Here is a 71789-nt window from a genome sequence, read left to right as displayed (position 1 = left end):
GAAAAAAAACTAAAATGTCTTATTCATTATTGACCAATGCAGTGAAAATGATGTGGAAGTCACAAGGTCAAGATGCTTTCTAACTTGCATTTATACGATCTATACACACGAGCAATGCCTGAAAATGTCTCGATAGTTCAGTTTAGATGTACTGTCGTGTAATCCTTATAGGTCGCGTTACCCTTTGAAAGTTGACATCAAGCGTCTAGTGGCCTTTTTCTCAGCGGCCTCTTAAACTGTGTAACTGTTGCCACCTAGTGGCAGCAGGATGTATTTATGACAGCCAACCACCACAACAGTACAGTACACTACAGTACGGGGAAATAGAGGTGGAAATATGAAAGGCAGAGAAAATATACAGTAAACTGTAAAACACTGAAGACAGCATAATATAAAATGATGATGATAATCATAATCATAATAATCGCAATAATCATAATAATATTATATTAATAATAATAATAATAACAATAATTATAATAATAATAATATTATTGCATTAATATTTACCATATCCATATAAAACATAAATTGTGTAGCCTAAGTGTTTTCATCAGTTGAAATGTTACTGAAAAGTGTAACAAAATTAGAATTTGGATGGTTGAAAAAAAAACAAAAAAAACATAGACCTGGAACATTGCCAAGAACCGGTTGAACCCATAGTGTGGCCAAACTGAGTGATTAGTTTAATGCTTCCGTTTTATGTGATGCCCTAAGTACTCCTAAAGGGTTTCTAGACAAACATACAATTTAGCCCAACTCCTTATCCAAACCCAATCCATTATAATGTTGTAATTCTTCTACTTGTATGATGGTCCTGAAAGACAGTTTGAGAAAGAGAGGAGTACAAGTCCCTCATGAGTGTTGGTGGTTGGAAGCCGTCTGGAGAAGAATCCCTGACAGTTTTGATTATCCCCATAATTATGGGACTCTTTCATCAGTCGAGAGAGGAGAGCACAAAAGCATTATTTGAACGCCACAGATTACCTCAACTCTGGCAAGCAGAGCTAAGCTTCCGTCACATTCCTACAATTACGAGGGAGGAAAAAAAACATCAAAAAATGAACTAAATATCAGTGACCACCCACGACTACAAATACAGTGAGTCACCCTCCAACAAGTACACACTGTACCAACATGGCCCCCCTTTGCCTGGTGAATGTTGTGCCTGTCCACTTGCATTTGTTAAATCCTCATAAAAAGTACCCATAAAGGCAGGCGGCTAGCCCACCTACCTTGACCGCCTCTGTTGGTTTCATTCTCCCACTGCAATCATGTGGAAATAAACGTGTTTACCACCAATGGGTCACACATGCTAATGAGCGTCTGTTTGTTTTTCACTGTGCTCATGCAGGAGGAATGGAATTTTGGGAAAAGAGGGGTGAAAAATAACAGATGATGGGCAGACACCCCCGATGCCTCAGCCACAGTAATGATGGAAAACATTAAACAGAGATATGAAGTCTGAGGAGGAAATAAAGCCTGACATTTATGTTGTTGAGCCTGGTCTGGTTTGATCCCTGATTTTAGTCGCGTCCTGTTATTATACTTTATGTACTGTTTTGATAATGTATGATATTGTTATACATATACTCAAGAAACAATACCTGAGAGGCCATGTGTTATGACATTTTTACCATGGCTGTCACATGGTTGTTATGTTACTATCAATACTACTGTACATATTTACAGTACAACGGTGTTCTTGCCCAGACAAAACCATATCTCCGGTTCAACTTTGTCTAAACCATTTCAGGGTTGACTTCAGGTCTCATCAAATGAGGTATTCACTATTAAATAAGCACACCCATACAGCACCACAGTGCATAAGATACAGAATAGGAAATATCCTTAGAAATATGTTCTGCATGTAAAATGGGTCACATTGGGCAAGATGACTACCCTGACAGGACATTAATGACAGTTGATGTCAATAGACACTGAAATAATATAAGGTACATACAGCATTCTGTATTACCAGAGAACCTACACCCATATGATACTGCATTATAACCGCTTATGGAGTTGCTATGGTAATTAACTAATTTAGGTACTCCCAACCTGGAGTGTTATAAGCATGTGTTATAATTTAAAGCACAATAAACCTACTCTGAATAAAGTGTTATTATAAATGTGAACCTTTCATAATGTAACAATGTTTAGTTGGTATAGTTTCTGTTTAATCTGGAACACAAGAAGTGGTTGTGTCAACCTTGCAAGAAAATGCCTTCAGTTGTCAAAAGCTGACAATGAGCACAAACTTTGTCTTTGTTGTGCTTGAATGTCACGTTGAAAATCATTTTTATCTCTTTGTAAATCCCCAGTGTTCAACAGACAATAATGATCAGATAACACTGCAGTTTTCAGTTTAACTTTGTGTTTGAGCTTGACTTTCTTCAGACAAAGATGGTGAAGCATCATGCATACCATCTATGTCACCAGTAGAGGTCAGTGTAAGTCTGTAACAAATGCTATACTGTACCAAAGAAATGCTATCCCTACCATGATACTGTACTTACAGTATCAAGAGTTATAACTGTATAATCACATTTTCGTGTTGTTTTCTTTATTATTTTCTTTTTAAAATATTTGTTTAGGGTAGATGGCGTAAGCTAAATAAGAGTAAATTGCAGATCGGTTATATTATGGTGGCGTTCTAGATCGCCTCCATTACAGCCACGCAGCGCAGCTGGGATTTTGTATGATCTGGCGCACTGCGCAGTGCGACTGCAATGTAGGCAATTTGGAACGGAACATTCATGTGGCTCAAATAACTTGTGCTACAGCCAAATAAAGAAATGCACTCGAACTGTAAGATCATTTGTTTGTCTGTACGAGTCAAATGTCGCACTTCGAAAGGCACTGTTAAGACAGTAAAACAACTAATAATAAATACGTCTGAGGTGGGACATCAACACTTTTGTGTGGCATACCATGGACATAACCACTAATCTTTCGTTTCTCGATGTTCTAAGTGTGTGTTTTATCACATAGGAACACTTGTTTTGCGCACAAGTCATGCGAAATCATCGAGAGCCCATAATAAATGATGATCTGTCTCCCAGGCTGTAGCCTAATCCTCGCTATAATCGCTTGCGGTTTACAGGTGCTTGAGGTGCACACTGACATTCAGCACATTTTGCCGAGATGAAAGTAATGCGATAATCATGTCCAAACAACATGTCCAAGTATTCAAGTTATTTCAGTCAGAATAGCAGTCGGCTGTAACACAAGTTATTTCAGCCACATCCAACATTACGACACCGGATGCAACGGACAAATACATCCGCCAGCTGATCTGTATCTGTCAGACTAGCCAGCTTACCGCGCATCTTCTGTTGACATTTAAGAATTGGCCTGCGAAACATGATTAACGCTATTTTAATATTTAATAACCATGGGAAACCACGGCTCATCAGATTTTATCAATATTTTGTAAGTATGGAAAGCTTTTGACTTGTTTAGCTAGTCCCATAACAACAGGATAACTAGCTAAGCGAATCGGCTAGCTACAATAGCTATCACCATCCACCATCTGCTGTAATGCTGCTGCTTATCTTATGTTAGCAAGCTAACTAGCAAGCTAGCACACTAGATCATGTAGTTGTTGAAATGCTATGGTAGCTATTGCATCATTTGCAACGTGATTCGCTTTAGGCTGAAGATCTGCAGCAGCAGATCATCCGAGAGACTTTCCATCTGGTGTCCAAGAGGGATGACAACGTCTGCAACTTCTTGGAGGGGGGAAGGTAATCTACAGCTAGCTAGCCAAGTTCACATCCATTCACAATACAACGATTGGCAAAAGTCACAATCATACACTCGCTAAGTAAGTTGTTGTTGTGGCTCAGTTGGTAGAGCGTGGTGTTAACAACGCTCAGGTTGTGGGTTTGATTCCCGCTGGGACCATCTATACTGAAATGTTTGCACTCACTGCAATGTAAGTCGCTTTGGATAAAAGCATCAGCTAAATGGCGTATATTATATTATACGTGTGTAACTGTGAGGTCCTAGTCAGTGACCTTGCTTTTTATCCTGCATACAAATTACAATAGGACCGTATCAGACATCGGAGGGACATAATTCTCTCTGTCTCCATTTGTAGTCTAATAGGCGGCGCGGACTACAAGCTGATCTACAGGCACTATGCGACACTCTACTTTGTGTTCTGTGTGGACTCCTCTGAAAGTGAGCTTGGTATTCTCGATCTGATACAGGTGAGTTTGTTACACATTGCTGTGTAGAAAATGACTGTTAACATATGTTATCTATCTGGGATTAGATTCCGGAACACGAACATCATCCTCAAGTCCATCTCCTACCGTCATGGATTTGAGCAAAGTTTACTGGAAACTGACCCCTGGTTGTAAAGCAAACAGTTTCGTTTCAAATTCACCGGCTTGGTTGAGTTTCGAGTTGACTATGTGCTTTTTTTTTATCTTACATGACATAACACTGGAAAAAGGAAAAGGTGCCGACATGCCTTTATCAGAGTTTACGCAGCATCATAAATATAATCTTAGATATGATGCACAGATGTATTAAGAGATGATTGCGGGCGTTCAGTGGCGTAGCACACTAAGGCGCATACCATATCGTATGCAAGGTCCCTGGTTCGATTCCAGCCATCAACATATCCTGCATGTCATCCCTCCTCTCTCACCCATCCTTCCTGTCAATCTCTACTATCTCTATCCCAATAAAAGCAGAAATGCCGTAAAACATATATTAAAAAAAAAGATAGATGATTGCAAAACAAAAAACATGTCTTTTCCATGTACTTCCCTTGTAGGTATTTGTGGAGACCCTTGATAAATGCTTTGAAAATGTCTGCGAATTGGACCTCATATTCCACATGGATAAGGTGAGTTCAAGTCCATGAAAAGAATGATACTCTCCCTTGCCTATTCAGCTTTGCCAACCTTTGGTCTTGTTGGACGATGACACCATTTGAACGTTCTTAACAAGTTCAGGAAACTAAGATAGTTAGAGCTCAAGAACTGCGTTGGTCTGACTGTGAAGCAAAGACAAGACGATCAATTACGACTATTCTAATAGTTTAATGGTCTCCTAGGTATTTTCTTAGACAGGGTACAGAGGCACAGTTGGAGTCTTTGACCCTAGTCGTTGTTCAGTATGTTTGAAGTCAAAGACACGAGGCTACATGGGCAAAGAAACGGCGAAGGCTGGGAGAACCTAGATAGGAGCCAGCTTAGAGGTATCATGTCTCCATCTCCTTATGCCGGTGACCTAGTTGTGTGTCTGAGACTTTGATGGGCATATACAGAGCAACGCAGGGGCATCTTGATCTCATTTTCCAACAGGAAATTGAAATTGTGTGGTGGTGTGGGATTTTCTGGGAAAGCTATTTTGAAGTCACTACCATTATCCCTACAAAATAGAAATGCCCCACAGTGTTAACTTGGGAATAACCTTCCCAGAGAGCGCAGTTTGAGTTGGCGGGGTAGGCTACGCTTTCACTCACTAAATTCATACTGTTCATGTATGCACAAAATCATTTCAGTGCGATGATGTCATGACATTTTCCAGCCATGATTTTTTTTTTTTTTTTCTTCACATGAAAGTACAGGCTTACTTTGGTTGCTTATTTCTAGTTCCTGAACCTCGGCTTATATTAGCTTTTTATCTTCTTTTTTTTTAATAACATTTCCCTCCCATGCAGCATTGTTACTCTGTTATTTGTAACGGTGGTGGGTGGCTGCATAGCCCGTTGACTCAGCCTGAGCCAACATGATGTACAGCCAATGTTTTCAACCTTTTGATCACATCTGTACAGTCATATTCCAAGCACTGTCATCAGGTTAAATGCTGATGTCCTTGTATGCACCACTCCCTCCTAGCATTCCATTCCCATGAACATGTTCTGGGAGTATCACGGTAACCGTGGGGTTAATCTCTCTGGTCTTTTATCTCCAGGTCCACTACATTCTCCAGGAGGTTGTGATGGGAGGCATGGTGCTGGAGACCAACATGAACGAGATTGTGGCCCAAGTTGAACTGCAGAACCGCATGGAGAAATCAGAGGTCAGCCGTCCATATGTCAGCCTGTCCACTGTCCCTGTCCTCCACTGCCAGATTGTCATAACTATCTACAAACAGTTATGATTAGCATTAGAATTTGTTTGCTCTATGCTTTTGCATATAAACCATTTTAACTGTGTTTATAGTTTCATTTCAGTGTTATTTTCTTTTTACAGTTATGGCATGTTTGTTGCAGATAAACATTGCCTCATTTAGTGCCGAGGGTGAATAAAGTCACCCAAATCGTCAACATTCAAGGGTTGACTTTATTCACCAAAAATGCATAAATTATGATGTTAGCCAATCAAGGTATTGTTGCTAGGTAAATACCACATAAAACACACTTTTAGAAACTCTAGGTGGTGAGTGTTCCGGAATTCTTTGGAAGTCGGTGAGTTAATGGTGTATATTTGGACTCTCTTTGTTGCTTTTCAGGGGGGCTTCTCTGCAGCCCCGGCTCGTGCAGTCTCAGCTGTAAAGAACATGAATCTACCAGAAATGCCACGCAACATAAACATAGGAGACATCAATATCAAAGTTCCCAGTCTCTCTCCCTTCTGATCAGAGAGTAGAGTGGGTCCTAGCTGGCTACCAGACAGGCAGACAGGCCAGATCACTGTATATTTGTTTTGGACAGATTATTAATTATATGCTACTGATGTGTTTGTCTTTTTCTGTTCAAATGCTAAAAATAAGAGAGAAATGATTTTTGTATGTTTTTTGACTGAACCCCAACTGCTTTTTCGCAGTCATTCCCCCATTTTTATACACATGGTCAATGTGTAGAATATTTGAGTTTTCCTGTATGCATTTCAAATTACAGATTACTCCAGTTTTGTGATTTGCACAAGATGTTCAGATTTTGCTATAAAGCAAGAGTAGTAATAATGAAATGTCAGTGTATAGCCTACTCTGTTTTGGATGTTGTTGTTGTTTTTGTATTATTTCTCAATGTAGGATTAATGTGTTCCTTTGATTTGTAATGGAAAACACACACTGCTAGCATGTTGGCCCATGGTGCGCCTTTTCCAGTATAACTCTTCAAAATGATTCCCAGTTCATCTTTTTTTTCCCCCCTCTCCTTCTGCCTCAATAACCCGTCCTTTGTTTCTTAAATGATCCTGTGGAATCCGCAGAGTTGACTGGGATGTGATTGTTGGCTTGTTTCGTGTTTCTGGTTTCATCATTATCTTCCTACGCTACCCCTCATATATATTCTCTGGTCTAATCCTGCATATTTAATATAGGTCCTGGGATTGTGTTTTTTCTATGCTCAAGCAAGTGTGCATTTTTCTATTTTCAACATGTGTTACAATTGTGTTTTTTAAGGTCTATTTGTGAATAATAATCTCATTGTTTTCATGGGTCGAAAATGTACTGAACAGGACACAAAGTTTGTGTTTGAAGGTCAAATGCAGTACATGTGAGTCTAGTGTGTTGTCTTAAAGCAGGCTTGATTATGATCAGAATGTAGATTTTCTGTCATCTGGACTTTGAATGGTGTGCATATAAAGAAGCATTGAAATTCCCAGGGTTCAGAGAAATACACAATTCTGGCTCTTACTTCAATTTAACTGAAGTTAAATTGTGCGAATAGTTTCCCAAAAAGAAAAGGGGTGAAAGAAAATGAGATTGAATGGAATGGAGCCCAGCCCTGTCATTCCTTTACATTTACATTTCTGGCATTTAGCAGACGCCTTTATCCAAAGCGACTTACAACAAATACATTTGTTTAAGTAAGTGAATCATCTATCCATCAGTCATCATAAAATGAGATTAAGTAATCTATGCTCGGACCAGGGGCCATTGGCAGTCACAATGCTAGAAGAAGGAAAAATTACTACTACTATTACTAATTACTTTATTCCTGATCTGGAGTGCCCCTTAAATACTGTCTGTATGCTATGTTTTTCCCAGGTCTTTTCAATTATCTTTGGTCATAAATCGGCCCCCTTTATTTTATGGAAATGGTCCTTGTTATTTCAAAGTGTATTCCATTTTACTTAGAACGGGAGAAAATAAAAGTTCAACGTTAACTTGATTACCGCTCTGCTTCGCTTTTTTTTTTCTCAAGTCATGTTGTAATTTCCTTTGTGTCATGGGGTGAGTACTATAGAGGACTCAAAAGATGTCAACGTCGTCATCCAAACAGTGTTAGTCACAGGGCAGTGGTCAGTGAGGAGGCATCATGTGGACATCACTCATTGTCTTGCTGTAGTTGCAGTCTATTGAACAAATACATCTGACCACCAAGCATCTTCTGTAGTGGTTTCCTCCCATTGGGGTCGTGAACCCCGACCGTCGTGAGTTCACTGTTTCGTTGGTACAGGCACATTCTTTCAACCCCCTCCCTACTAAATTCAGGGTGGGGTTTTTGTAGAAATTGAGAGTCTCCGGACATCTCTTCTAGTTTTAATATGAGAGTCTGTAATAGCCCCTGCCGCCGACACAGATGGGGATTGAGTCCAAGTGTGTTTCACATCAGCCAGAGCAGTTCAGCACAGCCCGCCCGTCTTGCACAGACTTGCTTAGGACATCCAGTAATTACATGGTATGTAGTTAATTTTTGATTATCTCTGTGTAGTATTTGAGAAGTACAGTATGATAGTATCAAAAGTAAACCATGGAAAGTAGCATTATGTTTACTTATATGTGGTATTTTATGTTTAATGTTTACATTCCCAGCTGAGCAAAAGTTGCATTAAATGTGACAGCCACATAGCTGCAGGGCAGCTCAGGCAGATTTAACTTGAATATGGCCAGATATTTCACATCTCATATGTGCTGATGAAAAGTTTTCTGGGATTTGTCTCAACTGAAGAATGAGCGCAAGAGAAGTTGCCTTTCAACATGTCACTGTGTCGGACACTGAGTGATGTGCAAAAAGATTTGCAGTTGTAAATGTGTTTATTTTCGCTGCATTTCTGCTTCACGGGAACACCAGGTGTTAGCAGTTACAGACAATTCGCCCTGAAAAGCCTCAGCCTTTCCTGGAATTCAGCTCTGAGAAAACCTCAAGTCAAAGACCCCAGAGGGAATCCTGCCTCACTGCAGCTGACTTATTGACATCTATACATAAAAACGAACACAGGGGTCTGATAAAACACTGCCAGTTTACGTGTATTTAGACATACTGTACAGTGGCAGTTCTGTGATGAAGACATTGTATGAGAAGATTGATACTGTATCAATGGTTCATATGGGAAAAGCATGACGTTTCAAAATGTGCGAATACTTTATGAAGGAAACAATTCAGATATTTAGAAATTGTTCCCCAATTGGCCATAATAATTCCAAGGCTCAGGGTGAGATTTATGTACCTGGGTGGGATTTATGTTTCTGGAAAAAATATAATTCAGAAAGCTGCTATGTTTGCTCTGTTAAGTACCTGAGTATCAATCAATCAATCAATCAATCAATCAATCAATCAAGCTTTATATATAAAAATTGCAATACAAGGTGCTTAACAGTAAAATTGAAAATACATATGCAGAGTATGCAGAATAACGTACCATACAAAGATGACTTTTTACCCCATTGTGTTTAGCTTATGATGGAGGTTACAAAAGAGCACAGATAGTAAAGTTCAAGAGGTCATGTCGTTGGTAGAGAGAATATACAACCCGTGGAGGTAGAAGTTCACGCACAAGGTAACGTTTCCATTGAATAATCTCACAGTTTGACTGCAGGTGAACTTTGCTCATTTATGGCGGCTGTATTTTAGATAGATAGATAGATAGATAGAAACTTTATTTATCCCAGGGGGAAATTCAGGTTCCAAGTAGCATACAGACATAGGGGTATCACACATAACATACACATACAACATACAACATTAGCAGTATTTTATACAGGCGAGGTGCAGTTGTAAATGTCTTTGCAGTTAGGTGAGGTGCAAAAAGGTAAGGTGCAATTATAGCATTAAATACTAAAAACTAAATACGGGCTACATAAATATGGACTATTTTTAAAGTGCATTTAGTCCAGGCTGGTGGAGGGAGGTAGGGGCTGTGTATGAGACCTAGCATAGCTAGTAAACATTGTAGATAATGAGGTGAAACAGTGACATGATGGTGATGTGATACAGAGGGTGGAGGTTATGCAAAGAAGTCCATCTCTTTGCCCTTGATTGACCTATTGTAGAGTTGTATGGCTCTGGGGACAAATGATTTAGTCAGTCTGTCAGTTTTGCTTGTCAGTGCTCGTAGCCTCCAGCTGATCAAGCTCTTCTGCTGGATGATGGTGTGGTACAGTGGGTGACCTTCGTTGTCCATGATGGTGAGCAGTTTGCTCAGAGTTCTTTTTTCCAATACTGAAGTCATGCTCTCCAGTTCAGCTCCCACAACAGAGCCAGCTTTCCTTACCAGCCTGTCCAGTCGCCCGGCATCCCTCTTCTTAGTGCTTTTTTATGTACCTTTGAAGAGTCATCGCCCACCCAAACATTCACCATACACTGTGAGCAGTGTGTTGCTCCTCCAGGATATGATGGAGGCTGGCGGAGGTAGAAATCGGAGGCCGGGCTCATTGTAATGGGTGGAATGACATCAAACACGTGTGTGATACCATTCCTGATTCCATTCCATACATTACAATGAGCCCGTCCTCCGATGTCTACCTCCACCAGCCTGCCCAGGGACAAAAACAGCAGCTTAGTACAGTATGGATTGTGCTGCCAAGTTTAAAGCAGAGAGTGTGCGTTGAAAACACACACCAAGCACTGGGATTTAGATCACGTGCCACTCTTGTACATTTCACTTCTGCTGAAGTATGTGACTTCTGGCCTTGAAAAGCACTCCCTCTCAAAACATTATCCATGTTTGGCTCTTTTTACTATTTTCTGTTTAATCTGTATCTATCCAGGATGGTCTACTCTGCTCTGTGCGTGCGTGTGTGTGTGTGTGTGTGTGTGTGTGTGTGTGTGTGTGTGTGTGTGTGTGTGTGTGTGTGTGTGTGTGTGTGTGTGTGAGAGAGAGAGTGAGAGCCTCTGCCAGACATTAGTTCGTAGCGTGGTAAAAACGAGCATCGTCATTCAATTGATTTTCCAATCGATTTTTTATCTTCAAGATAAGATATACAATGTCTTTCATCACTTATATTGTTAATGACTAGGTGTGGTGGCATGGCACAGGGAAAAAGGGGTGCAATAAAACAGTTATAAATGCTGTTATCTCTAACATAATTAACTGCAGCCAATATTATTAAGTCCAACTTCTACATCCTACACCAATGATCAAAGCTGCAATTGGGTTGAATTACTGAACTCTTTTATTTCTTCAGGGAAGACCTGACATGACACTGCTCATGAGTTCTTATTTATGCCGCCACGGTTTCACAGTGACTGTGATGTGGTCTGGCTTACGCTGCATGTCAGTGGGTCAACGCAGTCAGCTGATTGTTGGAAACCCCTTAATTATCAGGGGAAAAACAGATGTGCAAAAAAAACAAAACAACAACAACGCACAAAACCCCCAAAACCTCACAGTAAGCTCTCTTCTTTTGGAAATGAGAACTTTTTTCCCAGTGGAAAAATCGTCATGTTGTGTTGTCACTGATAATTCACTGATAATTCTAGGGCACATTTGTTTCATTCCTCCCCTTAGGTATTCGATGTGGAAAACTAGAAAACCGTACCATGTTATTAGAACCCTCATAAACTGAAGAGGGACGACACGCGGAGCCTGGACAACCACAGACTGTCCTCCTCTCATATCACTGTTCCACCGTCCAGCAGTCATGGGGAAAGGCTACTACATCAGTAAGAACCTGGGCTTAGCAGGTATCATAGTAGGTGCTGGAGCTTTGGCCACCATCATAGCCTTGTCAGTGGTCTATGACAAAGAGAAGGCCAAGAACAGGGGCACACTTGCAGCCGATGCAATAGCCACCACCGGCATCCCGAAGCCCACCACCCCATCCACCCCAAAGGAGCCTTGGGAACTCTATAGACTGCCAGACTCCTTGTCTCCTGTCACCTACAACCTCACCCTGTGGCCTCGTCTGGTCGCAAACTCAGATGGCATGTACATCTTCACAGGACGGTCAGCTGTGGTGTTTAAATGTGTGAAGGAGACGGACCTTATCCTCATCCACTCCAACAAGCTGAACCTGACCTTGTTTGAGGGTCACCATGCGACACTGACTGGAGTGGAGGGAGCCACACCACCTAGCATAAAGACCACGTGGCTACAGATGAAGACAGACTACCTTGTGATCCAATTAAATGGTAAATTAGCGGTCGGAAAGGCCTACAGGCTTTACACTGAGTTCCAAGGAGAGCTTGCTGATGACCTGGAAGGATTATACAGGAGCGAATATATTGAGGACGGCGTGAAAAAGTAGGCGTTTTTTATCTTGTTTTGTTTTTAATATCTTCCTTTGTTTTTAGAAATGTTTCCTGTAAAGCATTGCATGACATTTGTGTATATTGTAGCATGTGTATGTATGCATTTCGCACTCGAATGCGATTTTGACAGAGACTTTGTAGTGTCTGTTGCTGTGTTAATGTTTATTTATTTTGTTTGTTGATAATGATTCATTATTTTCTAGAGTTGTTGCCACATCTCAGATGCAGGCTACCTACGCCAGGCAAGCCTTCCCCTGCTTTGACGAGCCTGCCATGAAAGCCGTCTTTGACATCACTCTCATTCATGACCGTTGGGCTGTGGCTCTGTCAAATGGCAGGGATATCGGTTAGTTCAGAGTTGACACAGGGTAGCCTTTTGACATGTACAACATGGAAAGCATAAGTTTGAGCGTAGTATATTATGATCATTTAACCAAAACAATCATGAATCACATGTTCAAGCCTACAATACAAACCGGCTGTAAAAACATCTGAACAAACAGCAGAACAGCTGTTTCAAAGGTTAAGCAAGCAATGGTTAACATGCTGTAGATAATGAGTCATATAGATAAAATGTCATAAGAAAATCAACTGGATGCTGCTAATGGTTATACTGTAGGTTATACTGTAGTTTGATCAATCTTTCCATTCCCTCTCCCTCTCCGTCTCCCTCTAATCTAGAGACGGTCAACCTCACCATAGATGGCACTCCTGTCGCCATGACTACATTTGAACCCACTAAAAGAATGTCCACGTATGTTCTGGCATTCATTGTCAGCGACTTCGTTAATATCGGTGGATCAATGGAGGGCAGTAATGTTATGGTAATTCAATTCAAAATGTCAAAACCAACCATTTCTTCTTCAAATGTGCATGTTTTTCCCCCCCCGTATGTTAATGCAGGTCCTGCTCCTATGTCATGCATGTCTTCATTTTTTTTTCTTTTCGTTTTTTTCCCCCAAATTTTTCTTTGCAGGTTCGAATCTGGGCTCGCAGAAAAGCAATAGATGAAGGCCAGGCAGACTATGCCCTAAACATTACAGGACCAATATTGAAGTTTTATGAAAGTTACTACAACACGGAATACCCACTTAGCAAATCAGGTAGGTTCTAGTAGCTTTCCATTAGCAGTAGATCCTTGGAGCAGGAGTGTGCTAACCTGCGCATTATCACTACATTGATTTCAAATAGCCAAGTAACCCTCAACTAGGGATGCACCGATACCGAGGACTGATCAGCCGATACCAAACACCGATCAGGAAAAAGGCTCTTTTTCTTTCTTTTGTTTATACAGCAACACACGCTCTGTGTGTGGATGTGCTGTGCTTGCCATCATCCTTGTCCATCTAAAAACAGTAAACGCCATGCTCAAGCTGGGAAACGTTAACTTATTGATTGAAGACCCCATTTCATAAATTTGCATAAGAATAAATACATACAACTGACCGAATTGAGTCGTTTTGCTGGTGTCTGTCTCAAACAGATAATAGTAATTCCAGACTGTGGACATGGTGGTTATTGTTGTCACTGCACTCCAGTTTTTACGATGCTCAGCATCGGATCGGTGCGTCTCTCCCGTCAATACATTGACAGTACAACTCAAGACTGTGTCTCTTTAAACAATACACACTGTATCTTTTCCCTTGCAGACCAGATAGCCCTGCCTGACTTCAGTGCAGGGGCCATGGAGAACTGGGGTCTCATCACCTACAGAGAGAGAAACCTGCTCTACGACCCTGCCAGCTCCTCCAGTACGAACAAAGAAGGAATTGCAACAGTTGTTTCCCACGAGCTCGCTCACATGGTACTGTATATCCTGTATAACTAATGGCATCACTTCCTGGAGAAACCTTGCAGGGGATGACTAATGCTGGTTTCCAAATCAGCCCATGGCCCCCCCTACACCCTAGTGACTCCTGTGGATCTGAAAGGATCTGGTTTAAGCAACATGGCAATTGTTCAGACAGCGCGTTCCGATAGGCTGGGTGGAATTTACACCATATTGCTTACACCTGTACATTTGTTTCACATCAACAGGAGTGTCTAGGGGGTAGGCACAAAGAGTCGATTTGGAATCAATTTAAAACCAGAATGATTTGTTCCTTTGCAGTGGTTTGGAAACCTGGTGACCCTGAGGTGGTGGAACGATTTATGGCTGAACGAAGGTTTCGCCTCCTACGTAGAGTACCTGGGAGTGGAACATGCTGAGCCCAACTGGGACATAGTAAGAGATTCTGTTTCTTGGAGAAAAAAGGATCTGCCCAAGATTTACGGCATACCACCTCATCTGTGAAACATGGTGGAGAAGGTATTAATGTTAGGGCATGTATAGCTAGCCACTAGAACTGGCTAACTGCAGCATTCAGTGTATTCTGAAGTGTACAGAAACGTCTTGTCTGCTCAAGGACAAAGTAAATGCCTCAGAATGAATTGGAAGGCGCTTCATCACACAGTAAGACAATTACCCAAAACACACTGCCATAGCAACAAGTGAGTAATACATAACAGTGTTATGTTCTTGACTGGCCAAGTCAGTCTTCAGATTTAAAGCCAATTTAACATGCATTTCATTTCCTGATGATAAGATTTTAGGTAAAAATAGCTCAAAACAAATTAAAACGGAAGATTGGCTGCAGTACAGGCATAGCAGAGCATCACCAGAGAAGACACCCAGTGTCTAATGGGTCCCAGGCTTCAGGCTGTTATTGCATGCAAAGGATTGTCGACCAAATACTAAAAACGAGTGCTTAATTTGGACATTTGATAAATCTGTGGGTACCCTGAAACAGGGGGACCATGCATAAAATGTGTAAACGTTTCCAAATGGTGAAACCAATATGTACACAAATACTATCAAATAAAAGTCAAGCTTTTGGAGTGTAGAGCCAAAAGAAGAAAAGAGGCCAATACTTATTCACGGCACTGTGTACGCATGTGATGATACAAGGCATGCATTTAAAACAGTTTATCTGTTAGTGACCCTAGAGAAAGTGTCCATTTATTGGTAATATCCATCTTATAATCTTCTCTCAGAAAACAAGATAGCTAAACAAAACAACATCTTAAAAAAAAAAAAAAAAAGGCAAAGGTATGCAGATTGCAGAAGGCCGCTGAGCCAAGGACTCTAACTCATGTGAATGCTCTGCTCCTCCACAGAAAGACTCCAACATCCTGTATGACATGCAAAACGTGTTTTCTGTGGACGCCTTGGCCTCCTCTCACCCCCTCTCCCGTCGAGAGGAGGAGGTCAACACACCTGCCGAGATCAGCGAGATGTTCAGCACCATCTCCTACAGCAAGGTCCCTTCTCCTCTCACCATAGACCTGCCACACGCCATACAAACCTAAACAAACATCTAAGGTCTTTTTTATTTGTAGAAGACCTCTTCACCCCCTCTACCCCCCCTGTACTAACCCAAACCCCAACCCTTGAGACCTCTTCACCCCCCACTTCCCCCCTGTACAAGTTCTCTCCTGCTAATAAAAAAAAAAAATATATAGCTTCTGGCATTACAACTGCCAATGGCCCCTGGTGTGAGCATTGATTACTTTGTCTTATGGTGACTGTTGGATAGATGATTCACTTACTTAAACAAATGTATTTGTTGTAAGTCGCTTTGGATAAAGGCATCTGCTAAATTCCATAAATGTAAATGTAAATGTAGAACGGAGGAGATTTTAGGGGTAGATTTTATGGGTACGATGAAGCTGCCAAAATCATCATATCATCATCATCAGTCATTATGGTCATCAATCATTCAAGTCTAAACCGAGAGGGTCACCCTTTAAACTAAGTTGCCCCTATACCTGTTTACCTGTGTAGTAACCCTGTAATAACACTACATTGTAGAAGTGTTATTTATGAGAGAATGTTTTCCTGTTTGTAATTCTGTGTGTTTCTCCACCTTAGGGGGCTGCAGTGTTGAGGATGCTCTCAGAGTTCCTGTCAGAACCTGTCTTTGCCAGAGGACTCAGTGTGAGTACCAACAGTAATGTTAAACCTTGGTCTCTCTCTCTCCCTTTCTCTCCCTTACATTTTTTACATTTAAATTGTTTACATTCTCTCTCTCTCTCTCTCTCTCTCTTACCTGAACCAGTTTGAATCTAAACGATCGCTGAATATGAGTGATGATATTGTATTAAGTAATAAGCATGGTATAGTCAAGATACTGTATGCGTCAGGGAAAATATGTTTTAAATCTTTCTTTCTCTCTTTCTTTCTATATCTCTCTCACTCACTCTCTCTCCCTCTCCCTCCCTCTCCCTCCCTCTCCCTCTCCCTCTCCCTCTCCCTCCCTCTCTCTCCCTCTCCCTCTCCCTCTCCCTCCCTCTCTCTCCCTCTCCCTCTCCCTCTCCCTCCCTCTCTCTCTTCAGTCTTACCTGAACCAGTTTGCCTTCAACAGCGCTGACTATTCAGATCTCTGGAATCATCTTCAGTCAGTAAGTTCTATTTCAAACATGTGTGTAAAATTACTTAGAAACGTCTATTCCTCTAAATATATTTATTCGTCTAGTTTTAACTTGACAAATTATCTACTGTTAAAGGAACACTAAATGTAATCATTTCATATTTGACACGTGTGTATTCACAGGCAGTGGACAATACCCCGGGCATGAGTCTACCGCACTCCGTTCATGACGTCATGAACCGCTGGATCCTTCAGATGGGATACCCAGTGGTCACCATAGATACCACCACAGGAAAGATCTCCCAGCAACACTTCCTGCTGAACCCAGAGTCTGTCGTGGACAGGCCATCTGAATTTAAGTAGGACTAAAGCTTTGTACTAATAACTACTTATATGAAGCAGCATGATTTCATGTTGGTTAGAACCACAACAATTGAGAGAAGGTCTCAAATTCCTCCCCCGTGACCACCGTTGTCCCCCACCATGTCCATTCTCTATGTGTGTTGCTACAGAGATCCGGTATTTACAATTACACTGATTGGCACAAAGGGGGGGCGCTATCGAGAACAACTGAAATTCCAAACTTGTCTCCTGTTCCGTTTCAGTTTACAGTCATGTCACTTTGGACACAAATGCATCTTCTCATGAGAAACAGGTTTCCCATAAGGACCTACAGTATATAATTAATGTACTGACAATTCATCATCATTCATGGTGGACAATATGTTTACTGTCGACTTTCAACTTTGTCTTGAGCTACACGTGGTTTGTCCCCATGAAGTGGATGGTGAGAGGAGCAGCACGGGAGCCACACTGGCTGCTTCAGAAAACAGGTAACGTACCAGGTAACCCAGGTAACCCAGGTAACCCAGGCAACCCAGGTAACCCAGGCAACCCAACTGACTTTGCTCTACCTGGCTGACTATGCTCTACTTTTTCCTTATCTTAACTTACAATATTACAAACACACCTCTCAGAACATTCAGCCCTAAAATGATCTAACAATTTATATTAGATTAGGGTAAATAGTGTTTATTGTCGGTGGAAACAGAAATTGACTTAAACGCCCACATTAGTCGTTTTTACGGGTCTTAGCTGATATATGACATTCCGGTAGTGCACAATGTTATTGCACAGTTATGTTTTATCACTTGTGTGTATTTTGGGCGATACGTTCTATTTTCTTAGCTCCTCGTAAAATCGTTTCCCACTTGCCATGATGTATGACATTTCGTACAGATCTCTGAAGTGTGATGTGGCAAGTCTGTAACCGTAAAGCTAACGCCCAGGGTCAAATATAACCCTAACCACCTTCACTGACAATTTATTGAATTGCTCATAGCTGTATCTGGCGTTATTTTCCCAAATAGCTTCGTGAATGACTAACATCACCACAGGGTGTGTTGGTTCTTTGAGTATCTTCTTTCAGGAAAAGCCAGGAGCATCATCTGTAATGACTGGAGGACTCAGGCAAAGGACTCAAACGCACGAGACAAAAACTTAAATCCAATAGAAAAGTCTTTACTTTCAGAAAGGTTTGGTACACAGGTAGGCAGTCAATGGGTAGGCAGAATGATCCAGGAAGGGGGCAGGCAAAGCAGGGTTTGGTACATAGGCAGGCAGTTCAAAAAGGCAGGCTGACAATCCGAAAAGGGGGAGGCAAAAGGGCAAAGTCAAAAACACTATCAGAGATTAAAAAAAAAAAAGAGAAAAAAAAAAGAAGAAAGAAGACTTGACGCTGGAAGACTTGACACAAGCTACAAAGACGAACTGGCACAGTGACAGGAAACACACAGATTAAATACACAGGGAAGGATGATGAGGAACAGCTGAAGCTAATCAGGGCAGGGTAGACACACAGGGTAGATCACACAGGTGGGAAACACACAAGGGCAGGTGGCGAAGTGTCTGAAACGAGAGACAAGCTGAGGAACACAAAACAAGCAGGAAACAAAAAACGAGTCACATGAAACAAAGACAAACATAAACTAAGAAACCGGACGAGACGTTACATCACCAGGTTATGCCATTGATATATGTTGATCTCTGTGCTTACGCCAGGCACACACATCCCAATGAGAACAAGTGGAGATGACTGGGTGTTGGCCAATGTAAACATGTCTGGCTACTACAGGGTGAACTATGACCTTGCCAATTGGGAACGCCTCGTCACCCAGCTGAGAACCGATCACAAGGTGAGCATTATGATGATCATAAAGGCATTGTTCCAATGTTCTAATTCACCATCAGAGTGTAAGTTGATATGAAATGAGACCTCACACAATGTGGGACCCTCGGGGAATACAAGGCAGCATACTGCGGGTAGAACATGTAGAACATGTGTACTGAGGAGGCAAGAGAAGGCCAGGTCCGTTCTCTCTGTTCATCAGCGTCACTTAATCATCGTTTTCCGCAGGTCATTCCCACGATCAACCGAGCTCAAATAATTGATGACGCCTTCAAGCTTGCAAGGTGAGCGTCTTTTTGATTTAAAGCTTTCACAGATATTTCTTGTCACCTCTGGAGACTGACAGTGTTTTGATTTTTCGTCAAGCGCTAAACTAATAGATACAACATTGGCTCTGAAAACCACCCGGTACCTCTCACAGGAGAGAGACTATATCCCATGGGAGTCAGCTTTAAGAAACTTCAAGTACTACATTGTCATGTTAGACCGGTCTGAGGCGTACGGAGCTCTTCAGGTTGGTTTAGATGCTTTAGAATACTGGGAGCTAATCAATGCTACTGGTACCCTTCAATCACTTTCATCATTTGTATGGAGGAGATAATTGTTTTGATTCTATGGAAAATATCAAAGGACACAAAAACTCTCATCATCCTTTGTCTCAAAGGCATACCTCAGGAAACAAATCAGACCTCTTTTTGAGCACTTCAGGACTATAACTTCAAACTGGACCACAGTACCTGCAAAACTCAATGACCAGTAAGAACCCCCCATGGCATGAACATGAAACCCTGTTATTTTGAACCAGTTATAATACTGTATATGAGTCATTCACATTCTCTGTCATGATGTATTAGGAGCCGTCTCTTCAGTCTTGTTCCTCTTGTCCCCCCCCCCCACCCACCCCCCTCCTCAGATACAACCAAATCAACGCCATCTGGATGGCGTGTAAGATGGGAGTGGAGGGCTGCAGGGAGCTCACCAAAAGCTTGTTTAAACAATGGATGCAGAACCCAGACCACAACCCGTGAGTACTAAACACACTGACGGTGATAGTCGACCTGGAATGAGTATCCCGAAACCCTCGTAGCACTAAGATCATCCTACCGTAAGTTCATTGTGGGCGATGGATGACAGGTAATCTAGGTCTAAGTAAGCTGTTTGGGAAACTCACCCCTGATTTTCCTGTTTTTGGTTGCTTAGTTATTATTATGAATGTATTACTTTATTACTACTTTATTATATTGTATTGATTGTTGATTTATTGATTGTTGTTGTACGAGGAGCTCGATTCAAAAAGCATTCCACTACATCAATTATGGCTGTATGCGATGTATGTGACCAATAACATTTGACTTGATTCGACTTCTGGTTTTGTATTTCTCCGTTGACACTACGTTTCCCAGGATTCACGCTAACCTGAAGACCACGGTGTACTGCCGTGCCATCTCCGAGGGGGAAGTGGAGGAGTGGGACTTTGCTTGGGCCATGTTCAAGAACGCAAGTCTGGCCTCTGAGGCTGACGAGCTGAGGTCAGCGCTCTCCTGTGCCAAATCACCGTGGTTGCTCAACAGGTACAGTACGCACAACACAACGCCATCCAGACACTCCAGAGCAGCAAAAGAAAAAGGAAAAAAAACACACAAAAAACGTGACTGTAGATCATTGTCGGTTCGTCATCTGAGGTCAGTGTTTTGTGGAGTCTTTAAGCAAGCAAACAAACAATTAAAACAATTACCTGAGGTGCTGACAGGCCTGAATGGAGGGGATGTTCGTGAATGCAACAAGTCAGCAATAAAAACTCTCTCTGATGTGTTAATAATTCAGGTACCTGGAGTATTCCCTGGACCCAGACAAGATTCGGAGGCAGGATGCCCTGTCTACCATTCAGTCTGTAGCCAGCAATGTAGTGGGAATGCCGTTGGCCTGGGACTTTCTCAGAGCCAAGAAGGACATGATCTTTAAACTGTAAGTCTTGGCCCATGATACCAAATGTGTGAGTGTGTCGCAGATCGAAGGAAATAATTGACATTGTATTGGCTGAATATGAGTGATGACATACTTAGTATTAAGTAATAAACATGGTATAGTCAAAATACTGTATGCCTCAGGGGAAATATGTCTCTTCTCTCTGTCTCTCTGTCTCTCTGTCTCTCTGTCTCTCTGTCTCTCTGTCTGTCTCTCTCTCTCACTCTCCTTAGGTATGGAGAAGGATCCTTCTCATTCTCAGGGATTATCAGGAGTATAGCCAGGAGATTCTCAACTGAGTTTGAGCTTCAGCAGGTACGTCCACAGGAGACTGATTTTCATTCCAAAAATGTAATTCTTGCTACACCAGTTTACAATAATTCAGAAAACTGTGACATGAAAATGTTGTTTTTGAAACGCAGTGAATTTTGTAATGTTTTTGAAGTAGTCTGGAATGGCTAGCCTCCAACTGATCTTTTGTTCTCTCTGTCACATTGGCTAAATGAATGAGAATGTTGACAGTTAAAAGGTACACCTAATTACTTCCAGTAAAGCGTGGGGCTGCTCGCACCAAGAGTACTTGATTACTGACTTCACATACCTCCTATGTACCCCTATGTGCCTCCAGTGCGAGAGGCTGGTAGAGGTAGAAATCGGAGGGCGGGCTCATTTCTGCCTCCACCGGCCTCCCCTGGACTGCCTCCGGGCGTATGATGTCATATGTCTGTTCAGGCGAAGGGGGGGAAAAAAAAAGCACGCAAGGAAACTGTGAACCTGAAGTCACCCCTGAGACAGCGGTGGATGTGGATGGTAATGGTTGGTCTGTCTTTGTTGTTTCACAGCTAAAAAAGTTCAAAGAGGACAATGCCCCTGTAGGTTTTGGCTCAGGCACATTGGCACTTGAGCAAGCTATTGAGCAGACCACTGCCAACATCAAATGGGTGGCAGAGAACAAAGCCCATGTGTTGAAATGGCTAACTGAGGAATCTGTGTGAAAAAAACCCAACCCCTGCCACACTGAGATGAACGTTTGACTTCTTGTTGACATGTCAGGGATGTTACATTACATTTATGGCATTTAGCCGACGCCTTTATCCAAAGCGACTTACAACAAATACATTTCTTTAAGTAAGTGAATCATCTATGCATCAGTCATCATAAGGGAAAGCAATCTATGCTCAGACCAGGGGCTATTGGCAGTCACAATGCTAGAAGAAGGAAAAATTATTATTATTATTATTTTTTTATGACGACTTGGGCCAGGAGCTTTTCCTGATTCTGAATTAATCCCTAGTCAGGTCATGTGGGTCAGGGAACTTATTATGGACACATTTCTACTTAAATCATGATGTTACTCAAATTATGTTGTACAGATTATTTTCAGTGCACTGTAAATTGTCCCCATCCACACACATGCCACTGCCACTATATTTGTTTTTCATTATCTACTGTCCTGTGTTGATTATTACAGTGAATATGTCACATTCATTTATTTTATATTGATGTATATTCAACATTGGATAAACATTTTAAAAAATATATTTTTTGCTCTGCATTGCTATGAAATCATAAATGAACTATCTTTGAATAAAAATGTTTTTTTTTAATATAAAGTTGCAATGTACAGTTATTTCAATTTAATAGGGCCCTATACATTGAAAGCCTGCCTGAACAGGTGAGTTTTTAGCAAGCTCTTGAAAGAGTCAATACTGTCAGCAGCTCAATATATCAATATATCAGTATACAGTGTACGTAATGTGACAGTGAAGCATGGTTTCTTCTGTTGGCACTCTACTCCAATTTATTTTTATTTGAGAGTATTTGTGTACATACAACAACAATGTTTATATATAATCTCCCTATTTCATGGCACCAAAAGTATTGGGACAGATTCATATTATGTCCAAATAAAGCACTCATCTTTAATATTTGGTCACATATGCTTTGCATGGAATAACTGCCTGAAGTCTGTGACCCATCGACCCCACAAGATGCTGGGTATCTTCTCTGGTGATGCTCTGCCAAGCCTGTACTGCAGCCATCTTCAGTTGTTGTTTGTTTTTAGGTGTTTTTGCCTTAAATCTTATCTTAATGAAATGCAAGTTATATTGGATTTAAATCTGGATATGGACTTGGCCAGTCAAAAACTTTCCACTTTCTGGCCTTGAAAAACATGTTGCAGTATGTTTGGGGTCATTGTCTCACAGAATGATGAAGCTTAGTCCAATGGGTTTGGAGGCATTCACTTGTACTCGAGCAGACAAGATGTTTCTGTACACAAATTCATTCTGCGTGAGTCAGTCCTTAATTAAGACCTCAGTCCTCAATTTAAAAGTTAGACAGTTCTAGTAGGAGCCTTACAAACCATAATGTTTCACAGATGAGGTGGTATGCTGTAGGTCTTCCTTCCAGTTCCTTTTTTCTCCAAATTTCAAATTGAAACATTAATCTCATCTGTCCACAACACCTTCTTTCAGAACTCTGCAGTTTGACAATGGGTACTTTTTAGCAAACTGTAACCTGGCCAAGCTGTTTTTGAGGCTAACTCGTGGTTTTCACTTTGCAGTGTAGCCTCTGTAGTTCGGCTGGAGAAGTCTTCCGCAGATGTCTGTTTTTGAGGCTAACTCGTGGTTTTCACTTTGCAGTGTAGCCTCTGTAGTTCGGCTGGAGAAGTCTTCCGCAGATGTCTGTTTTTGAGGCTAACTCGTGGTTTTCACTTTGCAGTGTAGCCTCTGTAGTTCGGCTGCTGAAGTCTTTTGCGGATGTTACACATGTGACACATTTATGCCTACCGCCTGGAGAGTCTTTCGGATCTGTCAGACAACAGTTTGAGGATTTTTCTTAATTATGGTAAGCATTTTTCAGTCATCCACTGTAGAGGTCTTCCTCGGCCTACCAGGCTGTTTGCAATTGCTGAGCTCACTAGTGCTTTCGTTCTTTTTTAATTGATATTCCAAACTGTTGATTTTGGTGAGTCTATTGTTTTGAGTTAGGGTTAGGGTTAGGGTTAGGGTTAGGCTGATATATTTTTCTGATTTTTCAGCCTCATAAGGGTTAGGGTTAGGGTTAGGGTTAGCTAGGGTTAGCTTGTTGCTTCCTTGAAAGTCAAGGAAGCAACAAGCTTCCTTGACTTTCAGTGACATCTCTTTGGTCCTCATGTTGACAGACACCAATAGCAGACTAAAAAGGCAAACCCAAAGCCTACAATCAAGACTAGACATTTACAGCTCTCTTATGCCTGCACAAATTATGTGACAGAACATACTGACTGACTGACCTGACTAACCAGAAACACCTGTCAAGCCAATTGTCCCAGTACTTTTGGTGCCATGAAAGAGGGGGACTATGTATAGTGTCATTTCTAAATGGTAACACCGTCAAATAAAAGCTGAGAATCTATACTAAATGCCCACGCCAGCCAGTTTTGCTTCCTGGCTTTTCTTGAAAAAAAACAAACCCTCAAAGAACAGATCAAGGTCATAGTTCATCCGGTAGTAGCCAGACATGTTTACATTGGCCAACACCCAGTCATCTCCAGTTGTTCTCATTGGGATGTGGGTGCCTGGCGTAAGCACAGAGATCAACATATATCAGTGGCTTGACCTGATGATGCTCCTGGCTTTTCCTGAAAAGAGACACTCAAAGAACCGGCGCACCGTGAGGTGACGTTAATCATTCACGGAGCTATTTGGGAACGTAATGCCAGATATAGCTAGGAGCAATTCTCCAAAAATGTGTCGAAACGTCGCTTGACTTAGTCGCAAAAAAAGCCAGCGAAGGGAGTTCGGAGGGTTATATTTGACTCAGAGGGTTATATTTGACTTATATTAAACTTTACAAACTGGCCATGTCAGGCTGCAGAGCTCTGTGGCTGTATGAAATGGCATATGTCACGATACGTGGGAAATAGTTTTGGGAGAGAAAATTAAGAAAATAGAATGCAACAAATACACATAGTTTGACCTAAACGGCAATTTCTTCGGAATCAACTCATTGTACAATGACATTGTGAAGCACCAAACTGTTGATTTTGGTCATATATCAGCTAGAACACGTAAAAATGACTAACATGGCCCTTTAACCGCATAGTAATTTCAAATCTAAACATTGGATTTGAGTATAGAGCCAAAAAAATAAAAAAAAGCTTCACTGTCCCAATACTTAGGGAGGGCACTGTCCCAATACTTACGGAGGGCACTGTCCCAATACCTACGGAGGGCACTGTCCCAATACTTACGGAGGGCACTGTCCCAATACTTACGGAGGGCCGACTGTACATCCATTTCTTTTGTTGTTTTGAAATGTTACACTCCTAGTTTATCAGCACCAGATGTCAGCGCCAGACTCAGTCACTATATACACAGTCTACACACCAGGAACCACTGCTATGCATTCTGCTGGGACACAACAATCACTTGTGAGAAGGCCTCTTATAGAGAAACAATAAGTATAAAGTACAAGAGCTGGTCAGCGATCTCTTATCACGGTGATCTTTACGATAGTTGTTTGGAACTTTCGAGTTGTTCCTGCCCGTGAGATCAGCTATTAACTCTTGTGGTAGTCCACAGTGAGAGCATAAATAAGAAACAGATCCCCTTCTCAGTCCCTTTTCTCTGGTTGCTTCGACTACGTAGAGTCAGACATGGGGAAAGGCTTCTACATCACCAAGGCTGTGGGGATCGTTGGGATCATAGTGGCAGCTGGAGCCGTGGCCACCATCATAGCCTTGTCTGTTATCTATGCTCAAGAGAAGTCCAAGAGTGAGGTGAATGCTGGACCCACTGATGGAGGAGGACCCCCAACTACTACACCTCCCACCACCCCGTCAACCCCGTCAACCCCGTCAACCCCGTCAACCCCGTCAACCCCGTCAACCCCGTCAACCCCGTCAACCCCCAAGGAACCCTGGGAACACTACAGACTACCAGACTCCTTGGCTCCTGCATCCTACAATGTGACCCTGTGGCCTCGTCTGGTAGTAAACTCAGATGGCATGTACATCTTCACAGGACGGTCAGCTGTGGTGTTTAAATGTGTGAAGGAGACGGACCTTATCCTCATCCACTCCAACAAGCTGAACCTGACCTTGTTTGAGGGTCACCATGCGACACTGACTGGAGTGGAGGGAGCCGCACCACCTAGCATTAACGACACATGGCTACAGGTGAACACCCAATTCCTTGTGGTTCAGCTCAACAGCAAGCTGACTGTTGGACAATCCTATATGCTGTATACAGAGTTTCAAGGGGAGCTTGCAGATGATCTAGGAGGATTCTACAGAAGTGAATATTTCGAGGATGGGATAAAAAAGTAAGTGTCATATTTGTAGTAGGAAGCCTTTAATCATTAGTGCACTGCACAGAGGAAAGAATTGACAATTCTCTCAATAACTCAATTCAACATAGAGAGTGATAAATAACTCTCATCAACATGTAAAACAATATGTTTTACATGTCGTTCAATATGACCAGAAACAAGAAATGCATTTCAGGTTCTGCTGACAGGGTAAGAGTTTTCCCATCAAATCAAATCAAATCAAATCTAATGTTATTTGTCACGAACATTGCATACAGTCGTAACTGACATAGTCAAATGCTTTGGGATTCTGCTCCTCGCTCAACAACAACAGTCAGTAACTACAGTCAGTAACAACAGTCAGTAACAACAGTCAGTAACAACAGTCAACAACAACAGTCAGTAACAACAGTCAACAACAACAGTCAACAATAACAGTCAGTAACAACAGTCAGTAACAACAGTCAACAACAACAGTCAACAATAACAGTCAGTAACAACAGTCAGTAACAACAGTCAGTAACAACAGTCAACAACAACAGTCAGTAACAACAGTCAACAACAACAGTCAACAATAACAGTCAGTAACAACAGTCAGTAACAACAGTCAGTAACACCAGTCAACAATAACAGTCAGTAACAACAGTCAGTAACAACAGTCAACAACAACAGTCAGTAACAACAGTCAGTAACAACAGTCAGTAACACCAGTCAACAACAACAGTCAGTAACAACAGTCAGTAACACCAGTCAACAACAACAGTCAGTAACAACAGTCAGTAACAACAGTCAACAATAACAGTCATAGTAAAAAAAAAATAAGCCTCCAGCATGTGACTCTTGACTTTTGTTTTGTCTAACAACGATGACAATATGCAATACAAATATGAGCTGGAATTTTGATTTAGTGACCCTGCTGATACTTAATTATCACAATTGTAAACAGTCTCCACTGCTATTGTTCTGACAGTTTGTATTTGTTTTGTTAGAGTCGTAGCCACTACTCAAATGCAGCCTACGGATGCCAGAAAAGCCTTCCCCTGCTTTGACGAGCCGGCCATGAAGGCGATCTTCCACATGACCCTGATCCACCCTAATGGAACAGTGGCACTGGCCAATGCCATGAATTATGGTAAGTGTGCAGTTGGCGCCTTATGGACCAGGCTCACCGAGTGAATGTGCACTGATCCCCAGATCCCACATTTCATTTCACAGTCTTCTGTTCCGATATTCTGCTAGTCATTCCAGACCATTTCATTTTTTTTAGGAATTTTCCGACGTTGTGGAATCAATTGTGCAAGGAGGCTATACAGTACTTTTCCCTTAGAGAGTTCATTAACCTTCTACTCTCTGTTCACCAACCTTCTACTCCCTGTTCACCAACCTTCTACTCTCTGTTCACCAACCTTCTACTCTCTGTTCACCAACCTTCTACTCCCTGTTCACCAACCTTCTACTCCCTGTTCACCAACCTTCTACTCTCTGTTCACCAACCTTCTACTCTCTGTTCACCAACCTTCTACTCTCTGTTCATTAACCTTCTACTCCCTGTTCACCAACCTTCTACTCTCTGTTCATTAACCTTCTACTCCCTGTTCATTAACCTTCTACTCTCTGTTCATTAACCTTCTACTCTCTGTTCACCGACCTTCTACTCTCTGTTCACTAACCTTCTACTCTCTGTTCATTAACCTTCTACTCTTTGTGCATCTGCAGAGCCTGTGAACGTCAGCATTGATGGCCAGGTTTACGTCCAGACCAGCTTTGAACCCACAGAGATCATGTCTACCTATCTACTGGCTTTCGTTGTCAGTGAATTTGAATCTATCGGGTCACCTGTGGAAGGAGAAGTTTTGGTAATCATTATTTATCCTATTGCTTATTTACCCTTTAGTGTCTGTAACCATTCCTGTCCAACCACACAATCATAACTATTAGGATTGATGATCTATCTCTTACTGAATCTGGTTTAGTTTAGAGATGGAATATTTATGAATCAAAGAAAAGTCACTTCTTGTTTTGACTTCAGAATGAGAGAGATATTTTTGTGGCCCTCTCTCTGCTGCCCTCTAGTGTGCTTACCAGCTCAGTACATCTGATTCAAAGGGCCCTAGGGATGAATGCATCTTTCCCTCTTCCCTGCTCCTTCCTCCTCCCTCCTCCCTCCTTCCCCCTCCTCCCTCCTTCCTTCCCCTACCATTCTGACTTGCCTTTCGTTCAGTGAGGCCCTAATCTAGCCAGGTTAAAGCCTTTAGTTATCTATTTTCAGATTAGGATTTGGGCCAGAAGAAAAGCCATCGAGGAAGGACAGGGAGACTATGCCCTGGAAAAAACAGGACCAATCCTGACGTTCTTCGAGAACTACTACAGCTCTCCCTATCCTCTAAGCAAATCAGGTAAGAGTAAGACAGAATTTAGCTCCCGTGTTAGAATATGGCCTTCACACGCTGTGTTATTGTTCTTGTAACAGAGTGTGTTTTCCCTTGCAGACCAGATAGCCCTGCCTGACTTCAGTGCAGGGGCCATGGAGAACTGGGGTCTCATCACCTACAGAGAGACGGCCCTGCTCTACAACCCTGCCAGCTCCTCCAACGGGGATAAGGAATGGGTGGCAACAGTCATATCTCATGAACTGGCTCATATGGTGTGTTTTACGTTCACTACTGATAATGAGCAGCTTCCCTGTTGTACTTCCCTCTCCGCCGCTGTATGACCAGGACCTATTTCTCTACAGTGGTTCGGGAACCTGGTGACCATGAAATGGTGGAACGACTTATGGCTGAATGAAGGCTTTGCTTCCTATGTGTCATACCTGGGGGCCGACTCTGCTGAGCCTGACTGGAAAATTGTGAGTGGTGTTGTTGTTGTTGTTGTTGTTGTTGTTGTTGTTTTAACTTTAAGGTGACAACACTTCATCTAAGTGCAAGTATGAATAGGAAATAGAAATGTTAAAAAGTGTGGCCCTCTTGTGTTTACATGTGCTCCTCTCACAGAAAGACCTGATTGTCCTCAATGAGATCCATGGGGTGATGGCTGTGGACGCCCTGGCCTCCTCTCACCCCCTGTCATCCAATGAGGAGGACATCATGAGGCCTGAGCAGATCAGTGAACTGTTTGACTCCATCACCTACAGCAAGGTACGGTGCCAGTAGTTAGCTCCTGAAAAGGTCATGCCACCAAAAGCACAATGTGTGTGTGTGTGCTTGTGTGTGTGTGTGTGCTTGTGTGTGTGCGTGTGCTTGTGTGTGTGTGTGTGCATGTGTGCACTCTAAATCAGAGACAAAAGGAACAAAAAGGATAAAGGAATGAAAAAGAGACGGACAAGAAAACAGAAAGTCAAATAATGAATAAATAAATAACAGCAGCCATCATGTCTGTCTTCCCAGGGAGCTGCTGTGCTGAGGATGCTCTCAGAATTCCTGACTGAGCCTGTTTTTGTTAAAGGACTGAGTGTGAGTATCATATTCATACCATGACATTCATCAGGGGGAGGTGTTCTGATGGTAACATGTTGTCTGTGAACGTGAATGAACTGTGGAGAAAGTCAACAAACTGGTGCTTGTAAAACAACAAAATGTGAAACATTCTCTCCACAGACGTACTTGAAACAGTTTGAGTACAGCAACACGGTCTACACAGACCTCTGGAAGCACCTACAAGTGGTAATACATTCTAATCACATTTAATGTAAACAATGGTTCACAAAATCATCATCTTAAATCATTTTAAACTCAGTTGTTCTGTTCATACATTGTACTTGCTACTCTGCGCCCATGAACTGTTGTTGTTGTCATTTCCAGGCAGTTAACAGCACCACCCCCAGTTTGAACCTCCCTCACAGCGTAGAGGACATCATGAACCGCTGGATCCTCCAGATGGGATTCCCAGTGGTCACCATAAATACCGAGACAGGAATCATCACCCAGAAGCACTTCCTGCTGGACCCTGACTCTGTAGTGGACAGACCGTCTCCATACAAGTAATATACCTGATTTCAGAAGGCAACACTACACTTGAGGTTTAATTGTCTTTTTCTGTGTGTGTTATGGTAACAGTCCAATATAAATGTGAAAGGCTAATAGTGTGTGTGTGTGTGTGTGTGTGTGTGTGTGTGTGTATGTGTGTGTGTGTGTGTGTGTGTGTGTGTGTGTGTGTGTGTGTGTGTGTGTGTGTGTGTGTGTGTGTGTGTGTCTAGTTACACATGGTTTGTTCCTATGCAGTGGATGAAGCGGACAGGTGGTGATCAGCCAAATTACTGGCTGCAACGTAAAACAGGTAGTGTGTTGATTTTATTACAGAACAACACAGACTAATCACTAAGAACAGGTGAGAGGCTGTTAACTAGGCTGTTCAATAACTTAGATTATGGTTTATTTCCTGAACATCTAAATATAGCTTTGCATCTGCCAATGAAAACTAGCGGACAAGACTGGGTTCTGGCCAATACCAAAGTGGCTGGTTTCTATAGGGTGAACTATGACCCTGCTAACTGGGCACGCCTCCTTCACCAGTTGAGCACCGACCCCGCGGTAAATATATAATGGATATTCATTGAATATGCTTTATTAACTGCATAATATTCAATTTCATTATAATGTTTTTATCAATGTCTTTATCATTCAGGTTATTCCAGAGATTAATCGAGCTCAGCTTATAGATGATGCGTTTAATCTTGCAAGGTGAGGCCATATTCACACAAAATAATCCAGTTAAATATTTTGGTTACATGGCTAAATAATGTTTTTATTTATTTTTTTATTTTATCCTCTCTTTAGGGCAAAAATTGTGGACACGACACTGGCTTTGAGCACAACCAAGTTCTTGGTGAATGAAAAAGATTACATGCCTTGGCAGACTACCAATCGAAACCTGAATTACTTCTTCCTCATGTTTGACCGTAGTGAGGTCTATGGTCCTATGCAGGTTGGTAGTGAAACATGTATTAATGAAAAGGAGTGAATATATCTAACAAAACCTTCTATATACAGAAAGACATTTTTATTGCACCAATCCACAAGATCATGCATTAAATTGATTTCAAATTGTTATCATATCCTTATCTTTCAGGCTTACCTCAAGAAACAAGTCACACCTCTCTTCAACCACTTCGAGAACATCACTGGCAATTGGACAAGTCTCCCTAAAAATCATACAGCCCAGTAAGCAAGTCTAACTTAAAAAATGCTTATACTGTCGATACACATAATAAAAATCATAGGTTAAAAAATATGTCTAATCCAAATCAATCTACTATTCATAAAAGAGGAGGTCTTTAGGAGGGACTGTTAAGATGTTCATATTCTCCTACGTCTCTGTCGTCAGGTACAACCAGGAGAACGCCATCTCCATCGCCTGCAGCTCGGGCGTCGCCGGCTGTGAGGAGCTGACCACCGGCTGGTACAAACAATGGATGAACGACGAAACCAACAACCCGTGAGTCCTGAGATCACTTCCACGCCGTTAACCACGTACAGCACCAGTCAAAAGTTTAGACACACCTTCTCATTCAATGCTTTTTCTTTGTTTGTTACATGGTAGATTAATATTGAAGACATCAAAACTATGAAGGAACACATATGGAATTATGTAGTAAACAAAAAAGTGTGGACCCAACCACTGACTCTGAACTGATGACCTTTGACACTGAAATCCCTGACTGTCACCTTCTATTTCCCAGAATTCATCCCAACCTGAGGTCCACGGTGTACTGCAGTGCCATAGGTGCAGGAGGGGTGGATGAGTGGGACTTTGGCTGGAGAATGTACAAGAACGCCACCATCGCCTCTGAGGCTGACAAGCTGATGTACGCCCTGTCCTGTACCAGAGTGCCCTGGCTGTTGAACAGGTGAGGACGGCCTGTAGGCCAATAATAACACACAATAGGGTTTGAATTAAAAGGGGGGCTCAGGGGGGCTGAGCACCCCCATAACAAATCAGGGCCCCCCTATAATAATAGAAAGGAATTCCAAATAACTCAAAGGAATTCCAATTATCTACGTCAGGCCCCCGCCAAGCGTCGAACCCTGACAGACAACGTACAGTTGAGTGTCAGTGTGGTTTCAACGGAATGCAGTCTCTGCATTCAGATGCAGGGATTTGATCTGTCCATGTGGTTCTGTTTTAGGTACCTGAAATACTGCCTGGATCCAGAGATGATTCGGAAGCAGGACGCCACGTACACCATTGTGTACATCGCTGGCAATGTTGTGGGGCAGCCACTGGCCTGGGACTTTGTCAGATCAAATTGGGATCACTTGTTCAACGAGTGAGTAGATTAGAATACGCTTCCGTGCTTTGAATACCTCAAAATATGTACGTCGCTCGTTGTTTATGTGGAATGTTTGACTGAGGTAAATATGCTGAAGTGTTGTTATATGCGTCAGATTACCACAATGTTTGTGTTTTCTCCTTGTTCAGTTATGGCGGCGGATCCTTCTCCTTCTCAAGGCTCATTGACGGGTTGACGAGGCGATTCTCCACAGAGTTTGATTTCAAACAGGTACAGCACAGTGACTCACCCCGTTATTATTGTTTCGTGGTTTAACTGATGTCACGCCTCGTGATTATAATCTCCCAACTTTGTCTCAAGGCTCTTATTTATGGTTTGATGATGATATGTGGTAAGATAGATAGTGTGCAGATGACAGGTTAATATTGATGCATATTTTGATTAAAACAATTCAAGTCAAGAGTCCAGAGGGTAACACATGAAGACATTATGCAACAACACTTATTTCCAAAGTGCTCCTTGTAATAACACGTCTCTCGTCTGGTCTGTCACAGCTGCAACAGTTCAAGGAGGACAACCAAGAGATAGGGTTTGGTTCTGCCTCTCAGGCTGTGGAACAGGCTCTCGAGAGAACCACGGCCAACATGAAGTGGGTGGCAGAGAACAAGGCCAAGGTCCTGAAATGGTTTGAAGATGAATCAAAACTCACTCTGGACCTTTAAGGGACCTGCTCACCTTGCTCATGTACAGGTGTACTTCAATTCAAGTTGAAAATGGTATGTCTATAATGCAAATAATTGAACATATTTTATATTGATGTTTTTAAATGGTTTGATACAATTGAATGTTTCACAGAACCAATAAAGTGTATATACCTTTCAAATGTAACATTGCAAAAATAATGATGTGGGGCAAACATGACATTGTTTTCATGTAACATTTGTGAGGAAGTACTGGAATGGTTCACAGAGGAATCACCTTAACAGACTGATGAATGGTACTTCTATTGGAAGGTGACATACTGTATGTCTAGAATGCATATATTTCAATTGATGCTGTATTTGTAACGTGTTTGTTGAACTATTTTCTGGACCAAATAAAGTTTATATACAAACATTTCAAAAATAAAGTGTGTGTGTCTGTGTGTGTGTGTGTGTGTGTGTGTGTGTGTGTGTGTACGTGTGTGTGTACTCGTGTGTACGTGTGTGTGTGTGTGTACGTGTGTGTGTGTGTGTGTGTGTGTGTGTGTGTGTACTCGTGTGTACGTGTGTGTGTGTGTGTATGTGTGTGTGTGTGTGTGTGTGTGTGTGTGTGGGTGTGGGTGTGTGTGTGTGTACTCGTGTGTACGTGTGTGTGTGTGTGTGTGTGTGTGTGTGTGTGTGTGTGTGTACTCGTGTGTACGTGTGTGTGTGTGTGTGTGTGTGTGTGTGTGTGTGTGTGTGTGTGTGTGTGTGTGTGTGTGTGCACACTAGGGAGGGAGAGCAGAGTGTGACATCAGACAGGTTTCTACGTAGGATCAGTTTATAGAGGGGGACTAGACTAGACACAACAGATGCAGAGGAGGAAGTGGATATTCGTTTCTATCAGGGGACGCTGGTGAAGGTGGATGGAGGAGTGAGTGACATCAAGCATGTGTGTTTGATACCATTCCTCATTCCATTCCAGGCATGACAATTATCCCGTATCAGACATGTGTGTTTGATACCATTCCTCATTCCATTCCAGGCATTACAATGAGCCCATCCTCTGATATCTACCTCCTCCAGCCTCCCCTGGTGTTACATGCCATCTCTGATACAGCCTCCTCCTCAGTCTGGGTTAGGGCTCTGAGGCAGCTGGGGTATCGTCATCATCATCATCATCATCATCATCATCATCATCATCACCTCCAGGCAGCTTCTTTCCCAGCTCAACACCCAGTTTACAACACTTCCTCATGGGGCCAGGGCACAACAGCTGACAGTTATTAGTCTTTATTTGCTACCTTAAAAAAAAAACTACTTTTTCCTCACCGTTCTCTATGGTTCTGAAATGAAAGAAAAGCCTTTTGACACGTGAAGCGACTCCTCCCCCTGCCTTGCACTGACTAAAGTGTTCTCCGAGAGCTGAGGACATAAGCCAATCAGGCTGGAGCACTTGCAGGTCTGAGGTCTTTAGGGACCAAATGTGTATCATGAGAGGGGTCCTGCTGTGCTTCTACCACTAGCAATGTTTACTGACCTCAGACATAAAACACCCCCTACCTGCAGATTAGCCCGCTGGCAGGGGACCCAGCGGGGGTCTTTCCTTAAGGACTTTAGCTCCGAGGTGAGGCTTCCATTTAGCACCCTTCTGTCAGAGCGACAGCTCTGGTGTTGACGTTGTAGCGCTGCTTTGTGCTTGTCTTTTAGAATGAGAAAATGAAAGGAATAAAACCATGAAATGAAAAACCCTGTGAGCGTGTTGTGAGCTTTCTAAATGTCATAGGCTCTTTTTGAATCAATGACCTGGGCCTTGTTTCACAAAGCGTCTCAGACTAGTCTAGTGATCGAGGATCATGTCCCCACCTGTCCATAGTCTTATTCAAAAGGCAAAACTGAACCTAGATCTGAGATGCTTTGTGACTATGGGTCCTGTTCTACAAAATGCTGGCATAATCCTGAAAAGAAATCTGAGTGAAAAATACGAATAGTCAAAGGTCATTTTCATAAATAAAACATTTTATTCCCTTTTCACATTGTGAAATCAATAAATATAGAATTATATTTACAGTAAAAAATAAATATATATATATCAATAAATATATCAATTTAGTACAAAATCAGAAAATGAAGTCCTCTTCAAATATTTCAGCTGAGGTCATTGTTGCAATGAAAGTTCATAGTCTCTTGGTTGATGTTCAGTAGTGTCCAGCGAACATATATGGCTGCTGCTGCTGCTGTTGCTGCTGCTGCTGCTGCTGCTGCTGCTGCTGAGGCATCCAGCTCTGCTGTGTCACAGTTGAAGCGTAGTAGACATCACTGGGAATCTGAGGGAAGAAGACAACAGGTGGTGAGCTGTCTGCTGTCATTTCATTCAGAACTGACACCCAATCAATGGACATCATGTCCTGGTTGCCAACACATACGGCAGGAAACCTCTGTGTGATATCACTGTCATCGTCAATTGACTGTGAACTTACTACCAGAAACACATTCAAAATGTATGCTGTAGGAATATAGACATCAACATACCTGGTAGGAGTGAGGTAGAGTGGAGAACTGATGAACTGGGAGGCTCTGCTGGTATGAAGTGGTCTCAGCCATTGTCTCCATACCTCCATAGCAGGGCTCCTGTGTGCTGTAGTGGGCTGTGGTCTGGGTCTGGGTCTGGGTCTGGGTCTGGGTCTGGGTCTGGGTTTGGTTCTGGTTCTGGTTCTGGGTCTGGGTCTGGGTCTGGGCCTGGCCCTGGTTCTGGTTCTGGCCCACCGAGGCTGGGCTCCTCTGGGACAGCACCTCGTCCGTGAGGCCCAGCTGGGCCGACAGGTAGGAGATGTAGCGGATGGTGAGGCGCAGGGTCTCGATCTTGGTCAGGGTCTGTCCGGCCGGGGCCACCGACGGGGGCAGGTAGGTCCTGAGGTGGCCGAGGGCCTTGGTCAGGTCCCTCATCCTCAGCTTCTCTCTCTCGCTGGCGCTCTGGCGCTTCTTCCCCGGGTATCTGGACCGTGATTTCTTGGCGGCGGGTCCCTGGGCGGCAGGCAGAGTCTGCTGCTCTTGCGCCACCCGTGCTGCTCCAGGGCTGGAGAACACGAAGCAGCCGAGGGCGTCATGCCGTCCACCCTGGAGGGAGGCTGGGGAGAAGCAGCAGGAGTCGACGGAGGACGTGGGAGAGAGGCTGCTGCAGGCGCTGAAGTACCCGGGGTCAGAGGCGACGTCGAAGGCCTGCTGCTTCATGAGGTCGTCGCAGTCGAACAGAAACTGGCTGTTTCCCTGGAGCTGGAGGGGAGAGCAGGAAAACATGTCCATGGCTGCTGTCGTGGTCAGGGTCTCTCTGGAGCAGGAGCTGTTGTTGTTGTGTGTCTCTGGTCAGGGAGGTAGAGGATAGTGAGGAGGACTGGGTCTCTGCTCCATATATGTGGTCTGAGGTGCGATGTTGCACCTCCGGCCTTCAGAGGGTCCTGGAGGAGAGATGACACCCTGCGGGAGGGGGGGGGGGGGGGACCATGGGAAAGAGCACAGCTCCAGGATAAGGTGTGACATGGCAGCTAGAGCAGGGAAAATAAGTTGCTTCACACTATACAACCCGAGGCTGGGAACATGACTGGTAGGGCAAGGAGTTTTTCCAGCCTCGAAAAAAACTCTGGCCCTAGCCACGGGCTACGACTAGATCCCGTACAGTCAGTCTTTTTTTTAAAGGTGACATGATAAAAACTGTGTGCAATGTTTTTTTTAAAATGTTTATTTCATTCCAATCATTTCAATAAATTATGTGTCTTTTCATTAGGCAACATGCTTGAATAAGTGATCTGCAATTGCAAAAAAAGCTTTCTCTTCACCATTTATATAACAATTAGCTGACGCTTTTATCCAAAGCCACTTACATTGCAGTGAGTGCATACATTTTAGTATATAAGGTCCCAGCAGGAATCAAACCCACAACCTATGCGTTGTTAGCGCCATGCTCTACCAACTGAGCCACAGAGGACCACGCAAATGTAACCCAGTACAGTACATCGATGTACAATATTGCCCCATCTGCCAGAAATAAGAATGGCTGCTTCCAAAAACTTGTCAGCAAAACGTATAAAGTATCTTTAACCCCTGTTAGTCAGTGAGGCCCCTCCCTCTGTCATCAGTGGGATTGCTCCTGCTTGTTATTAGATTTCCTCCCCAGTCCCAGACTCAGTCTGAGGCCACACGGCCCTGCCAGATAAGTGTGCCAGCTGTAACGTGTGAAGAGTTGACGCCTCTCCCTGTTTGGACAAGAGCCCTGGCCTTAGGGACCAGCATGAGAACCTCAGGCAGGATCATTAGAATGGCTGCACTCATTTACTGGCTAATTAACCCATAACCCTGATTGATCTTATCTTGGAGGTGATGAATAAGGTCTGTTAGCATATTCACATTCATTATAATAATCCGTGGTAAGCGTATTTCTGCTTATTTAGTTTTAGGGGTGTAGGTGTATGATTACTCAAAGTCAGATGCAAGGATTTCCATATAACTTTTATACAAGACAAAAGTATAATCAGATTGTATAGTAATTACAATTGTACAATATGGTCAGTGCTACAACTGCTCAGCACTCATGATGTTGCAACAGGGTTACATTCAAACCGTAATATACCGTATAGCAACAATGACAACGTGAATTATTTATTTTTTTAAATACATGTTTTTAGGGCATTTCTGCTTTATTGGGATAGAGACAGTAGAGATTGACAGGAAGAATGGGTGAGAGAGAGAGGAGGGATGACATGCAGGATATGTCGATGGCCGGAATCGAACCAGGGACCTTGTGATGATATGCTATGCGCCTTAGTGTGCTACGCCACTGAACGCCCCATGTGAATGTTTTTTAATAGAATATTTAATGTCTCCCTGTCTAACCTGTGTGGTGTGGCACCTCTGTGAGCCCCTGGAGTGGCTCAGGCCAGTGGGGTTGTGGAGAAGGTCCCTGGGTGCTGTTCCCACAGACCACCGTGTCACATCTCACTCCTGCCCCAACGCCCCAACCAGCGCCGGCACGTGTGAACCAGTCCTCTCTCAGGCTCTCTCATCAACATCAACACACCTTCATCCAAATGTTAAGAATCAACCTGATATTCATTATCAAAGTTTCATGATCCATCCAGTTTATCCATGTAAATCAAGAACATGTGGAGGCATTTCAGATCATGTCATTGATGGAACGTTCCTGTGTGTGTGTGTGTGTTGTTTCCCTGGGTCTCATGGACAGGGGTGTGAGTGTGTGTGTGTGTGTGTGTGTGTGTGTGTGTGTGTGTGTTGTTTCCCTGGGTCTCATGGACAGGGGTGTGAGTGTGCGGTCACACCTTGGTGGCTTTGACAGGCGTCCTGTAGAATGGGTCAGAGAGTCAGGTTCCCACAGACAAACTGAGAAAATAAGTCCTTTGGATTTACATTATAAAATTGCGTACAACGCTTCAACCTCATTTTAATCAACACAAATGTCGTTAAACTTTTTTTTTTTTTTACGTAAATCCAACGGCCTTTTCAGTGCATTACATAGCTAGCTACCCTCCAAGAAACCTAGAACTTAAAAGAAATATTGATCGCATTTATTTTTCTTAAAGGGACACTTGGCAATTGTTAACTTCATATTGATTATCTCCAGCACCATCCCAGCTAAAAATAAAAAAATGGTGAAGTGTCTCTTTAAAGAGAAATGTGTAGGGCATGGATGCCAGGGTTTTAAAGCCCTGAGGGAAATGCCAATATAGACATGACTGAGGTTATTTACCTTGGGTTGATCCTTCATTCAAGAGTTGCCAAAGGCCATCTAATGCCAAAGGCCTCATTATACAGATTTTCCACTTCACATCCAAGTTCAGAGAGGATCTCAACTCTCCGAAGGATCCAAATTACCCCTCACTTTATTTACCTCCATGTGATCATTGAATAATCAACACATCAGCGCCGACCCTTTCATCATATGGCCTCATCTCAAACAGAGTATTTGCTTTACTAGGATGAAAGTCCTACTGCAGGTAAGTATAAGGCCGTGTATTAGGGTTGTTATTTCCATATCAAATGCATTACAGCTACGTGCCAAAATCAACACTGTGGCTTAATTCCCCTGATATGCAGACCAACACTTGGCTAGGAATTTTCTAATTCTCCCTCCCACATTATGGGAGACTTATTAGGGTTCTGTGAGGGAGGAGGGAGGAGCTGTGAGATGTTGTCTTGGTCTAGACTTAGCGGCGTCAGTGACTGCTGTTTATTTACAGGGCTTCATTAACAAGTACTCTCTAGATAAACTTGATCCTCATCTGATCTGACCCAACCTGGATTATTTACATGGCTTCATTAACAAGTACTCTCTAGATAAACTTGATCCTCATCTGATCTGACCCGACCTGGATTCAGTAATAGGGTCCCACTGGATTTGTTACATGTCAATCAAATGAGGCTGTGGTTTCTCTCATAGTAGAGTAGTATCATAGCCAATGTCTTATTTTAAAGTCAGGTTCTATAGAAAAAGCCTTATGGACACTACAATGCATATATATATACATATATATATATATATATATATATATATATATATATATATATATATATATATATATATATATATATATATATATATATATATATATATATATATATACAGTACCAGTCAAAGGTTTGGACACAAACTTGCCAAGAGTGTGCAAAGCTGTCATCAAAGCAAAAGGTGGCTACTTTGAAGAATCTAAAATAAAAAACATATTCTGGTTTGTTTAACACTTTTTTGTTTACTACATAATTCCATATGTGTTCCTTCATAGTTCTGATGTCTTCAATATTAATCTACAATGTAAAAAATAATACAAATAAAGAAAAACCATTGAATGAGAAGGTGTGTCCAAACTTTTGACTGGTACTGTATATATATATGATATATGACATATATATATCTATCAAAACAGCCTCAATTCTTCAAGGCATTGATCCTTTGAGATTCTGGTCCATGATGACATGATTGCATCACGCAATTCCTGCAGATTTTTCAGGTGCACTTTCAAGCTGTGAATCTCCCGTTCTACCACATCTCAAAGGTGTTCTATTGGATTCAGATCCGGTGACTGGGAAGGCCACTGAAGAACACTGAACTCATTGTCATGTTCATGAAACCAGTTTGAAACGACTTTTGCTTTGTGACATGGTGCATTATCATGCTGGAAGGAGCCATTAGAAGATGGGTAAATTGTGGCCATGAAGAGATGCACATGGTCAGCAACAATACTCAAATAGGCTGCAGCATTCAAGCGATGATTGATTGGTATTAACAGGCTCAAAGTGTGCCAAGAAAACATCCCCCAAACCATTACACCACCTCCACCATGAGAAGGTGTACAGGTGTTCCTAATAAAGTGTTCGGTAAGTGTATATATACAGTCAATCCTTTCTGAAACAATATATTGTTGAAAATAATTTCTGTATTAATACCCACTAGAACAAGACTTATTTTTCCCAATCATGAAATCAAACTGATTTACCACCCCACCACTTAGTCTCATCACTAATGACAACTAACTTGTATGTATTTGTAGATTGCACTCAACACACCATTACACTCACATCAGTCTAAGAGGTGTCGTTCCCATGTTAATGACCGTGCAGATTGTCGCTGTCCTGTCAGTGTCGCTGTGGACAGCAGGAGATGAGCCTGGGCTGCTGTACTGTGCCAGCTAAAGACTTGAGTAGGACAGTAGCATGCCCTAGCGCGTCAATGTGGAGGGATGGCCAGGAGAGGGCGCCACACTCATATCTTTGAGATGTCACTGTCTATTTTCTTTGGGTCAGAGCGTAAGGCTGGATCTGAGCAGTGCTAAAGCAGTAGTGACAGCGAAATATACAGTTAAATTACACAAGATCACAATTCTTCTTTGAAAATATGTATTTATTATAAATAGAATTTTACAAAATTATAAAAATTGAACCTTAAATATATTTCATTATTTACATGGAACATATCATAAGAAAATAAATTACTTAGCATTAAATATAAGTATCAATTAAATTATTTCAGTCAAAAGGAGGCAGTAAGTTGATGTCGTACAAGTTGAGTATCTCTGGAAGTAGTTCTTCCGGGAGATTCATTAGGTGGTGGGTTGCTGATGCTCTCAACCCCAGTACTCCTCTGGCACTAGCTGACTGCAGAAGTCTTTACCATACATCTGAAATGGGGAATGAAAAACAATCATTTAGACAATATGATACATTTGATACATTTCACAAACACACAACACAATACAAATCCCAAGTCTAGAAGCATAGTTTGATATAAATGCTTTAATATTGACCTCACAAGACAATAAACATTTTTGAATGCTTATCCAATCATTAGAAGATTAGAATCGTTCAATATAGCTGTAAAGAGCAGTAAAAGTTGTTAAGTTCTGTACATACCTGACATGAGAGTGTTGTCTGTGCTGTATGAGGTGATGGCAAAAAAGACTTCATGCTGGAGTTGAAGAGGTCTCCCTGCAGAGGCCCACTGTACTGTCCAGCGTACTGACCCAGGTCCACTCCAGGCCCCCCCGTGGAGCTCACCGACCCGGTCTCACTGTGACACTGGCCAGGGTAGTCTGCATGGCTCTGCCCTGAGCCCCACTGCTCTGACACGGAGCTGCACTGGAAGAAACCCAGGATCTCTGACGTGGTGGTCTGACAGGCGGAGCTGTCGGTTTCCCTCCTCTGGAACAGCACCTCGTCCGTGAGGCCCAGCTGGGCCGACAGGTAGGAGATGTAGCGGATGGTGAGGCGCAGGGTCTCGATCTTGGTCAGGGTCTGTCCGGCCGGGGCCACCGACGGGGGCAGGTAGGTCCTGAGGTGGTGGAGGGCTTTGGTCAGGTCCCTCATCCTCAGCTTCTCCTTCTCGCTGGCGCTCTCCCTCTGCTTGCTGCGGACCCGGGACCTGGTCCTCGTCCTGGGGGTCTTCCTGCCGGGTCCGGTAGGAGAGCAGGACGGTCCTAGGGTCTCTGGAGAGTACGTGGTCTGAGCCCCCCTGGTGGTGGTGGTGCCGGTGGCGTCAGAAGGCTGTCGGTAGGAGGGGGACAGGCTGATGCTGTCGTCCAAGGAGGGGGCAGGGGACACAGTCTCTGGGGAGGACATGCTGTAGGACTCAGAGTCGGAGCTGGGGCAGCTCCACTGGTAGTGTAGTAAGCTGTAGTTGAGCAGAGGCAGAGAGGAGGTATCCATGTTGTCTGGAGAGGGGTAGGGGCCAGAGTGGGCAGTGACGGGGCTATGAGGGCTGGGATGGTCAGCCCTGGGTTTATGTATCCGCAGCAGGACCCAGAGGTGTGAAGTGACACCTCTGCAGGCTCTCCCAAACCATCACTGTCTCAGAGGGATGATCTCTCTCTCTCTCTCTCTCTCTCTCTCTCTCGCTCTTACTCACTCTCCCACTCACTCTCCCACTCTCTCTCTCTCTCTCTCTCTCTCTCCCTCTCTCTCTCTCTCTCTCTCTCTCTCTCTCTCTCTCTGTCTCTGTCTCTGTCTCTGTCTGGGAAAGCTCATGGGCAGCAGTGGAAGTGTGAATTGTGACCCCTGCACAAAACAATAAACAATTTTCGCTTCTTGTGTCTTGATTTCTGCTGCTGGCCTGATGTATTTTGCACATGTTTGTATGTTTTAACCACATCTGTGGTTAAAACATATATATTTCCTTCTGTTTTGCTACTTTTCAAGTGTCTGAACTTTGAACATGTGACTACTTTTCTAGTGTTTGAGCTAGTCTGAATAACAGACGCGAACAGCTGAAAACTGTTGAGGCAGTGGAGAGATGTTAAACATGTCAGACAACCATACGAAATGTGTACATGTTTCATGTGCACAACACATTACAATCTGTGAGAAGTAAAACAAAACAAAATGGAGGGACATTAAAAAACCCAAAACTAACTGACCCTGTTACCAAGCAACCTGTCGAGGAGACGTAGAGACAGTATTTCAAACCCTAAGTACGGTCACTCCTAATGATGTTTAATGATGTATAATAACCTCCATTAGCCCATTACACTGGAGGTGTGACATGCCATTATGATTTCACACTGACGAGAAGAAAACAGTGGCGGTGGAGGCGGTGGGATTAAAGCAGCCTGGTAGAGGTGCCACATCACACCTCAGCTGAGAAAGAAGCCTGCAAGAGGTTCTGAAAACACTATCCCTATAACCTACAGCTACCCCCCCCCCCCCCCCCTCTCTCTCTCTCCTACACACACGCACGCACACACGCACACACACGTGTGCGCATATGCACATGCACACATGCACACATGCACACACACACGCACACAAACACACACACACACTCTCTCTCTCTCTTTCTCACACCATCCCTTTCTCTTTTCTCTCTCTCTCTCTCTCTCTCTCTCTCTATGTGCCCATGAACACTGACCCCCAAGACGTGACCTCTTCACCTCATTTACCTGATCTGTCTGTGTGTGTGTGTGTGTGTGTGTGTGTGTGTGTTTGTGTGCTGTTGCGTCTATAGCAGAAATGACCACGTGTAAATAAAGTTGTCAGGCAGTGAGATGTAGTGAGCTTTCAGATACGGGGTACAGACATGGCTTTGTTATCGGAATCAGAATCAGAATTCTAGTATATTTGCACATACAGGAAATTGACTTGGTGAGGTTGGTGCATGGGACATAAAAAACAATATATAAAAAAAAATATTAACAAAAAATGTACAAAATAGTTCTACATATACGTATATATATATATATAATAGTTTATTCTCAGCCCTAACCTCTTAAGCCGGACGGGCCTACAGTTGGGCCCAAATTCAGCATTTTTCAATGCAGCATGCCTTACACACCAACTACTATACAATACAATATACTCTACACCATGAAAGCATTACTATATTGGGATGACAATGAAACCTGTGTGTGACCTCGTGGTGCCCTGGTCACCCAGTATGACCTGGCCCTCACCCTGCGGAAGGTGAAACTGTGAGAGTGCCTGGGAGTTTGGCACCTTCAGACCCCGGGGGGAGAGACCTGAGGAGAAGCTGGCACCTGTCTGAGTGGCCCCTCCACCCCCCCAATCCTCCACCCCCCACCCCCCCTCGTCTTCTAACCCCTGACCACCGTGATTGGCCTGGATAGCTGAAAATGACGACTCATTGTGAGTGGATCAGTCATGTTGTTATACGAGATTTGCAGATAGATATTCTACATGCAGCGTTGTCTATGTCTATCCAGTACTATGGACGCTATTGTATTGTCCAGAGGTCTAGTCCTTCGTGCTGTGTTCCTGTGAGAACTAGGAGGGGTGGGGAGTGAAGCATTCTTCACCCTGGGTGTGAAACATAACAAGCTACTTGATATGATACACTGGGGTTCATAAGGTGGCGAGGAGGGTTATAAATTGCGTTATAACTGGGTTATAATACAGATTGGTTATACATTGGGTTATGAATGGGTTATAACACAGATGGGTTATGAATCCTGTTCTAATTGTAAGAGATTGACATTTTGCATTGGTGTGCTGATTATTAAATGTAAAGTTGTGAGATAAAACCAGATACATGTAATAAATTGGAGACAACATTATATTCTCTAAGTGAGGCTTGGTGGGCATTGGTAAGGAATATTCTTGGGCCAGGGTTAGGATTCCTGATGCCATTTTATACCATGTAGATTTATCTTCTCGTTAGAACACCACGGAGAACATGATAAACTCTCAACAGGTAAATATTCACTCATAGAGCAAAAAAAAAATCAAAAGATTTCTTTAATATAATTTCACAAATAAAAAAAGAGTTCATGAGAAAGAATAGATTCACATTCACACCTCAATCTACTATTTCACACGTTGTCCTAAATAAGTGCTACTGGTGAAAGGATTAGCATGGTCTGTTTCACACTCCTGTTAAAACAAACACTACCTCCTACCAGTGTCACTGCCTCACACTTGTGTGCTGCCATGTTTTTACAAGTGCCTCCTCAACTCTGCCGCTCAAAGCATGAGAACGCCAGAACATAACACTGCTTCTCTTATTCTTAGGTTTATAAGGAGGGAGAAAATATGAATTTTTGTCATGTTTTTAAGTGTTAGTTACAGGTTAACATGGATTTAACTATTCAAGGTATCCTTTCCAGACCACCTCAACAGCTCACAGACTTTGACAACTGATTTGGCGTACCGCAAAGCAAAACGTGACCCACGCAAAGTAGTTAAATAACAGATTTTTTATTTTTTTACCATCACAAAACAAAACAAAAAATTAAAAGGTGATCTGTTCCTGTCTCACATCTGAACTTGTGATATAAAAAGAACAAATAATGGTGTCAAATACTATTTCAACTCTGTTCACTAATTCAATACATTTAAGACCTGAATTCATCAGCCCATTCCATGGAATCATGGTGCTTTTTCACAAATGAATGGTCCTTTGAGGGAATATTCACTCCTTTGTCAGAGGTATTGCAATGAGGTAAGGCTAACTCCCAATAACACAACTGACAGCATATCCACAGACTATCCATTAAGTCCAGTTTTACATTTACAGAGCTTTTGGTTTTTCCATTCATGAATAAAGATATAGCGTTTAGAGTGGGTGTGCCGTGATATTTTTAATACATACTGTACATATATGTGAGGGTTTTATTTGAGTTATTTGTTGCTACTATTTTACAGCTACTATACATGGGTCTATATACAACAACAAGTACAACATTGGTTGTCAAGCTACAGTATTTAGTAAATAAATAGACAATATTTGGATCATTTATACCACAAACATACAGCTCAATCAAGTTCAAACGTAACGTGCTCCTTAGAAATCTTGATACGACATGTTGTTGAAAATGCAGTACTTCCTGTAAAAAGATACGTCAGTCAAATAAAGCATAATATCAAAATGTCTAAACTCACAGTTTGTATATCACTTTAGAAAAACAATAATAACAATTCCTCACATTGTCATGGCAAGGTCTGACAGACAAGACAGAACTGGAGAGTATCAACACCTACAACACAGCTCTACTGTAAAAGAACAGACGCTATGGCAAAGAACCAAAAACAAGACGACAACAACAAAAAATATCGGATCTTCGACAGATGCATCCACTCTGTGGTTCTGATGAGGTTGGAGTCCTGGGCATCGGACACAACAGGAGATGAAGACATGGGAGCGGTTTGGTAAGTAAGATAAGGAGGGTGGTGGGAGGGTTGAATCGAACGGGGGGGATTATAATCAACATTAAATGTGGGCGACCAATTGAAGGTTAAAGTAAAGTAGAATTGAGACAAATGAGACAAATTTGAGACAAATGTGAAAATCCAAACACCTAACTAGATGAGAGTAGCTATCACAGAGAAGCTTAATGGACATTACTGAACAAATAAAGGTTGAATGGGAAATGTGAAAACTGAATCAAATAAAATTGCCGCTCAGTTGAACCATAGCGGTCTTGAATGCCAACCCACATTTCCATTTCAGTTGTCATGTCCTCAAAACAATACCTTTTCTGATCAACGAGTGATAAATCAAAGCACAACATGGTAAAACTGTCCAGCTGACCCCTCAACAGTAGATACATCTCTTATCTTTCATAATCATTATCTTTCTTTAACATAAATTTAAGTTATATCAGACATACCAAATAAAGAGTGAGGTATGATGGGGTGGCGTGAAAGTTAACATCAGACATCCATTTTTTGTATGGCAAGAAAAGATGGCTGTCGAGAGGGTACCAGATCATCATGGGTAAACTCAGCCCTTACTCTTACACACACACACACACACGTACACACACACACACACACACACACACACACAGACACACACACACACACACACACCCACACACACACACACACACACGTACACACACGCACACACACGCACACACACACACACACACACACACACACACACACACGTACACACACGCACACACACACACACACACACACACACACACACACACACACACACACACACACACACACACACACACACACACACACACACACACACACACACAGCTCTTAATAGAAGTCTCTCTCCAAACTTGACCAAACACCATATTTACAAATAGCTATATTTGGCCTCCGGGCTGCAGAAGTTTGGCTTGTTCAGATGACCTTCTCCCGAGTTTCAGGTAGCTTGAGGGCCAGTCCACCGCCACATACCAGGGCAGCGAACGCCAGGAAGATCGGGATGATCTTGGTGATGCCGACGAAGGAGGCGAAGATGAAGCTGCTGATGATGGCAGCCATCTTGCATACACCAGTCAGCAATCCGAACGCCGTGGCTCTGAGGAGAGGAGAGACAACCGTCAGTTGGTCTTCAGGATGAGCTCTTTAAGGACAGCACACAGTAAGAACAGCCAAATCCTCATCCCACTGACATCAATGGATGATTTACATGGATGAGACTCCTATAAGTGTAAACAAAAGTCGTCCTATCAGTCGGATTTTCCAAAAAACAACAACATTTGAGATTCCGGTACCTTTTAGGTGCAGGGTAGAGTTCTACTGTGATGACTTCCAGCCCGTTCCAGGCGGCTACGCTGGTAGCATAGAAGAGGCACTGCAGACATATAACTGCCCCTTGAGTGAAGCTTAGCAACAGCAGGAAGGTGGCGGCAGCCGATATGAGCATGGAGCCCCCTGTTGAAGAGAGATGGATGGACACTCATACACTGAAGAGGAGCAGAGATTACAACCATCTACAATCACAGACAGATTAATATACACTGTAGACTATCTTGCCTTTCACCCTACATTTTTCTTCACAACTTTTGATTCGGTCCTTCACTCACCTATAATTTTGACCCTTCCGAGCTTGTCCATGAAGAGGGCTGATATTATGTTGCCAGGCAACACGGCTAAACTACCCAGGAAGCTGACCAGGTAGATCACGATGTCGTTCTCTTCCTGGAAGTTTAGATGGCAGCCTTTCTTGGGGTGGAGAAACGTGGCGTTCTCCATTTTACAGTCTTGGAACTTCTCCTGCCAAAGGTCTGCCAATCACAAACGGAAGATTAAATCCCCCCCCAAAAAAACACGAGATAAGGGAAAGTTGTCAAAGGTTGTGGTTTAGTAAGGTTTATTTTAACAGATCACTTAGCTACCATACCTGTGTTGTAGAAGACGGTGTTTTTGATGGTGCAGTTCTCAAAGAAAGTGTTTGTTGACTTGATGTCCTCAAAGTAGCAATTCTCAAACAGTGAATCCTCAAATTTCACATTCTTGATCTCAATGTCTTCGAACCTAGATGATGGATAATGGATATGTACACAACAGGCATCATTTGAATGCGTACAGCGACCCCTGTCTTAGCCAATAGAACCCCACGCTGCAGATACATGATAAAACGGTGATCACGCGTGATCAAGCTGTCACATACTTGTCATGGATGTACTCTCCGTCTTTGTGGACCTGGTTGACCAAGGAGAAGTTGAAGTGGAAGTGCTCCACGCGTTCCCGATGGAAGAACTTGACTTTAGACTCGTACTCCTCATACTGCATGTACTTGATCATGTCAGGGAACCACACCGACAGCCCATTGTAGCTAGGAGACCAGAACAGTGGTCGTTAGTCCTGATACATGCTGAAGATGGAGGTTTACCGTGGCTTTCTACCAGGGCTGATTGGATATGCACCAGGGGAGGCCGGTGGAGGCGGAAATAGGAGACGGGGTCATTGTAATACATGGAACGGAATGGCGAATGGTGTCAGATATCAAACACACATCTTTGATACCATTCCTCATTCCATTCCATGCATTACAATGAGCCCGCCCTCCGATTTCTACCTCCACTAGCCTCCCCTGATATGCACCTGTTTGCATCTATTCTAATATCTCACATAATCATGATGAGTCAGATGATGTATTAATAGAGAATAGTGATATGGAACAGTTCTATCTATGGGTGTATTCATTGCACTCTTTACCTGAAGGCCAGGGTAAACCAGACAATGGCCAAAAACAGGCCTTGAAGTCTCAGTTCTGGTGCTGCAAGAGACATCGTGTTCTGCATGACCTGGAATAGAGATAAAACAACCAAAACCTTCAACCACCCAAAACCCAAAAACCCAAAACCAACCATCCAAATCCACCCGTTCATCATCAGCTACTGACTAACTATGTTACCAGTTAAACATACAACATTTGCATTCTTTTCTAACATGACTGGCCTACCTGCTTGAGTAAGGTCAGGTGCCTCACAGTCCAGCGCTGGAAGGCGGTGCCTGTGTCACTCTGGATCTCTATGAACTCGTCATCCTGGGTCTGGGGCGTCTTGATGTTGCACACCTTTATATAAGGAGATTATTATGAGATATTGATCTGTCACTTCTATGATGACTGTAAGAAAGAATGCATTTAGGGATGGGACTGTAATAGTAAATAGCAACGAATAGTTATAACACAGTAATAGTAAAATAAATAGTAATAGCAATAGTAATAGTAACAGTAATAGTAGTCAATGTTATAATAATAGTAACAGTACCAGTAATAGTAATAGTAAAATAAATAGCAATAGCAATAGAAATAGTAATAGTAGTAGCAATAGTAATAGTAATAGTAATAGTAGTAGCAATAGTAATAGTAGTAGCAATAGCAATAGTAATAGTAGTAGCAATAGTAATAGTAGTAGTAATAGTAATAGTAATAGTAATAGCAGTAGTAATAGCAGTAGTAATAGTAATAGTAGTAGCAATAGTAATAGTAGTAGTAATAGTAATAGTAATAGTAATAGTAGTAGTAATAGTAATAGTAATAGTAGTAGTAATAGCAATAGTAATAGTAGTAGTAATAGTAATAGTAATAGTAATAGTAATAGTAGTAGTAATAGCAGTAGTAATAGCAGTAGTAATAGTAGTAGTAATAGTAATAGTAGTAGTAATAGCAGTAGTAATAGCAATAGTAATAGTAGTAGTAATAGTGAAGTGAGTATACTGACTGTGAACACTCTCTCCGGCTCTCCCTTGGCCTTCCAGTTGGTGTCATGGACCTGCCTCAGGACCATCCAGGCCTCGTCATGTCTGGCATTCTGACACACAAACAGAGTTTGAGCCCAAAGACTGTACAACACTAGAATATCAGAACATACAACTGTTCTATCAACTGTATTATGACCTAAATTCTGCTTTAATTATTTGATTATTAATTTGATTATTGTTTACTTTATCTCCTTGTCTTGTGTAGTATGTTACTCTGAACTATAATCTGTTACCTATCCAATGGCATCCTGCTTTTGCATCTGATCATCATATTTCTAATGTTATAAGCAGTTTAGCTTGGGTCTGGTTTTTGGGCGGAAATTAGTCAAATAGGGCCTGGAGTTTAAGAGGTTAGTGATCTTATCAAACCCAGGTACTGTTATAAACAATAGTAGAAGAATAGAATAGTAGAAGACAAGGAGGAGACATGGTCTGGGGGGAGCTGTTTTTGTCACAACTTTAACAACTCCCTGTTAGGAAAACACACCAGTGTGACTTTGGAATGTTGTTATTTTGAGAGGCAAAACCCCATGTGGCTGATAAATCATCACTTTTTAACAATCGCAACCTTATGCTTAATACTGTGTACACATATTACACCACAACATTTAGCAACGTTTAACCGGACATTGTTGTATCATTTGCACGTGAAAACATGTTTGTTTACATTACTATATTGTTGGTGGACCTCCCTTTCTGTTTTGCAGGAATGACAGAGTGTGGAGTGTTGATTTTAAGGTGACTTCCCTGTGCTATTTCTCCATCAATGAACAATGGCAGCGTTGTTCTCCAGGCCAGTCTCCCAGAGAGTCTCTTACCTCCAGCAGGAAGCGTGGGCTCTCTGGCATGAACACGACTCCTACGAGGGCAGCTATGGCAGGGAGCAAACACACCAGACAAAAGACTCTCCAGCTGTGGATCTGGAACTCTGTCCCCATGCTGAAGCCCCAGCCTGCAACACAACAACATAACACAGGATCTTCAGTTCCTCATAGCCCACCGGGTGATACTAGATACTCTCCATATGAGATCATGGAGCTGGGCTTAGAAGGTGGCTGTCCACCGAGGTTGGGGTCGGCTCTGTCTTGTTTAATTTATCTGCACACATAACAGACTCAACTGATGGAGTTAAAATGGAGTAAAGCCTGACCCTGGTAACCGATCACCCATGAGTGTGTGTGTGTGTGTGTGTGTGTGTGTGTGTGTGAGTGTTTGAGTGTGTGTGTTCTTGTGCGTGCATGCATGCTTGTGTGTGTGTGTGTGTGTGTGTTCTCGTGCATGCATGCATGCTTGTGTGTGTGTGTGTGTGTGTGTGTGCGTGCGTGCGTGCGTGCGTGCGTGCCTACAATCTGGCTCCTACCATAGTGAGGAATGATTCCCCAGGCGGTGAAGGAGGCATACAGGCCTCCCAGCATCCAGAACATACACAGCCAGCTCAGATGTTCTCCTCTCTTGTCCATCTGAAGGAACTCTGTGAAGTAGGTGTACACTATAGGAACAGAACCTCCAATTCTGCAGGGAATAAACAATTTAAACATGTTAAATATATCAGGAAATACAGTCCTATATGTTCAACATATTCTAACATTACCAGAATCTTCCAGACAATTAAATGGGGTGTGATTTTTACATGACGTTCCCTTTTCTCTGGGTTCTGTTGAACCAAATGAGAACAGCACTTGTGCAGATGTGGTCTTATGGCTAACATGGGACTCATCACTGTTCTGAACACACAAAAGCTGAATGTTTTTCAGGCCCTTAGAGCTGTTCGTGTTGGCTTTGGGCACGGTTCTGCTCTCAGTGCCCGGGCCGAGGGCGTGTGCAGGACAGCTCAAGCCAGCAATAATGATCATGAAACCAAGTGGGTCTTGGTATGAGCTTGTTTTAATGAGGTGAGAATGGAGTGTGCGTTGACCCGCAGCACGTGACAACATGTGTGACTTCCTTTCAACAAGCGGCAGGATATTTCATTGGCCGGTCACAAAGACCCTTTATACGTGTCACTGGTTTTCCATGTCCCAACCCACTTTCCATCCCATTGGTGTCTGAATGAAGTGTGCAAGATCTGTCTTGTCTTGTATTTGTGCTGGCTATTGTTCTGATTGCATCAGCCACAAGTACCTCTGGAGAATAAATCAAGCTGATTGAACAGAGTGAAGAAAAAGTAGAGTAGAGTAGAATAGAAGAGTACAGTACAGTACAGTAGAGTAGAGTACAGTAAAGTAGAGTAGAGTAGAGTAGAGTAGAGTAGAATAGAATAGAATAGAAGACTACAGTACAGTAAAGTAAAGTAGAGTAGAGTAAAGTTGAGTAGAGTAGAAGAGTAAAGTAAAGTAGAGTAAAGTTGAGTAAAGTAGAGTAGAGAAGAGAAGAGTTGAGTAGAAGAGTAAAGTAAAGTAAAGTAGAGTATAGTAGAATAGTAGAGTAGAGTAGAGTAGAGTAGAGTAGAACCGGAGAAGGTCAGGTTGAGTCTCGTACCCGAAGCCGGAGCAGAGCCTGAAGAAGAGGAACAAGCCGTAGCCGTGGGCGAAGCAGGACAGGAAGGCAAACACCACGTTGATGGTCAGGGCGTAGATCAGACACTTCCTGCGGCCCAGCTTGTCCGCCAGGCCCCCCCACACGATGGCTCCCACCATCATCCCCACGTACACGATCAAACCTGCCGGAGGAACACACACACACACACGCACACACACACACACACACACACACACACACACACACACACACACACACACACACACAGAGACACGTCAGAGCCGGCCTACACATCATAGCACCACCATAAAACAGTCCTGCCCAGGACTAGGACTGATCGTTCACTTCATAGTCTCCTACAGTAGATAATCATGGGATGCTCAAGAGTTCAATGGTGGATATGAGTGAACAGCAACACAGCACATCTATTACAGTGGAGGCTGGTTTGTAATAATGCACGGAACGGAATGAGGAATGGTATCAAACATTGATACCATTCCTCATTCCATTCAATGCATTACAATGAGCCCGTCCTCCGATTTCTACCTCCACCAGCCTCCACTGATTACATCATTAAGTGAACTGCCACTGTGTTTCTGGCAAACAAGGCTTGTAGTAGATGGGATGTTTTCCACAAGGGGGCTCACTTTGACCTATTCTTAGAGGAATTTGTGTGAGGATATTCCTGAAAAGGACATTTGAATTCCTCCCCACAATCTCTGAATGTGACTCAGGAGAGAGAAAGAACAATGTAACTCTTTTACCACTGAAGTCAAGCCCAACTGTCAAATGTAATTTTCTGAATTAGACAAGAACAACTTTCTAAACGGACATGGGAATATCCATATGCATGTGAACACAGTAACATTTTGACAAAAACTCCACTATGCCCTATTTCTTGTATAGAGATTAGATTACACACAGACTTGTAGAGAATAAACACTACAATTAACAGGATTAATTCTGAAATATTCTATATCCCATCGGAATACTTCAACACAGCACAGAAGCCGAAGTGAACTAACTTTGTGGTTTATTTGTGATGTGACACCAATCAACAGAACAGATAACCTACAGTGCCCCTGCTGGCCCTCCCAGGCCTCTGTCCCTCCCCCCCATGGTTTGTGTTTTACTACACAACCCTAATTACAGCAGGAGTAAGTAAGGAGTAAGCAGCTTAGCTTAGCCAGGCAGGCACGTGTGGAGATGGTGTGCCCTCCCAGTGGATTAGCGTCCAAGCGCTACAGTTTGTCCTTGTTCTAAGGCTAGCTAGGCTACAACACAGCCGTCAATCATCATTCGGCATCATTCAAGGAAATCAATGTCCAAGAGGCTGCTAGGTCACTGACTGACTGACTGACTGACTGACTGACTGACTGACTAACTGACTGATACCTCTGGTTGGTGTTGTTAATATTGAGGGCCTAATATTGAGGGCCTTAATACAGTATATAGCTGTAGTTGTTTGTATTGAGGGCCTAATACTCGGGGTTTGTCTTACTTTTGGAGCTGGTTTGAGAGATCACCTTGTGAATGGGTCTATTGACAGAATTCTGGGACATCCGTGGGGGTGTGGGGAGTGGGGGTGTGTGTGTGTGTGTGTGGGGGGGGGGGGGCATTTAATTCTCCCTCCAACAAACATAGGGAGATGTCTGAATGCAGCGTGAGACGTTCGAAGCAGAAAGGGCAGGTGTGGGACTATAGACCAACCCCATGGTCGAGTATCAAAACCGTTTCTGTGTTCTGAGCTCATTCTAACAGACCTGCAGAGCTCTGTCACATTTCGAACCACACACTGCTGGTATTTCTACCACACGTGGCTTACATCACTCTCCTGCGCAAGCAGACACTGCAACATAATTTTAGACAGGCCTTAGGCGTCCTCATGGGTGTGAGAGACAGAAGGACCCCGTGCTGTGCAACAGACAGCTACACGCCCAGCGCTACAGGGCATGTACTCTCTCTGATCTCTAGCACACAGTGGATATATCAACAACAGAAACCCAGAGAGGTTATTAACAGGTGCATCATCAGTCAGACTCACTGCTCACACCGGGAGGGCTGTTGTGATGTTGGTTGTAAGATGTAAATAGGTGCCGCATCATCGTTTAGCTGTCAGCTTCTGTATGTAACCAGCTGAGATATATCCTACAGGAGTCCTAGTACCCTGGTAATACCTCAGTCCTCTGTGGCTCAGTTGGTAGAGCATGGCGCTGACAACGCTTGATTCCCGCTGGGACCATATATACTAAAATGTATGCACTCACTGCAATGTAAGTCACTTTGGATAAAAGCGTCAGCTAAATGGCATATTATTATTATTATTAGTCTCCAGACTCCATACTTTCTTTCACAGTGGAGGCTGGTGGAGGGGGAAAAAGTGGAGGACGGGCTCGTTGTAATGCATGGAATGGAATGAGGAATGGTATCAAACGTGAGTAATGGTATCAAACACAAGTATTTGATACCATTCCTCATTCTATTCTACACATTACAATCAGCCTGTCCTCTGATTTCTACCTCCACTAGCCTCCACTGGTCTTTCACGATACGATCTTTTTCAGAAGGCAATTTTAGACTATGAGCATGATTGTTCCAAAGATATACTCCATGCATGAAGCAACCCAAAATGTTGATGGTGGGAACTGGTATGAGCTTTTCTGATAAGAATAACTTCATTATAAACACTTATCACAATGACGATCAACAATTCTGAGAATCATGTGGATGTTTTTTGGAGCTGGTGTGAGATTTCAGAGTTACCCCCCCCCCCCCCCAACCCCCCTCCCCTCTATGCTCCACTGTGACTTACCCAGCATGCCCTTGTTCGCATTGGATAAGCACATGTCCTTCTCGGCGCTCGGCAACGCAAAGGCCACCACGAAGCCGTCCACGCCGTCCGCCATCAGCGCCAGCCCCAGAACCAGAAACAGGATCCACTGGAACCTTCCGTGGCCGCAGTCTTCCATGATGCACTCGTACTGTTCCGGAAGGTCCTCCTCCTCCGCAGGCCCCTGGGCTGCCATCCGCGCCTTCTTCCTGGCCTCGGCCCGTGCCGCCCTCTGAGCAGCCTTGATCTCGTCAGGGTGGGGGATGCCCTGGTACTCCCCCTCGTACATCTGGTCGTCCTCATCGTTGCCCTCTGTGGCGTCACTTCTGGCGTCCTCCTCCTGGGGAGGGTAGTCTGTCTGGTACGGGTAGCTGCCATCCTGGGTTACCCCGCCCTCGCCATAGGTGACGTCAGTCCCTTGCTGGTTCACATTGTTGGACCAGGGGTCTTCCATGCTTGCGGATGGAGGAAGACTTAAGTTAGCACCGTAGCTGCTGTATGCTGAGGTTACTGATGCTGGCTATATTGGCATAATCCTTGGCCGAGTTCTTGTCTTTGCTGTCAACGACTCTGGTGGGTTGGTTCCTCTAATCCAGATGAATTGAAACCAATCGGTTGTCAAAACTGGGTTGTTCCTCTGAAGAGTAAATTCTAGTTTTTAAGCTTCTCCTCCAACTGAAGATAAGGCCTTAATAGCTGTGGTAAACAGATGCACAAGGCCGCATGCTGGATCTGAAAGAGAGAAAACAGCTGTGACTCATGGCATGGGGTGTCACGCAGTACAACACGGCGAAACTGAACGAAAAGGATCCGATTTTAATGCAAAGGAACGTGACGTAACAACAGTGACTTTTTGGGCTGAACGTGGACCTGTTGAGGAAAGAGGAACAACATCCAAAGAGATCCAAGAGCAGCATGGTGCTGAAGGACTACCGATCCTCCATGTTGGCACCCAATGGCCATCCTCGTCCCAACAGAGCAGGATAATCCTGTGCTCTCTGCTGGCTGGCCATGCCCTGACTACGCTACATCACATTACTCACTCTGTGACAGAGACGCCATTTTGATCTCTCACCAGAGAGTGATAAAGAGATGATTCTGTCTGTTTGTGGTGCCTGCAGAGCAGTGGAGGCTGGTGGAGGTAGAAATCGGAGGACGGGCTCAATGCGTGTTTGATACCATTCCTCGGTCCGTTCCATGCGTTACAATGAGACCGTCCTACGATTTCTACCTCCACAAGCTTCCACTGCTACAGAGGTCCCCATATGAATCAACGAGAAGGAAGAGATTTAAGGTGGTTATCTATGTCATCATCAACAGTGTTTGGTGAATCTTTGATTATATCAAATTACTTGACGACACGGCATGGAAAATTGGCTGCTTGCGGGCAAAAACATTTAACAGCACAAAACGCGTAGATATAGCATAACATCAATGCAAGCCTGCACTGAGGAAAAAAGTCTGCAAATAAGGAGGAAACAAGTGAGTGTTGAGTGTTCAATGTTCAAATGTGCGACGTACATAATGTCTGATGTTTGATTCAATGCCCTCCCAGATTTGCTGAGTGTCACTACCCTGGAGCCTACTGTCCTTTGCCCTGTAGGACAGACAAACACAGTTCAATCTGTAATCCTTACTGACAGAGATTACTATAGTCTTTTGGCCACCTTTCCCTAATTGTCTAGTGTGTACAGTATAATTACCGTGATTTGCCTTTCTGTCCAAGCAGATTTTTTTTTTCCGTTTTTTATTTATCGTTCACTGACAGGCAGGCCGTAGCCTGACTATATCCCATCGGCAGCATATATGTACAGTAGGACGGACAGACAGGACAGAGCTCCTGACTCCATCCACAATCCCATTCCTCTGTCGTCATGACAGATAAGAGCTGCAATTTAATCCAGATTAAGACTGCGGAAATTTCATCCTGCCCCCTGCGTCTATCGCTCCCAGCATCAGATTATACTGTTTTCCGAATTAAATTGTAAAAAGGTGCCAGACAGATCTGGTCGGGTGTCTATCGGATCAGCGGTGCGTTGTTGGACAATGTTGGATTATGGACTTCTTAGACATGTCACAATCCCTTTACCTGTATCGATAGCTTGACAAGGCTTTTAACAACAAGTCCAGTAGAATAAAGTAAACCCACAGCATCGGGCACTCTGTTTGTACAAGATTGTACAAGTTCCCAGTTCTGTATACTGTAGGCCTACAGTATCTCAAAAGGTGTAATGGAGTACCCCTGACCAGCTGATGGTATCCCTCTGACCAGCTGATGGTATCCACCTGACCAGCTGATGGGGTACCCCTGACCAGCTGATGGAGTATCCCTGACCAGCAGCTGATGGGGATTTCTTGATAACAGTTGTCATTTCTATTCAATAAACTTAACATGAGTTAGGAGTATTTACTACACGTTTATTAATCTATAACTAGATCAGAAATGACACCCTTTGTTTTAGCCCTTTCTGTACCATCATCTTAGTTGTACAAAATACCAGTGTCCATTCATGAAACATCAGAGAAACGGTATTTTCAGCCAATTCCGTGTAGTAGTAAGATAGGTAATGCACGCTCTCTCTCTCTCTTGGCTTAAGAGTTCACCTTCAGTGTCCTGTCGTAGGCCTCGCTAGTGCGCTAGCAGCACCCAGCTGGCCCCGGTTACATAACCCACAGGCCTGTCTCACTGCGCTAAGCCACTGCCCTGGGCACTGGACATGCTCATATGCGTGCTGTGAGTGAACATTATTTTAGGAATATTAATACGTTGAGCTAAGATAGCCTAGCCTAGCCTAGCCTCAGCCCTACAACTACAGTCCTCTCGAATACCATCTGGTTAAAGTCACAGTCAGCCATTATTATTATTATTATTATTATTAGGATTATTATTATTAGAGGGGCCAGATTTTTTTTAAGTGTTTGCACCTGTGCAATGTTTGCTTAGCCTACTGTAACCATCGATGATACCGACCAATGACTGAGTAACTGATTTTCAAATGGGTTTCCTGAAATACAAAAACACACCTCGACACCTAGTTTATAAAAATGATTAACGGAGGATCAATTCTACCAAGTAACAATGCAATGGCTACCCTATTATTTAGAAATGGACAGTTGTCCGTTTCTTTGAATAGATTGGGTTAAGGTTAGGGTTAGGGTTAGGGTTAGGGATAGGGATAGGGTTAGGGTTAGGGTTAGGGTTAGGGTATTGTGTTCTGCATCTTATGTAGTCAACACATCTTCAGTTCTCAGACAGACTTGGTGCAGGAAGAATGTTATAGTTGCATATCAGTGCTAAAATAAGTGTGATATAATTTCTAGACATTGTTGAACAGGCAAATATCATAGGAACATTTGACTACTGTAACATTACCTTTTTACTACAGTATTGTCCTGCTATTTCCAACACGTTGTTAACTTTACTTGGCACAGTACGACCTCAAACCCTCTATTCAACTCAGTCAATATCAGGTAGCTCCTTCCCATATCAGAGCGTGTACAGGGCCACATTCATGTGATGTTATTTACCTTGATTTTCACAGCTCTACCTCTCCCAGATGCCATCCCTCTACCATAATGTGGACTTTGTGTTTCCTTCGTAGGGAGTGGGCTATGACTGTTCAGAAGTCTCACGTTGGTACACTCAAGACTGTTTATGCTTCCTGTCTGTTGGAAACATTGACCCTGAAGGCCTTGACTGGGAAAGGTTTTATATCATTGTTGATAGGATATAGAGAACCTGGCAGGAAAGCAATCAGTTCCTGTACACTTAGATCCTTGATGACCTGAGGTCAAAGGGGAATCCTTCCTGGAATTTGTACAACTGATCTGTCTGCTGTTCAGTAGCCCATGATGGATTGTAGATGCAATACCACTTACAATACCACTTGCAACACCACAGTTTAATCAAGTGCATCCAACTGGTATCATGGATGGATATGTGGCCTATGATGTGGACATGAAGTGTATTACAAATTACACTTCCCAATAGACAGACTATCATATTTCTAATCAGAATTCGACAATGTTGTGTTTTTTTTCTTACATACTACTTTATTACTACTGACATGCTTTTTGTAAATGACTTCAAAGCTCAAGAGGTTTACTGCTGCAATGAGACCAAAACTGCGAAAAATTTATATTTTGTTTCGTGCAACTAATTAATAATAGTAATAATGACAATGATCAGTGATGCAGTTACTCTGCAGTTACTTAGAGTTGGAACATTGATTCCTTTACCTAGCCACTGCAAAGAAACTTTGAGCATAAAATACAAAATCATTTCATTTGACTTTCAAAAAGTGACATGGACAAAGCATCATAACAAATAATCCCACAAATAATCCCAAATTACAAAATGCTATATTCTTACCAGACTTGGCATTCCCTTGGCATGAAAGCAAGTCCTGGACATAAATTAAACAATCCAAAACTGGGTAAAGAGATCCAAGGAAATAGAGGTTTTGTAAAGGCGAGTTCTACATGTCACTTTAACAGGCAGCCGTGCTGCAGACCAAGGGATTAGGCTCCGACCTCACGATCCCCCCGGCTCATCCCCACAGGAGCTCCCCCGGACACCCCCCACTGGACAGAATGGTCCGGTCCATCAGGCTTATCAGGCAACAGGATCCACAGACAGCAAACCAGAGCAGGGAGGAAAAGGATATTATAGTGCCTTCGGGAAGCGTTCAGCCCCCTTCACCTTTTCCACATTTTGTTGTGTTATAGACTGAATTTAAAATGGATTAAATTAAAATAATGTGCTATCAATACACACAAAATACCCCAGAATGACAAAGTGAAAACACGTTTTTAGAAATTTCTGTAAATGTATTAAAAATTTAAATGCAGAAATACCTCATGTACATAACTATTCAGACCCTTTGCTATGACAGTCTTAAAATTAGCTAAAATGCAAAAATGTCCATCTTAATGCAAGGATAATAGTTCATGTAATTTTGTATATTTGTTTTTATAGGGTCTCTGAGTTACATAGGAATCAATTACACACTGTGTAGATTAGATTTTTTTTAAATTTAATCCATTTTAAATTGAGTCTATGACACAACAAAATGTGGAAAAAGTGAAGGGGTCTGAATACTTTCCGAAGGCACTGTATGTATTTATTTGTGTGTGGTGGTGGTTGTGGTGGTGGTGGTGGTTGGGGGGGGGGGAACTTTTGTGTGTGTGACAGATGTATCCAGGTGGCAGATGTGTGCATGCGTGTGTATGTGATGCGTGGATTAAGAGTATATTTATATTTCCGGAAGATGGATGGGATGTACTGTATATGAATTTGATAAAGCAAGACTTATCATTACATCTGTGGTTTGTGCTTCTGTCAATCAACTTTCGTGGGGGAGTGTGATGGCTACTTACTTTGTTGTCTCTCTCAGAATCAATCAGAAGCAGATTTACAGAAAACAGTGTAATTGTCAGGCCAAGCTGCCATTACCCTACTCACAGCATGGACTACACTGGCAACACCTCTCCCTCTGTAGGCCCCAGAGCCAGCCCCAGTGTACCTAGAGGGCAGCTCATACACCTTTGACAGCTCTACACAGCAGCCCATTTAGCATTTAGTGACATTGACTGACCCCAACAACCTCTCTCTCTACCAAATATCCACAACCTGCCATTATATTTAAAAATGTTTTAACCAAAAATGTAGTTTTACACCCAGTACGGAAGATGGTATATCCAATCCCCAGACACCAGCCCCCCCCCCCCCCCCCCCAGCCAGGGGACTTGGTTTGTCCTGCTATGGGACATCATTACTGAGAGTAGATGTCTTGCATAGAAGGTAAAGCTCCCTAATCCCAAGGCCAGATAATTCGAGTGCAAAGAGGATTAGCTCCACCCCAGCAGAGCCATTGGCTAAATTTAGACCCACATACTCTGTCTTCACCATTCTCCATTTACCCCTCCCCCCCCAAGCTCCACCCCTTACATTCCCAGCCCCTCCGTCAAACCACCAGACCAACCAATCGCACGCCACCGTGAGCCCTTGACGAGATTTTGACGTTTACAGGTTATTTGCGTGGGAGTGACCTTTCTGGGCTGAATAATCTGTCATAGCGGCCCATGAAATAGTCTGAGATTAACAACGACAGACTTGATATATATTGAGGCCATAATCACAGAGAGAGAGAGAGCGTGAAATGTTGGCGTCTGAGTGTGTAGTTGCTGTTCCTGTAATTCTTCCCATCGCTGCCCTTCATCCTCCGGGCTTCGTCCTCTATCTTCCATGTCAGGATTAAAGCTCTCGGCAGCCATTGGCACGTGTCAGTTAGGGGGCGTGGCCCAGGCTCGGGCTCAGCGCAGCGTTGTCCTGCGTTCCCTGAGGTCCGCCAGCGCAGCTCTCTCCCTTCTTATGCAACCATCCAGTAAATTGGCAGCTTCCGGGAAAAGATTACAGGAACTAGTGTAGTGAGGGGTTGGGTAGGGTTGGGTTAGGGAGACGAGCCAAGCTGTGGCCAGGGGGGGGGGAGGACGTGACAATTAGGCTGCTGCTGCCAACATGGACTCGCGCATTTTTGTTACCCAAACAGTAAAGGAAACGAAAAAGGTGTTGTTTTTCATGACAGGATCATGCCCGAGGACATGATCCTACCAGTGCACGACACTGTCTACACATTTAGCAACATTTCCAAAATGTTTCATTGTTTTCACACAAGGCTGCCTCTGGATGTATGTTCCTTGTATTGACTGTTCCCCTGGTGGGTCGTGCCTTGTCCCTTATCTTGTGTTTTCTCCTGATTAAAGGGCCGAGAGATCTGAGGGAGTAATCCCCCCGGGGGTTTAGTGCATGAAGGTGGGTCAGTGGAGGCTCGTAGAGGTAGACATCGGAGGACGGGCTCGTAACCCTAATGCATGGAATGGAATGAGGAAAGGTATCAAACAATGGAATGGCATGAATTTCATACATTACTATGAGCCCGTCCTCCAATTCCTGCCTCCACCAGCCTCCCCTGGGCGGGATGCAGGGGTAAAAGCGGGGCAGTCCCGCCCTCATCAAATCCCTCTCACTCACGGCTTAAGTCACCTGACTGTCTTCTAGCAAGCTACCTGCAGTCAGAGAATGTACTGTTTACTGTATAGGGCATTAGATAGGCTGTGGTACAGCACACTCTCCAGCCAACAGCATAGATTGCAGGCCAGCATTGCTGCACATACAGGATGCAAGGAGTCAAGATCACTGATAGAGAGCGTCACAGTGGAAATTGATTATATCAAAGCTATAGCACCCGGTGAGTGAATCTACTCCTATAGCTTTGATATAATCAATTTCCACTGTGACGCTCCATGCTATGGGGGCCATGAACCAAGTGTGCCCAAAGGAAGGGAACTCCATTAGAGAGGATTTTTTCTGTCTGTAATGAAATGAAAAGTTGAACATTCATGAAAGGCTGTGATACAGAATAGAAGGCCTCAGGGAGGGTGCATCTCTTGTTTAGACCAGGGGATTACGATGAATGGAAATGGAATGAGGAATTCCTTATTCTATTCCATGCGTTACAATGAGCCCGTCCTCCAATTTGTACCTCCACCAGCCTCCCCTGGTTTAGACGTTACAAGGAGAGTAAATCCCTGCTGATTGGATGAACTCACTGACATCTCAGTCATTGGAAAGAGCGCCATCTAGTGTGGTTTGGTCGTGAATGGCTTCAATAGAACTGCCAGTAATACATGCAGTAACTGTCCTCATGCATATGAAAACATTTCTTCTGACATTTCTGGTGATGCTCAGAGACAGCAAGAATAAATATCCATACAGTTCATGAAATGCCTTGAGTTAACAGTTAACCACAATCTCTCCTTCTCTCTCTCTCTGTCTCTCTCTGTCTCTTTCTCTCTCTGTCTCTCCTTCTCTCTCTCTCTCTCTCTTTCTCTCTCTCTCTGTCTCTCTTTCTCTCTCTCTCTTTCTCTCTCTCTCTCTCTCTCTCTCTCTCTCTCTCTCTCTCTCTCTCTCTCTCTCTCTCTCTCTCTCTCTCCAAGGCTTTTGTTTTGGCTCTCACTGCTTTCTGTTTGCCCCTCCCCTGTTGCCAGTACTTCTTCCTCCAGCAAGTCCTCCAACTTACAAAACCTCTTTTGTAGCGGGACAAAAGCCCTGCTATGTACTTCTTTGTGTCCTGCATGTTCTCCCTGTCTCCCCCATTTGGCAGGCCGAGGCAGAGGCAGGCTGAGGCAGAGGCAGAGGCAGAGGCAGAGGCAGAGGCAGGCAGGCCAAGGCAGAGGCAGGCTGAGGCAGAGGCGGAGGCAGAGGCAGGCTGAGCCAGAGGCAGAGGCAGGCCAAGGCAGAGGCAGGCCGAGGCAGAGGCAGAGGCAGGCAGGCCAAGGCAGAGGCAGGCTGAGGCAGAGGCGGAGGCAGGCTGAGCCAGAGGCAGGCCAAGGCAGAGGCAGGCCGAGGCAGAGGCAGAGGCAGAGGCAGGCCGAGGCAGAGGCAGAGGCAGAGGCAGAGGCAGAGGCAGGCCGAGGCAAAGGCAGAGGCAGGCCGAGGCAGAGGCAGGCTGCAGACGTTGGGTTAACAGTCCCCCCACGTCTCCCCTCCTCTATGCTATCACAAATGTGTTTAAGTGCAGCTCAGCATGACAGAGAGTGGAGACTCTTTTCTGCACCACTTCCTATTTATCTAACCCCAGAATTGGTTGCAGAGGGAGGAAAAAAAAGAAAGGAAGAAAGTTCAATAGTTTCCTAGAAAAAGGGGGGATTGTAATGCCTGCAAGCTCCCAGGAACTGTGGGGATTGTGGAACACCCCCTAGTTTGATGGGATTTTGAGGTCTTTCTCAAATACAGTACAAACACCCAGTCTGCTCATGGTATTGTTTTTACTTACTGTATTATTGTATGGATTAATTTAATTTAAAAGCATGACCTGCTGTATGTGTGGTAAGGTTCTTCCTCATAGAATAGACCAACAAGGTGTTGAGCGATGACAACCTGTGCGTTTCCAATTTGTACTGTATTTACAAATCACTCTGGCAAATGGAACAGTTAAAGGAGAACACTAAAATGTCTTGTAGAGACTACGCTGCATTGAGCTAAAGACCGGAAATGCTTCATTGATTGTGTAGGGACTTCAGTATGCCATATGTAGCAACTTCTGTACACAGTCTTTTCACTGTGCCTCAGTAGGTGGCTGGAGTTGATGCAGAATGAGCCACAGCTGTCTCCACATACACGCACACACACACACACACACACACACACACACACACACACACACACACACATACACACACACGCACACACAGCTCTAACCAATCCCCTGAGGGCAATCCAGAGATTATAATTATTATATTATTAACAGTAATTTCATGTCTGGAAGTACAGACTCTCACATGCTGCATGGTTCCACTTACAGTATACAGTACAGTACATCACAGTACAGTACATCACTTATTCAGCCATAGTCCCCCGAACACTGACAGAACAATCATGGGTTCATTGCATTATGTCTTGAATATATGTACAGTACTTGCAATAGCTTTAAAGGTACAAATGTGACTATTGTGACTATTTTCAACGATGGTGTGTATTTGGTATAGAGTAAAGACAAGTCGCCTAATGACTAATGTACAATGCATATTTGTTCAGGCAAAGTCGCCAACCACAAACTAGTTCAGACACTATTTGGGCATCTCTCATGCATCCGTTTGATGGAGCAGCAGGCAAATGTTTGATTTATTATTTGGACAGCAATGGGCGTTACATCACCTCCAAAAACCCAGTGGCATTCCTACATGCAATGGAATTTGGAATGAAGGGACTCACCTGCGTGCTGTGTCTGACTACCATGTGACATTCTAAAAGGGTGCAGTGGTAGGCTATTGCAATATTGTACCACTAGAGGCCCGTACAAACCACGAGAGATTTACACGGAGAGCTCTGTAGGGAGGTAACATGTATTCATATGCTAAAGGGGAAAGAAAACAGCCTGTAGGAAGACACCAGGCTGTATACTGACTCACCGAATGATTACATCTCACCAAATAATGCACAATATGCAATTCATCATTTGTTGATAACTGGGAAACCCTACTTTGAGTAAATAGGCTTCTTTGAGGCTCGTCTGCAAACTATTAATGCAAGCACAGTTCTAATCCCGCGTGTTGGAAATGTGTGAACGCTGAGTGAGACGAGATAACGTGTATAAATTGGTTGTTCGGTGAGCCAATGGGATGGCGAGCCTTTTGAACACCTTTTCCACTTCAGTGGACACTCATCTCCCAAGACCCGCCCAGCGCTGCGAGTTGTCCAGGGAAACGCGTAACAACTTTCAACAAATGGCCACTTCGTCTCTAAACTCCAGGCTGTTTGAATAAGAAGAAACTTTTGTTGGACGTTTATTTATATCCTAGAACCTTACTCGGAAGCCGATAGCCTACTTTTTTAAAGGCCTGGGTAAGACATCTCAAGGACATGCTGTTTCAAAAAGGCACACATTGAGGTTCGGAAGTTCGAGGTAAGAGTTTCCAAAAATGATCATAATAAAAAAATAACTCACTTTAAGATGAAACGGGTTTATAATGCATTTTCCCATACAAATTACTTTTGTCATTGCTGTGCCCGTTTTTGCCCGCTGGTCCGGGCATCCTGGCCGCGGTGCATAAACTGTGTGAGATACTGTATGCAAACTAATGTTAGTTTATGAAAATACGTTCAAAAAGAACTTGGAACTTCAATATGACAGAATTTTTGTGCTGTGTAAGTGACACTTAAATAACTTCAACTAGCGGTAAATAAGTCAGCAGGTTTTGTTTGTATTGCAGTTTCCTGCGCGGATAGAAACACCTCGGGCGGAGATAAAAGAGTTTGAGATTGAGGGATGTAGCTGGCGGAGAGACGCACTCAATTACACTTGATCTCACGTTGCGACCTGTCCCACCTGTCCCACCTGTCCCACCTCCATTGCCCTCCGTTGCCACAGAATCTAGGCCAGGCCGGGCTTCACAGCAGGGGAGAGGAGCAGGTGCGTGTTGTACACTAGGTCCCCAGGGCATGACAGCCGAAGCCAGATGATAAAATAACAACAAATAGGTCTACTGTATCAGCACTCTTGCTGGCGTGCCCCGACTAAAAATAAGAGTATATACACAGGTGTCAGCAATGTCAGTACCAGTATGTATATTACATGGTAGTAACAGACGTAGTGGTTATCCTTATTTCATAACTTTGATGTTCTCATCTTTGAGAATGAGTTAAACGAGTTACATTTATTTTCACTAAATTAAGGCTTCGCACGACCAATCTCTGCTCATCTAAGTTTATCTCAATGGTAAAGCAGTCAGAAGTATCAATATAACTACACATATGAGAGACAGGGCTACATTACTATGTTGTGAATCACCATCAGAGCCCCAAACTCAACCCAGCAAATGTAGCATCCCTAACCTCTAATTTGATAACGATAGAGGATATCTGCAGAGTTAAAGCCTTGTAATTACTGTGTGTTTACAGCAGACTAGGAATATACAGGGTCAGGGATAATCTAACAGGTACCACCTTCAGTTTTAGCCAAGAATCTCAGGGATTGCTTGGACTGCATGGCGACTGTTGAAATCCCATGTGATTCACAGCCTTGAATTTGTTGTTGTTAAGACTAGAGTCACTGGAATCCCACGCTGTGCCAAACAGCAGCACTTGCTATTCCAAAATACCTCAAAAAATGTGTCCAGAAGCAGCTGAAAACACTCAGACATTCTGTGCAGCCTCTTCTATAAATCTATACTCAATAACAAGTTGACATTTTGGGGGAAAACGGCTGTGCTAGTATTAACTGTAGCTGGCTACTGTTAAGTATTTCACCGGGGAAAAAATATTGATCACTGTTTCTGCAGGCATATCTGAATAACAGACAAGGTATACATGATATTAAATGTAGCTGTTGCAGTCATAACAGCTCAACGTCTCCACCTCAATAGAAGTTGCCCAAACATGAAGAAGACAATGAGGGAAGCAAGGTGGAGCAGCTCTGCTCTACTAGTTCACTGCAGAGACACCTGACCTGTAGCCTGCTCCTCCTCCTCCTCCTCCTCCTCCTCCCCCCTCCCCCTCCCTCCCCCCTCTCTCCCACCTCCCTTCTCCCTCCCACCTGTGACATCATGGCTTTTATCTGCTCCCTGTCTGTGCTAGCACAAAGACATATTTAGCTTCCAGTAATCAGCGGGGTGCGAGCTGCATGCTGGCCACACAGGAGGACACCTTTATAAACACACCTGCTACTTCCATGGACATTACTTGTATTTAATGTGGACCTGAAGGGATTTTAGGAGGGATAATTGTTCTTAATTGTACTTCGGGGTAAGCTTTCTCTGTCTCATATTCCATTGCCTTTAGATGTATCTACTTTGTAAGCAGAAAACAAACAAACAAACAAAATAACTTACCTATTCAGTTCCTGTTCCTGGTGGGGAAATTAAACTGGGATAAACATTTACAAATGGAACCTACTGTAGGCCTACGTACAAACAACATGCATACTGCATATGTTTAGCAAATGGAGCAAAGTCTCATTTGTGTTTCTGCTGAAGTGGAAGACCCTCAGTAACCCTTGTCCTCCCTATGATAAGACGTTGTGGCTGTTGTTATACCCTACTTGGGAAATTGTTAGGCCTAAATATTTATTCAAGAGTTCTATACAGAACAATGGAACAGGCCTATTACCTTTTATCCTTTGCCCATTACTAAACCATGCTTTAACCTCCATCTTTAGTTTTTGAGGGAGCGAAAACATTACAGAAAGGATATTACATGCCCTTTCTTGTAGGCCGGGCTGGCTGTACTGTAAGTAGAGGCAGTCTGTCAAAATATGCCATAGATATTCTGGTCACACAGGTCTCCTCATGGTGCAAATGGTGTTGAGTCTGTGGTTGCAGTACGTAAGCCAGCATAGTGGTTCATTACTCCATTATTTACGTCATTGCTTGGCCTCAGATCAATGTATTCACACAATCATGGACACAGATTATTTCAAGCATTAGTGTTGTTATTATCCTCTTAATAGTGGATTACACTGAAATCTCATGACCTCAAGATACCCAGTAATATCCAGAACGCGTTTCGAGGCCTTTGCATGGGCACTGTTAAAGTGTGTATTTATCAAACAGAAACACCGATGGTCAACAACACACAACATAGCACTGTCTGCCGCGATTGATCTAAGCAGCCCTCCTGGGTGACTGAGATTTGTGTTGGGCAGGATTCTCACAGCTTAAGGCCTCCTTCTCAAGCAAAGCCCTGCTTAGTTCCCATATGGGCCTAACAAGCACTTTCCCTGCTAAAACAATGGGGGCCCCGGGGGTGTGCTTGTTGTGCTCCTAAGTACAGCTTTGCTATCTTATCTTTCCTTTAACCTTTCTATCTGCAGTTAGGCTAGACTTTCATGCTTTTATCTGAGAGAGTATAAAATGTGTGTAGGCGCTATTGATTGTTTGCCAGACAGTGTTCAGACTCCTCCTCGTGGGGTGTACACACGGCTCTCAGAGTATTGGAAGAGAAGGGCAAAAGTCGAAAACCACAAAAAAACACACTTCACTCCACATAACACAGCTCTGCAGTAGCGACCATACTTTGTTTTTAGTTGTCAGGGTGCCCTAAATTCAATTACTGCACCGCATCTGTCCAAATTGGCTAAATCCTATTTAGGAGCATGTTTTCTTGAGGAGTTAGTCTTCCATGTAAGCGTCAGAGAAACCTTTTTAAAAACAGGTTTTTTTAGGGGTTTTTTTAGGGTTAGGGCTAGTTTGGTTTCCCGGTGCAGGATAGGAGGGAAGGAGGGAGTGTCTCAGCAGGGGATATAGAGCAGAGAGATGATCAAGGACTGGGGCCTGATTACAGCCTGTCCTTCAGCAGGAGGGTCTCATAATATGCTATCTGGCCCCACAGGTATTGGGTTTCAGTGTAGGGAGTAATAACCCAACACTGAGGGGTCCTTTTATCCTCTCGGCCCCTTGCTTGTCAACTGACGTTGGTGTGTGTCGAGCGGCATAGAGGACACTGTTGTGTGACGTGGTGAGGTCACCTCTCACCGTGATAATACCTGATAGTCTAATACCTGGCCACCGAGACAATGGGCGTATTTGATTTGGATCAAGCAGCCATGATTATCTAAATGGCCCTTAAACGTAGGGTGTCAAAGATACTGGGGCACCATTGTTCAGGAGTGGACATTTCCCTACGCAATTTTTGTAATGTCAAAAGTATAAAAAAAATAAAAAATAAAAAAAAAGTTCCAGTTCCGAGAATGAATTAATCTAGTATGGATGCATATTGGATTCATTCCTTAGCAGTGAGCAGTTTAAAAAAAACATTGACCATGTTCTCTGCAATAGTGTGCATATAGTATTGTGTAATGGGAGGTCAGTCGATCGTGGTTAACCATGAATAGAGGGGAGGTTAAACAAACCCTGTAGTTAAACATCAAACTCCATGAAACCTCTTCCTCACCTCTCCCCTCCCCTCCCCCAGAACACACTCACCTCTCCTCTCCCCTCCCCTCCGCCAGAAGACCCTCTCCCCAACACTCCCCACCCACAGAAGACCCTCACCTCTCCCCTCCCCTCCCCCAGAACACCCTCAACCCTCCCCTCCCCTCCCCCAGAACACCCTCACCCCTCCCCTCCCCTCCCCCAGAACACCCTCTCCTCTCCCCTCCCCTCCCCCAGAACACCCTCTCCCCTCCCCTCCCCTCCCCCAGAAGACCCTCACCTCTCCTCTCCCCTCTCCTCCGCCAGAGCACCCTCACCTCTCCCCTCCCCTCCCCCAGAACACCCTCACCTCTCCCCTCCCCTCCCCCAGAACACCCTCACCTCTCCCCTCCCCTCCCCCAGAACACCCTCACCTCTCCCCTCCCCTCCCCCAGAACACCCTCACCTCTCCCCTCCCCTCCTCCAGAGTACCCTCTCCTCTCCCCTCCCCCCAGTACACCCTGACAGCCACCCACCCATGACTAACAAGACTCCCAGGAGACCCCATGCACACACAGGTACATTAGTTTAAACCTTCACCATTAACTCTTACTTCTGCTATTCAGAGTCTCTAACTGAACAATAATGCAGTGTTCATGGGGAATTGAAATTGAAATTGTGTTGAAATGTAACATTTCTCGTACAGCAGATTGGAGTGTGAAAAGAGGGTGTGACATCGTCCAGAGTTTAGTTTGAGCGGTAACAGTTTGCCTCTTCGCCACCAGGCGTAAATATGTTGTCATGTTTGGCATCTGTTCAAATGGCTTTCACTGCGTCTTGCCAGCATCTGGCATGTGCCCCAGTCACAGCCCAGTTGAACTGTAAAGCCCTTGTAGACCTGTCAGTTAGACTCTAAAATCTGCCTGCCAGTTCGCCCTCCCTTGCGTACACAGTCGAAGCCCTTTTCTAATTCCCCCGCCTTCCCCCTGCCAGCAGCATCAGTGCACTTAACTGGCTTGCTCTCTAATTGGAACGCCTCTGCACGGAATTCAGAGAGGATCTCAAGACAGAGATATCCCTGACTTGTTTTTGTGTATGGTTGGCATGGAGACCACAGCGAAGAGGGATCAGGGCAGCAGCTCATTGGTCAGCATCCAGGAAGGGATGTACCAGGGCTAATGGCTAACGCCGCTTCAGAGGCTATGATGCAGAGAGAGAGAGAGAGAGAGAGGGAGAGGGAGAGAGAGAGAGAGAGAGGGAGAGGGAGAGAGAGAGAGAGAGAGAGAGAGAGAGAGGGAGAGGGAGAGAGAGAGAGAGAGAGGGAGAGGGAGAGAGAGAGAGAGAGAGAGAGAGAGAGAGGGAGAGAGAGAGGGAGAGAGAGAGATGAGAGAGAGAGGGAGAGAGAGAGAGATGAGAGAGAGCGAGAGAGAGAGAGAGAGAGAGAGAGAGAGAGAGAGAGCGAGAGAGAGAGAGAGAGAGAGAGAGAGAGAGAGATGAGAGAGAGAGAGGAGAGAGAGAGAGAGAGATGAGAGAGAGAGAGAGAGAGAGAGAGAGAGAGAGAGAGAGAGAGAGAGAGAGATGAGAGAGAGAGAGAGAGAGAGAGAGGGAGAGAGAGAGAGAGAGATGAGAGAGAGAGCGAGAGAGAGAGAGAGAGAGAGAGAGGGAGAGAGAGAGAGAGAGAGAGAGAGATGAGAGAGAGAGAGAGAGAGAGAGAGATGACAGAGAGCTGAGCGCTGAGATATAAAGTTACCAAGACAAGAGAGAGGGCCAGGGCAATTACTTAGAGGTCTTATTGCAGTCTGGCATTGGTGAAAGGTTGCACCTCCTCCTTTGGTGAGGCAAAAGCAAACAGTGCCCATCCCTCCCTGAGACTGTTGTGCTCTCTCTCTCTCTCTCTCTCAGGTGTCACAGAGCCTAGTATTGGATGACACCCCAGGTTCTATATTGAGC

At 43.5% G+C, this 71789-nt stretch overlaps 5 protein-coding genes across 5 annotated transcripts; 3 read left to right on the top strand and 2 right to left on the bottom strand.

The window, feature by feature from the left end:
- The first annotated feature begins 3312 nt into the window (after nucleotides 1–3312).
- On the top strand, nucleotides 3313–8083 carry ap3s2 (adaptor related protein complex 3 subunit sigma 2). The gene is made up of 6 exons (XM_083691655.1): nucleotides 3313–3435; nucleotides 3658–3749; nucleotides 4106–4217; nucleotides 4793–4864; nucleotides 5938–6045; nucleotides 6478–8083. The coding sequence occupies exons 1-6, from the start codon at nucleotides 3367–3369 to the stop codon at nucleotides 6601–6603; spliced, it is 579 nt and encodes a 192-aa protein (XP_083547781.1). The 5' UTR covers nucleotides 3313–3366; the 3' UTR covers nucleotides 6604–8083.
- A 3692-nt stretch (nucleotides 8084–11775) lies between these two features.
- On the top strand, nucleotides 11776–22365 carry LOC310819794 (aminopeptidase N-like; the record flags this gene model as incomplete). The annotated part of the gene is made up of 20 exons (XM_083691184.1): nucleotides 11776–12377; nucleotides 12589–12731; nucleotides 13067–13209; nucleotides 13362–13488; nucleotides 14035–14189; nucleotides 14496–14609; nucleotides 15542–15685; nucleotides 16296–16361; nucleotides 16760–16825; nucleotides 16978–17153; nucleotides 17551–17627; nucleotides 18856–18989; nucleotides 19211–19266; nucleotides 19349–19496; nucleotides 19647–19738; nucleotides 19896–20006; nucleotides 20386–20553; nucleotides 20807–20947; nucleotides 21181–21262; nucleotides 21790–22365. 20 exons carry the CDS (start codon nucleotides 11776–11778, stop codon nucleotides 21940–21942), a joined length of 2898 nt encoding a protein of 965 aa, XP_083547310.1. The 3' UTR covers nucleotides 21943–22365.
- A 1323-nt stretch (nucleotides 22366–23688) lies between these two features.
- Nucleotides 23689–33576, top strand: LOC310819793 (aminopeptidase Ey-like). The gene is made up of 21 exons (XM_083691183.1): nucleotides 23689–23797; nucleotides 25582–26257; nucleotides 27232–27374; nucleotides 27959–28098; nucleotides 28512–28638; nucleotides 28732–28886; nucleotides 28977–29090; nucleotides 29236–29379; nucleotides 29629–29694; nucleotides 29839–29904; nucleotides 30043–30221; nucleotides 30438–30517; nucleotides 30638–30771; nucleotides 30866–30921; nucleotides 31018–31165; nucleotides 31310–31401; nucleotides 31565–31675; nucleotides 31920–32087; nucleotides 32367–32507; nucleotides 32660–32741; nucleotides 33026–33576. The coding sequence occupies exons 2-21, from the start codon at nucleotides 25590–25592 to the stop codon at nucleotides 33191–33193; spliced, it is 2982 nt and encodes a 993-aa protein (XP_083547309.1). The 5' UTR covers nucleotides 23689–23797; nucleotides 25582–25589; the 3' UTR covers nucleotides 33194–33576.
- Nucleotides 33577–35674: 2098 nt separating this feature from the next.
- On the bottom strand, nucleotides 35675–36454 carry LOC310819527 (mesogenin-1-like; the record flags this gene model as incomplete). Its single annotated transcript, XM_083690829.1, has 2 exons — nucleotides 35675–35824; nucleotides 35918–36454. The coding sequence occupies 2 exons, from the start codon at nucleotides 36452–36454 to the stop codon at nucleotides 35675–35677; spliced, it is 687 nt and encodes a 228-aa protein (XP_083546955.1).
- Nucleotides 36455–47248: 10794 nt separating this feature from the next.
- sv2ba (synaptic vesicle glycoprotein 2Ba) lies at nucleotides 47249–55884 on the bottom strand (the record flags this gene model as incomplete). The annotated part of the gene is made up of 12 exons (XM_083690828.1): nucleotides 47249–47429; nucleotides 47626–47785; nucleotides 47938–48138; nucleotides 48255–48388; nucleotides 48525–48689; nucleotides 49073–49161; nucleotides 49320–49433; nucleotides 50083–50172; nucleotides 50941–51074; nucleotides 51483–51634; nucleotides 52601–52781; nucleotides 55413–55884. 12 exons carry the CDS (start codon nucleotides 55882–55884, stop codon nucleotides 47249–47251), a joined length of 2073 nt encoding a protein of 690 aa, XP_083546954.1.
- Nucleotides 55885–71789: the final 15905 nt, after the last annotated feature.

This window comes from Argentina silus (assembly GCF_951799395.1).
Source record: "Argentina silus genome assembly, chromosome: 19".
NCBI classification, from domain to species: Eukaryota; Metazoa; Chordata; class Actinopteri; order Argentiniformes; family Argentinidae; genus Argentina; species Argentina silus.
The sequence above is the reverse complement of the archived record's forward strand: the minus strand, read 5'-3'. Positions and strand labels throughout refer to the sequence as shown.

Bases quoted from the DNA above. Each gene is read 5' to 3' on its own strand.
- ap3s2 (XM_083691655.1), top strand. From the start codon at position 3,367: ATGATTAACGCTATTTTAATATTTAATAACCATGGGAAACCACGGCTC. The intron at 3,750-4,105 runs GTAATCTACAGC...CTCCATTTGTAG, and splicing joins AACTTCTTGGAGGGGGGAAG to TCTAATAGGCGGCGCGGACT. The intron at 4,865-5,937 runs GTGAGTTCAAGT...TTTTATCTCCAG, and splicing joins TCATATTCCACATGGATAAG to GTCCACTACATTCTCCAGGA.
- LOC310819793 (XM_083691183.1), top strand. From the start codon at position 25,590: ATGGGGAAAGGCTTCTACATCACCAAGGCTGTGGGGATCGTTGGGATC. The intron at 28,887-28,976 runs GTGTGTTTTACG...ATTTCTCTACAG, and splicing joins CTCATGAACTGGCTCATATG to TGGTTCGGGAACCTGGTGAC. The intron at 29,380-29,628 runs GTACGGTGCCAG...CTGTCTTCCCAG, and splicing joins ACTCCATCACCTACAGCAAG to GGAGCTGCTGTGCTGAGGAT.